At 34.3% G+C, this 72,089-nt stretch overlaps 3 protein-coding genes and 2 long non-coding RNA genes across 6 annotated transcripts; 2 read left to right on the forward strand and 3 right to left on the reverse strand.

The window, feature by feature from the left end:
• Window positions 1–5,160: 5,160 nt before the first annotated feature.
• Window positions 5,161–5,806, forward strand: LOC108056609 (vitelline membrane protein Vm26Aa). Its single transcript, XM_017140457.3, has one exon. The coding sequence runs from the start codon at window positions 5,245–5,247 to the stop codon at window positions 5,677–5,679; it is 435 nt and encodes a 144-aa protein (XP_016995946.2). The 5' UTR covers window positions 5,161–5,244; the 3' UTR covers window positions 5,680–5,806.
• Window positions 5,807–24,180: 18,374 nt separating this feature from the next.
• LOC108063490 (vitelline membrane protein Vm26Aa) lies at window positions 24,181–24,828 on the reverse strand. The gene has a single exon (XM_017150600.3). The coding sequence runs from the start codon at window positions 24,740–24,742 to the stop codon at window positions 24,308–24,310; it is 435 nt and encodes a 144-aa protein (XP_017006089.3). The 5' UTR covers window positions 24,743–24,828; the 3' UTR covers window positions 24,181–24,307.
• Window positions 24,829–39,046: 14,218 nt separating this feature from the next.
• Window positions 39,047–39,823, forward strand: LOC138911940 (uncharacterized). Its single transcript, XR_011417574.1, has 2 exons — window positions 39,047–39,441; window positions 39,528–39,823. It is a non-coding gene; the product is annotated as an uncharacterized lncRNA (long non-coding RNA).
• Window positions 39,824–49,941: 10,118 nt separating this feature from the next.
• On the reverse strand, window positions 49,942–51,265 carry psd (palisade). 2 transcript variants are annotated; one of them, XM_070211619.1, is made up of 2 exons: window positions 50,228–51,265; window positions 49,942–50,152 (listed from the first exon to the last, which is right to left on the reverse strand). In XM_070211619.1, the coding sequence occupies exons 1-2, from the start codon at window positions 51,097–51,099 to the stop codon at window positions 49,993–49,995; spliced, it is 1,032 nt and encodes a 343-aa protein (XP_070067720.1). In that variant the 5' UTR covers window positions 51,100–51,265; the 3' UTR covers window positions 49,942–49,992. The 2 variants fall into 2 exon arrangements, with proteins under 2 accessions (XP_070067720.1, XP_016994154.2); XM_017138665.3 differs by having other exon boundaries at window positions 49,942–51,259.
• A 6,077-nt stretch (window positions 51,266–57,342) lies between these two features.
• Window positions 57,343–58,187, reverse strand: LOC138911988 (uncharacterized). The gene is made up of 3 exons (XR_011417621.1): window positions 58,003–58,187; window positions 57,550–57,665; window positions 57,343–57,485 (listed from the first exon to the last, which is right to left on the reverse strand). It is a non-coding gene; the product is annotated as an uncharacterized lncRNA (long non-coding RNA).
• Window positions 58,188–72,089: the final 13,902 nt, after the last annotated feature.

Below are 72,089 nucleotides of genomic sequence, written 5' to 3' on the forward strand. Positions count from 1 at the left end.
TAACAAAGCGAAAACGGACATGGGCAATGTAAACCGCATCAACTGGGTCAGTTGGTTGCACATTCCAGAGGGAAAATGAGATCGGAACTGAATCGAAGTTAAAAGTGTTTGGAAAATGGGGTCAGGTGTTAATCTACACTGCAGATTCTGTAGTCAAGGCCCTCGTTATATTCGTGCCCCAGTTGAGCCATTTCTTTTTGAGAAAACCATACAAGAAGCTGAAACCCGAAGGTCAGCACATTGTTGTTATCCGGTGTGTAGGCTGAGCAGTCAAGCATTTAATGGGATCCGATTTCGCATTACAAAACCGTTTGCACTTTCCACTTTTTCGCTTGGCTTGACTTTCTGGTGTGTTGCAACCTTTTTTTCTTAGTGAAATAAGCTAAATTTTATATTTTGAACTGAGGTTTAATGACCTAAGCAAATAGCTGGCCCAAAGGTGGCTTAAAAGCAAAAGTTATACGTAAATTCAGAAACTGATTAGTTGCACTTGCCTCTTTCCAGGGGATCTGAAGTAAATGGTTTTTGGGGGTACACAGAGAAAATTTTCAAGAAGACTGACGTTCTCAAATTAAGTATTTGTATTCTCAATTTGAGAAAATACTGATTTTGTGGACAAATTTCTGAAAAAAGCCTAATTCTTTAACCATGTTGTTTCCCCCTTATTTGTCCCCTTTTTTGAGAAAATAATCTCTAAACAGATTGTATTCGTGCAAAAGTATGTAACAGCTAGAATGAAGCATTTCCGACCCTATAAAGTATATATATTCTTGATCAGGGTCACTAGCCGAGTCGATATAGCCATGTCCGTCTGTCTGTCTGTCCGTATGAACGCTGAGATCTCGGAAACTATAAAAGCTAGATTGACATTTTGCATGCAGATTCTAGGAGTTCCTACGCAGCGCAAGTTTTTTTCAAAAGGGTGCCACGCCCCCTCTAGCGCCCACAATCGCTTATATACGATTTTAAAAATTTCAATATTTCGGAAAAGTAAAAATGCAGTTTAATGGTGTTTATCAATACTTATCGAAATGTAGAAGAAATTTTTTAATTCGGACCATTCGTTAAAAAGTTACGGCGGATCAAAGTTTTTATCTCCATATCCTTCGCACTTCCTTTAGCTGAGTAACGGGTATCTGATAGTCGGGGCAGCCGACTATAGCGTTCTCTCTTGTTTTACTTAATGTGAGTACTTGGTTTTCTTTTGAGTAGAAAATTCTCAATTTAAGTGCACCGTTCTTGAAAAATTCTCTCTGTGTAGTGTTGATATACGTTTTCTATGGTAGGGTAAGCCGTGGAACGATTTACTGTTTTTTTTACTTATTTCACCACATAAAATAGTATTTGTATACCCTTGCAGAGGGTATTAAAAATTCAGTAAAAAGTTTGTACGGAGAAAGGAGGTGTTTCCGACCACATAGAGTATATCTATTCTTGATCAGCACCAATAGCCGAGTCCATCTAGCCATGTCCCTCTGTCCGTTTCTATGGGAACTAGTCTCTCAGTTTTAAAGCTATCGCACCCAGAAAATCAAAAATTACCTTGATTTAAGTCCACGGGCTTTAAATTAAGTAACGATGGATTAAAAATGGCTAAATAAGGCTATATATGGACTTAAAACTTTTCATCCCATATACATTTTAAGTCTAAATGGACTAAAAATGGACCTAAGGCCATATGGACTGTTACATGGACTTAAGTCCTTTTTTAGTCCATTTGGACTTAAAATTTATATGGGATGAAAATTTTTAGGTCCACGTATAGACTTGTTAGCTATTTAAAGCCATAATTCCTTAAATCAAAGTCAATGAAAGTCTGAGCGCGGCGATGAAACTTTCCCAAAAGTCTTCTTTCTATTGCCGGTAGTACAAACAAAATTTGAAATAGGCACGCAGAGTCTGGAGTCTCTGGAACTGCATTAAACTATAGGTATTTACTTTATCTACAAGGGTAAATAAGCTTAAAATGGCCAAAGCATCACTAGACGAGTTGATCTAGGCATTTCTGTCCGTCCGTCTGTCTGTCCGTTTCTACTCAAACTAGTCTCTCAGTTTTTAAGCTATCGGGATAAAACTTTCCCAAAAGTATTCTTTTTACAGGAACAGGCCGTATCGGATAACTATATCTTATAGCTCCCATACACCCAAAAAAAAATCGACTGAAATCGCCCTTGGTTTTAGAAAATCTCCTATGAATTTGCTTTACTGGCGATTTTGTCTATATTAAAGAAAGTAGGTTTTTAAAATCAAAGACGTTTTTTTCTAAAAATCAATAAAAAATAGACTGCAATTTAGAAATTTTTTGCTAGAAAGTAAAAAAATATTTCTTAGAATTTAGAAATAAAGGTTTTCTAAAAAATAGAAATACGTTTTTTTTTAAATATAGACAAATATTTTTTAAGTAACAAAAAAAAATTTCTCAAATTCAGAAAATACAAAAATCTATTTTCGGGCTTCGGAATTATACCCGGTTGTTTCTGTGCCGCCACGGCCTTTGTGTTGTTTTTTTTTCGTTCTTGTTTCTCACCTTATTTGATTTTCCTTTAATTGAGCACATGGGTGGTTTCAAATTGGAACTGTAATAATAACTGAAATGAGTATACAAATTACAAATTATAAATATAAAAACAATAACTTACTATTTTGAGAAAAACATCTTGGTCGCCGCACGCGGGAATCCAACCGCTAACCGCTCGCCTCACAGTTTGCAGTCAAGCACTCTACTAGATGCGCCACGGAAGCATCACGTGAGTCGCTGTACAAAGTCTATTCACATTTTGTTCTCCTATTTTTACTCAAATTGATCTGGCTCTCTTCTGGTTATTCCTTTTGGTTGTTCATTTAATTTTGCTCTTAAATATTTATTGATTAATATTAATATTTATATATTTGATATGGTTCAATAGTAACAGTAATTGAATGTTTCAAGTTTGAAAAACTTAAACATCATTTTTATCAAAATATAATTATTCATGAGCTAAAAAAATGCAATACATTTTTATACCCTTGCAGAGGGTATTATGATTTCAGTCAGAAGTTTGCAACGCAGTGAAGGAGACGTTTCCGACCCCATAAAGTATATATATTCTTGATCAGCATCACTAGACGAGTCGATCTAGCCATGTCCGTCTGTCCGTCTGTCTGTTTCTACGCAAACTAGTCTCTCAGTTTTTGAGCTATCGGGATGAAACTTTCCCAAAAGTCTTCTTTCTATTGCAGGTAGTATATATGTCGGAACCAACCGAATCGGACAACTATATCTTATAGCTCCCATAGGAAGGATCGGAAAAGAAAAAATTAAAAAAAATTCTAGCTTCGGTGTTTTTTGAAATATTACCTTCTACTTTTGGGGATGTTATTTTTTAAATATTTCTGAATTTCGAATTAAATATTTAAAAAATCGGACTAATATATCATATAGCTACCATAGGAACGATCGGAAAATTAATGGAAAAGTAGTAGGAAATAAATTCTAGCTTCTTTGGTTTTTATTGTATTATCTTCTACTCTAGGTTATGACTCTTTTTAAATATTTCCGAATTTCAATTTTAATTTGATCAAAATCGGACGACTATATCATATAGCTGCCATAGGAACGATCGGAAAATTAATGAGATTAATGAAATTAATTGAACATTTTTGCGATTTGTTAATTAATAGGAATGATCTGCAAGGGTATATAAGCTTCGGCTGGCCGAAGCTAGCTTCCTTTCTTGTTTTTTTTATTAATATGTAACTATTAGTGTTAAAAAAAAAAAACAAAAAGACACCATTAGTTTTTCGTCTCGACGTGGGTTTGAACTCCCACTCGCAGCCGCAAGCTTGAATAACATATTCATGCACGCACGCGTTAGACCCCTAGGCTACCGATCCCGGAAATTTTCTTCGATTAATAGCGATTTTTTCTTAGGCTAAAAAAATTTTTCTAAAAAGTGTATAAGAAGGGAAATCGATCAAATACGGTTAAATTTTTTATTTTCCAGAAAAATATTTCTTTATAACACAAATTTTTTTCTAAATGTTAGAAAAATCTTCAAACATTTTTTCTGTTTTTAGAAAAACAATATTTCTATTATGTAGAAATATTTATAATTTTAATATTATAATTTTAATGGCATTTTTTTTTAGCTTTAGAAAAGTTCAGTCTTTTTTTTTCTAAAATCAATGGCGATTTTAACCCTCAAAAAAAGAAAGGAAGATTAGAAAAATAAACCTTATAATTTAGAAAAAAAATTGATTTTTCTGTATTTTAGAAAAAAATTTTCTAAAAAAACTTGTTCAATAGAGAATTTTTTTGAAGATTAGAAAATTTTTCTGAAAATTAGAAAATTTTTCCTCTTTATAGAATATTTTTTTAAAGCACAGAAAAATTTTTTTTTCTATATTTAAGAAAAAATAATTTTTTGAGTGTAGAAAATATCTGAAAAAAACGTAAAAAAAATTAAAGCTTCGGTATTTTTTGAAGTATTACCTTCTTCTGTTGGGAATATTGTTTTTTAGTTATTTCTGAAATTTGAACTAAATTTTAAAGAAAAATATTGTAACTTTGTTGACATTTCAAAATTTTGAATTAAATTTAACAAAATTCAGACGACTATATTATATAGATGCCATTGAAAGAATTAGCAAATTAATGCCAAAATAGTAAGAAAGCAGCTAAAATTTTGTTTGGTGTTAATCTAAGTTTAATGTTTTTGTAAGTTAATAAGAATGACGCAAGGGTATATAAGCTTCGGTTGGCCAAAACTAGCTTCTTTTCTTGTTAAATTTTATGTTTTTTATAAAATAATTTTTAGTCTAGTAATCAAACATTTTTTTAAAGAAAAGATTGTGTTAAATTTTCCTAAATTTCCCCATATTTGATTCGTTTAAACAGCCCTTAGTTTAAATTGTAATTCGTGCCAACGAATATATCAAAGGGGAACAAGTTTAAAACTAATACAAATTAACAAAAAAAAAAGTTTCTAAAATTTTGGAGTGCTAAGGTGTGTTTGTATTGACTCTTTTAAACAAATCAGCAGTCTGCAAATATTTTCTTTTCAGTACAGTTAAACTACTTACTTAAAAAACTAAAACGAAGACTTGAGTTTTCCATTAAATTCTGAATATAATGCTAACTAAGCAGATTGTGTAGCTATAAATAATACGCAAGCTCATGGGATTGCCATCAGTCACCTTTGGTAACTACAAGCAGCGCAACCAGCTCCCACCCGCTTTCAGAGTAGTCATCTCACACCCATCAAGATGAAATCCTTCGTGTGCATCGCTCTGGTCGCCTTCGTTGCTGCCGCTCTGGCTTCGCCCACCAACGTGGCTTCTGCTACCGGTTCCATTGGCTCCACGGTATCCTTGACAGCTCAGGACGGTGAGGTGGAGGGAGTCGCCGGACAGGGATTCGGGGATCTGACCCGTCTTCGAAAGTCTGCCTACGGCGGAAGCTCCGGCGGCTACGGAGGCTCTAGCATCCCAGCCCCTCCGTGCCCCAAGAACTATTTGTTCAGCTGCCAGCCTAACCTCGCCCCGGTGCCGTGCAGCGCTCCAGCCCCCAGCTACGGATCCGCAGGCGCCTACTCTTCCCCAGTGGCCACCTATGTCGCACCCAACTATGGAATCCCCCAGCACCAGCAGCAGCTCTTCAGCGCCGCTTACGTGCCACAAACCTACGGCTACCAGTACTGAGTGGTAGGGCCTGATATCTATGATCCCTCTGACTCATAATTGATTGCTGAGAAACACAAAATATATTGGATTTCAAAAAATATACCCAACAATATTTACTGCGATTAAATCACATAAAAAATTCAAACCTTGAAACCTTTATTTGTTGATGTCACAAGATCTTAAATGTTCAAAACGTGATGAACTTTTACAATGGACAACAAAATGGACTTTATAAAATGGTGAAGGCTTATGGGCATTAAATTGTGTTAATAAAGATTGATATAAGCATATCTGCATACCTAGTTTTCGATTTTAGCGTGTGATATTTGTGAAATCGTGTGATATTTGAAAAAAATAGCAGCCCCTAATGATTTGACTTATGATATTTTTAAGGGTCTGTATTCAATTGTATTGAATCCTATGCCAAAAAAATGCTTAGATGCCCTTCTACAGACTTGCATTTAAGGTTCCATCCTAATTTCCTAATTCCTAATCCTAATTAAAACCTACTGTGTGAAATTACGACAAACTCGTAATAATAAACTAATTTTGATAGAAATTATAAAACTCAAGGAATAACTGTTATTTTTAAACTTTTAGGGCTAGTACTCAACCCAACAAAAAGTCGTCCAAAACAAAAACTTCATATGAAACAAAATTTTTTGACGTTGTTTTTCCATTTTTACGATTTCTGTTTTGGGAATCGGCGTTTTTTGGTATACCTTTTTTCGACAACTTTGGCAAATATGTTTGCCCACGAAAAGGTGGAACTCGCATTTCCAATTTGCAGTGACTTTAAATAATTTTTTCCTTACTGCTTTGTGCTTTTTCTTTTGAAACGGATTGCAGCACGCATTTGGTCTAACCATTTTAACAACAACGTTTTAAAAAGTAAAAAATCTGAAAATATTTTCAAGGCCTTCTTCCAAAAAAAAAGAAAAAATTAAAAATAAAAGTGATAACATGCATTTTTTCTATGGCAGCCATGTGATGGGATGGTTGTATACTTATAAGATTCACATATATTCATAATAGGAGTTAGTAACTGAATTGTGCAAAATTTCAGCATAAAAGAGTGAGGGCTTTACTTGCTGGAAAGAAAAATAGGGTTTTCCATAAAAATAAAATAGTTTTGAAAAATACTAAATATCTTGGTAATTACTGAGGGGTACACAAAAGTGTCTTCGGTTCCGATAAGTTGGTTATGAGACAGACAATCTCAGATATTGTACTTATTTTTATAAGATGAAGAAGACTTCCAAAACCGCAATTAAAAATTTTGGGAAACAAAATATTGCCTAAAAATAAAAAAAATTGTTTTTAAAAATACTTTTGTAATGCCCCTAGATCACATCTACAAACATGTAAAGTTGTACGTGATTCCTCCAAACCGTTCCCGAGATATACTAATTTGAAGTTTGAGAAAATTTTTTAAGTTCTTAACTTCAAAAATTCATAGCGCCGTTAAGTAAGCCCCAAAAAATTTAAAAAAAACTACAGATGATAACGTAGGCAAACTCTACTGGAAACTTAAGTTTAAAGAAAATCTATTTTTTCTTATGCGCTGTTGAGAAATTCTTACCCAAGTCATTTTATAGGGTCTTCCTACAGAGCTCCATCCACCGTTCCGAAAATGTCCCAGTTAGTTCGCCATCCAATTTTGACGCGCTCTTTTATGCGATAGTTAGGCGATGTATTCTCGGAGCAACTCTGAATTCTTCCTCTTCACTGTAAAAATTGGAACGGTGACTGCGAGAACAAATTAAATCGGTGGCGGGTAAAAGTTAAATAATGCTTAAGCTCGTTTTTTTTTGCGTTTTTTTTTAATTATTTGTAGTTTGTTATGAGCGGAAAAGCGTTCGCAAGCAGGTTGCTATGTGTGGGCCAAAATGTAAGCTGTTGTGCGTCAAAATATGTTCTGCACTTTATACATATGTATAACTAATATTAACTAATATTAATTACCAAAAACAGCACAAATTTGTTTTTGTTAAAAAATTGTTCATATTAATATTGGCTAGACAGAGTCGTAGTAAGAGCGGAGTGTAGGGTACGGGAGGTTAGGCTCCCCCCCCCCAGTCGGCAATATGTATGCATACTCTTTGTAGGATATGTTATAAACGTTCAGATATGTTTTTAAACTATTTTCTTAATCTATTTATTGTATTATTCTACTATAAAATTAGGAGAACGCAACTTTACGACAGTTTAACCGAGTTGAAATCCCCCTTCGTTAATGTTGAGCTGAGCAACTGCTTTTCAGTCAGCTGTTATTGGATGGTGGATGGAGTTCTGTGGCAACATGTCTTTCACATTCGTCAAAAATCCGAGCCGTTTCAAACGAATGAACTCTATGGGAAGAGGCTATCTTCTTCACTGTGTTGCACGGGTAACAATAACAATAGGGGAGAGGTCTGTAGGTTGGTACACATTTTTTTTTATCTGCCATTTCGACATTGGTACCGCATTAGGTACCAATAGAAAAGTTAGTCTATTAGCTTAAAAAGAGGACGGAAGCTACCTTCGGCAAGCCGAAGTTTTAATACCCTTGCAGATTTCACGAATTAACATTTGACTACAATAGCAACATTAATTAATAAACAAAATATATAATATACAGTTTTTTAATTTTTCACCCTATTCACACTTGTCCCAATGCCCAATATTCTTGCATAAACTAGAAAAATGAAGCTGCAGACTTAAAACTTGGCATACTATATAGTTATTATATATGCAAAGTCAGGACCAACTTTTGTGCCTATCGGGCCACGACTTCCTTTCCGCCCTATAGAAACCTATTCTCCTTGGAACAAATATTTACAAAATATCAATGTAAATTGGACCAATATATACGATACATTTTATATATATATAAAATATCTTTAGTAAATATCCCCTCAATCCCCTACCCCCTGCCGCCCTACAAATCTTCAACTTCCAAACTAAATAATTCATCTTGAACAATTATAATATATTAACTTAATTAATTTTTAATCACTTTCAACATCTAAATCAAAGTTGTAAAGGCTTTCGGCTCTAACATTTCTGCATAGCCTAGGGCAATGTCGATGTTGTCTAGCAAAAAGTTTGTTTTTTTTAAAAGAAGCAAGAACGAGCAAAAACGGTTAATGTCATCGTATTGTAAATATGTACATTTAAGAACAAAACTGCGTTCTTAGTTTTTATAATCCGGCACTATCCAATAGAGGTGGAGAAATATCGATTTTTGGGAACATCGATGTTTTCGATGTTTTTGTCAAAAAACATCGATGTTTTTCGATGGTTTTGACTAAAAATGGGCATTTATATAGGCTTGGCGTATATTTGCAATTGTTTTTACTCATATAAGCATGAACATAAATATACCTTTGCAGATGGTATTTAAATTTTAGCTAAAAGATTACTATCAAGAGCCAGACCGGAACGAAAAACATCGATGTTTTTAAATAAAAACAAGAGAGAACGCTATAGTCGGGTTGTTGTCCCGACTATCTAATACCCGTCACTCAGCTAAAGGGAGTGCGAACGCTGTGTCGGGTGTCGGTGTCCCGACTAATAATCGTAACTCAGCTAAAGGGAGTGCGAGGGAGATAGATATATAATTTTTGATTGCGTATAACTTTTTAATGAATGGTCCGATTTGAAAAATGTCTTCTACATTTCGATAGGTATAAATATACACAACAAAATTGCATTTATACTTCTCGGAAATCTTTAAAGATGTGGGCGCAGGACCCATTTTAAAATCGGTAGTGGGCTATTGTGGGCGTTAGAGGGGGCGTGGCGCTCGGCTAAAATAAACTTGCGCTGCGTAGGAAGCCAAAGAATATGTGTGGGAAATCTCAACCTTCTAGCTTTTGTAGTTTCTGAGATCTCAGCGTTCATACAGACGGACAGACAGACAGACAGACAGACAGACAGACAGACTGACGGACAGACGGACAGACGGACAGACGGACATGGCTAGATCGACTCGGCTAGTGACCCTGATCAAGAATATATATACTTTATGGGGTCGGAAACGCTTCCTTCTAGCTGTTACATACTTTTGCACGAATCTAGTATACCCTTTTACTCTACACTCAAAAAATTTTTTTTAGAAAATCGCCATAAAATGAAATTTTATCTTAATTTTAGAAAATTTTCTGAATTTTAGAAATTGTTTTCTTGAATCTAGGAAAAAAGACCATAAAAACAGAATTTTATAAAAAACCTTTCTAAAAACCATTAAATTAAGAAAAAATGTACTTCAGCCCTTCCTATAATCTAGAAAGTCGCCATAAAAAATACGGTAAAATTTTCTAAATTTTAAGAATTTTTCTGAATTAAAAAAAAATGTTTTCTTGAAAACAAAAAAGTAGAATTAGAAAATCACCATAGATTTAAGAAAAACTTTTTGTATTTCTTTTATGCTTCTCACTCTTTCTTCGAAACGAAAAAGAAGAAGACAAGGGGTTAGTCCGCGGCGCGTTGCGACGACAGTTTTTGGCGTATGTATGTATATGTTTATGTGTGTTTGTGCGTACGATCAAGAATTTTCTTGTGCGTAGCTGTAACTTTTATTGCGTTGTTGTTTTGGAAATGCAGTCTCTCGCGAGAGAGTTGCTTGCGTTGCGCTGCATTTTGAACCCTTGTGCTCAGTTTTGGATGAGCATTCAAAGTAATAAGTTTGTGTTGAGCCCATTTAAGAAAGTTAAAGTGCGATCCCTCTAAGAGGCAATTAATAGGTAAGCAATTTAAATAAATTTAAATATAAATTTGGTAAGTGTGTGAAAATTTATGGTAAGCAAAGGGCATACTATTGCAGGCCGCAAATACCATCCTTCTCTAATATTAATTTTTATTTTCGATTGCAGGAATAATTTCAATTTCAGGTATTGTTGATAATTTGGCAGTAAGTAAATTTTAATAATAGGTAATATATTAAATACCTACTTTATATTAATATTAATAATTTTTATCTTTTTTGTTTTCTTTTCTTTTTTCTTTTTTGTTTAGGAAATATTTATAATGTAATTTTTATCTTTTTTTGTTTTCTTTTCTCTTTTTTCTTTAGGAAATATTTATTATCTTATTTGTATCTTTTTTGTTTTGTTTTCCTTTTTTGTTTAGGAAATATTAATAATTTTCTTTTCATCCTTTTTATTTTCTTTTCTCTTTCTTGTTTAGGAAATAAAATAGTAAAATAAATATGTATACATTTTATTAAAATAAATAAAATTTTCTGAAAATAAAAAAAGTCCTTTCTTATTTTAAGAAAAAAAATTCTATTTTCAAGAAAAGTACTTTCTGGATTTAAGGAAATTTTTCGCAATTTTATGGCAATTTGTCTTGATTTTAGAAAAGTATTTCTGCTTTTCAGAAATTTTTTTCTAAATTTTAGAAAATTCCTTTCTAAAAAATACGGTAAATCGCCATCGACTGAAATTCATGGCGAATTTCTTGATTTAATGGCCATTTCGGGCTGTTTTTTTTTTGAGTGTAGCCTTCCCGTTTCCGTTTCGGAGATCAGGGCGTGCAGTTTCCCTTTGTCGTGCCTGTACAGTGCACGCTTTAGAAATTAGTTTTCCATTTATATTCGGAATGCATGTGTTCATATGTATAAGCATTTTGTTTTTTAATTTTACAAATATCTCTGACCAGTTCAGCTCGGAAAACGTAACAAAATTTGATTTTTACTTCAAAAAAACATCGATGTTTGTAAAATATCATCAAACATCGATCTATCGATTTTCCCATCGATTTTTTCTCCACCTCTACTATCCAACCTACTTTTATTCCACGAAAAACGAAAAATGCTAAAATTGTTTAATATAATACTTTACAAAAGCACATATACACATCATATTAAACAAATATTGCACTAAACACTAAAGTTTTGTATACCTCCACTAATATTTTCCATTTTACTTAGTTTTAAAAGTAGAACTTTTGCAATCTTACTTTAAAACTTGCTATTGCTCAGCGTGTCAAAAAGTCAACAATTCTGTTCAACGAACAGTTGACTTTCAGGGCCACCGAATTTAGCAGGGCTGAAATTTCAGTACCGAAATTGCGATTTTTAAATGCAGCGTATATTATTTTAAGGAGATAACAAATTTTTATACCCTTGCAGAGGGTATAGAAATGGGTTTTTGCAAAAATATTGGGCATTGGGATCAGTGTGATATTGTTCCTACACTCAGAAAAAATCGCCTTTAATTTTAGACAATCGCCCGTGATTTCAAATCGCCATTGAATTAAGAAAATTTTTCTTGATTATAGAACAATTTTCTTAAGTTTATGAAAATTCGCCATTAAATTTTTTATAAAATGAATAAGAAGAAGAATCGTTGATTTTTTTCTTGGATTAATGGCGATATTTTCCGGACTTTTTTCTTGAGTTAATGGCGAAATCGCATTTTATTCTAGAAAATAAATACCTATTTTTTAGGAAAGTTGTGTAATTTTGTAGTATAATAGTATGGTGGCCTCGCTGTTAGAGGCGTTCGGACACTAAACATTTGTACAAAAGTCGGCGCGGAATCAACGGTTCGACTTCACGCAGGGACGAGTCTGATTTTTTTTTTAATAGTTATTGTTTTTTTTTTGTATAAAAAATTTTTGGTTTTCGTTTTGTAAAAAAAAATTGCCATTGATTCAAGAAGTTCGCCATTGATTCAAGACAATCGCCTATGATTTTCAGCCAACGGCGATTCGCCATTAAATATGGGAAATAATTTTCTAGAATTTTAGAATTCTAGAATTCTTTCTAGAATTACCATTTTTTCTGAATTTTACGGCAAAAAACCCTAAACTTAAGAAAAATTGTCATAAAAATAGAAAAATAAAAGTATATTTGTTTATAAACTTTTTTTTTTTTATTTTATCACCTTTGCATTTATGTTTGTTAACTAAGAGGTAAAGTTTTATTTATTTAATTTAATTTCAAATTTATTATAAATGTTTATTAATTACAATGCATTTTAAGTACAGAAAAAACATTTTGTAAACATATAAAAGACTTAAGGAAAAATTCTTACCTCGACCTGAACTCGAACCCGCGACCGTTCACACCAGAGAGACCACGCGTGCTTCTTGCAATGCAATGGTTTAAGATGCCTAAAGTGTTAGCGGTCGTATTATTGGTATACCAATTACAATTACTTTAATTAAATCTTGTTAACAACAGTTTTAACAACTCGGTAAATGGAAAACGAAAACAAAAAATTTGTTATACAAAAAAAAAAAACAATAACAATAAAAATCTGACTCGTCCCTGCGTGAAGTCGAACCGCGGTTTCTCGGCGACTTTTGTAAAAATGTTTAGTGTCCGAATGCCTCTAAAAGCTAGGCCACCATACTATAATACTAAAAAATTACACAACTTTCCTAAAAAATAGGTATTTATTTTCTAGAATAAAAGGCGATTTCGCCATTAACTCAAGAAAAAAGTCCGGAAAATATCGCCATTAATCCAAGAAAATATCGCCATTAATCCAAGAAAAAAATCAACGATTCTTCTTCTTATTCATTAAATAATAGCTTTTACACTGTGCGAAATATCTTGAATTTTGAAAGTTATATCCGGTTGTTCCTGTGGGAGCTATAGGATATAGACGTCCGATCGGGTCTATCGCTAGCTTTTAAAGTGAGCTCGCAAACGGTATTGAACGACATACATACATACGGACAGACGGACATGGCTATATCGACTCCCCTATTGATCCTGAAGGAGACGTTTCCGACCACATAAAGTATATATATTCTTGATCAGCATCACCAGACGAGTCGATCTATCCATGTCCGTCTGTCCGTCCGTCTGTCTGTCCGTTTCTAAGCAAACTAGTCTCTCAGTTTTGAAGCTATAGGCTTAAAACTTTCCCAAAAGTCTTCTTTCTATTGAAATATATAAGTCGCGACCGGCCGGAGCGGACAACTATATCTTATAGCTCCCATTGGAAAGATCGGAAAAAATTTTTTTAAAAAATTCTAGCTTTGGTGTTTTTTTTTGAAATATTAACTTCTACTCTTGGGAATGTTATTTTTTAAATATTTATGAATTTCAAATAAAATTTAGAAAAAATCGGGACACTATATCATATAGCCGCCATAGGAACGGTCAGAAAATTAAATGCAAATTAGGGGCTGTATATATATATTACGTAATCAAAATTTTGGTGATACACATACAATTTTTCATACAAAAAAAATTGTTTTGCACTAGAGTACTCATTTGGTTGACTTCCTTAGCTAAACAGTAAACCCACCTAGAACACACTAATATTCTAATCACTCTAACCGTAACATACCTTACCTTAACACCGCATTAACCCTAATATTACCTTACCTTAACCCCACCTATTTTATTCTAACCCTTGACACACTTTTTTAGCACCTTAATGCTTTTTTTCACTATTTCCTCGTCTTCACCCACCATAGTACCAGTTTTTCCTCTTCTTAGCTAACCTATCTTTAGTCTCACCTGAAAAAAAAAGTTCCCTACTATACTTACTTACTTTAACTTCACTTTTTCTTAGTAAAACTTGTTTGTCACCTTGACCTTATCCTCACTAAAGTCCAAACGAACCTTATCTTTCTCACCTTCACCCTTCCCTTACAGTACTTTTACCCTAATCTATCTAATACTTCCTTAATCGCAACTTAACCCCAAATCTCACCTTGTTCCCACCTTAACTCCACAGTGCTGGTAGCCTAATTATATAGATTTGGCTAGCTAAGCGAATGCAGAGAAAAACTCTTACTCTTTTTTACCGTTTATTTTGAACAGATCTAACCCCCAAAAACCTTAAAAACATAAAAAAGAATATATAAACGAGGACGGAAGCTAACTTCGGCAAGCCGAAGTTTTAATACCCTTGCAGATTTTACGAATTAAAACTTGACTAGACTAGCAACATGCATTAATAAACAACAAAATATTTTATAATTGAAAAAATAAAATTTTAAAATTTTTCACCCTATTGTTCCTATGGGAGCTATAGGATATAGACGCCCGATCGGCACGCGCGTTTACCCTAATGAAGGTACGCACAAAAAAATACGATTTGGAAAGTTTTATGGGAATAGCTAATATTTTGCGCGAAATATCCTGAAAAACGTCAAATTTTGACCGATTTCACCCTATTGTTCCTATGGGAGCTATGAGATATAGACGTCCGATCGGCACGCGCTTTTACCCTGATCAAGGTACGCACAAAAAAATACGATTTGGAAAGATTCATGCCAATAGCTCTTACACTGATCGAAATATCATCATTTTTGTGAAAGCTATATCCGATTGTTCCTATGGGAGCTATAGGATATAGACGTCCGATCGGGTCGGCTTTCAAACTTGATCTGCGTACACATGTTTTAGGACGACTGTGAAAGTTTCAAGGCGCTAGCTTTTAAACTGAGCTCGCAAACGGTATTGAAACAGACGGACAGACGGACATGGCTATATCGACTCCCCTATTGATCCTGATCAAGAATATATATACTTTATGGGGTCGGAAACGTCTCCTTCACTGCGTTACAAACTTCTGACCAAAATTATAATACCCTCTGCAAGGGTATAAAAAAAAACTTAACCTAATAATATATAAAAACAAGAAAGGAAGCTAGCTTCGGCCAGCCGAAGCTTATATACCCTTGCAGATCATTCCTATCAATTAACAAATCGCAAAAATGTTCAATTTTCTAATATTTCTCATTAATTTTCCGATCGTTCCTATGGCAGCTATATGATATAGTCGTCCGATTTTGATCAAATTAAAATTGAAATTCGGAAATATTTAAAAAGAGTTATATCCTAGAGTAGAAGATAATACAATAAAAACCAAAGAAGCTAGAATTTATTTCCTATTACTTTTCCATTAATTTTCCGATCGTTCCTATGGCAGCTATATGATATAGTAGTCCGATTTTTGAAATAATTAATTCGAAATTCAGAAATATTTAAAAAATAACATCCCCAAAAGTAGAAGGTAATATTTCAAAAAACACCAAAGCTAGAATTTTTTAAAGTTTTTTTCTTCCGATCCTTCCTATGGGAGCTATAAGATATAGTTGTCCGATCCGGTCGGCTCCGACATATATACTACCTGCAATAGAAAGAAGACTTTTGCGAAAGTTTCGTCCCGATAGCTCAAAAACTGAGAGACTAGTTTGCGTAGAAACAGACAGACGGACAGACGGACAGACGGACAGACGGACAGACGGACGGACAGACGGACAGACGGACATGGCTAGATCGACTCGTCTTGTGATGCTGATCAAGAATATATATACTTTATGGGGTCGGAGACGTCTTCTTCACTGCGTTGCAAACTTCTGACTGAAATCATAATACCCTCTGCAAGGGTATAACTAGATCTTATAGCGAGTGTGGGCGTTGGAGTGGGCGTGGCACATACGCATAACAAAATTGCGCCGAATAGAAAGTAATGGAATATAAATCTAAAAGTACAAGCCTCTAGCTTCCGAGATCAGAGCGTTTTTAAAACAAGTTCAATTATGATGGTAAAAAATTGGACAATTCCTTCAGGTTTTAAATGCATGGCCCATACACAACGCTTTTATGAGAATCGAGGAGGAGAGCACCTGCAGCATCAAAAAAGTTCATGGTCAAAAATTATGAGAATCGAGGAGGACAGCGCTGTACTATTAAAAATATTTCCTATATGTAACCAATTTAATTATTAAACGGCAGCTTTAGTATACAGTTGTCTGATTGGCAAGAACTATTACCCTGAGCAAATACATAAATAAATTAGATTTGCATAGTTTCATATCAGTAGCTTTAGTACTGCAAAAATGTCATGTAAAAATATAAAAAAAGGGATATTTTTACAGCATTTAACTATTGTTAATATGGAAAGTATGAGATATAGACGTTCGATCGGCACGCGCTTTTACCCTGATCAAGGTACGCACAAAAAAATACGATTTGTAAAGTTTCATGGGAATAGCTTATATTCTGCGCGAAATATCCTGAAAAACGACAAATTTGAACCGATTTCCCCCTATTGTTCCTATGGGAGCTATAAGATATAGACGTCCGATCGGCACGCGCTTTTACCCTGATCAAGGTATGCGTAAAATAATATGATTTAGAAAGATTCTTGTCAATAGCTCTTACACTGAGCGAAATATCTTCATTTTGTAAAAGCTATATCCGATTGTTCCTATGGGAGCTATAGGATATAGACGTCCGATCGGCACGCGCTTTTACCCTGATCAAGGTACGCACAAAATAATACGATTTGGAAAGTTTCATGGGAATAGCTTATATTTTGCGCGAAATATCCTGAAAAACGTCAAATTTTGACCGATTTCACCCTATTGTTCCTATGGGAGCTATAAGATATAGACGTCCGATCGGTACGCGCTTTTACCCTGATCAAGGTATGCGTAAAAGAATAAGATTCATGTCAAAAGCTCTTACACTGAGCGAAATATCTTCATTTTGTGAAAGCTATATCCGATTGTTCCTATGGGAGCTATAGGATATAGACGTCCGATCGGGTCGGCTTTCAAACTTGATCTGCGTACACATGTTTTAGGACGACTGTGAAAATTTCAAGGCGCTAGCTTTTAAACTGAGCTCGCAAACGGTATTGAAACAGACGGACAGACGGACAGACGGACAGACGGACAGACGGACATAGCTATATCGACTCCCCTATTGATCCTGATCAAGAATATATATACTTTATGGGGTCGGAAACGTCTCCTTCACTGCGTTACAAACTTCTGACCAAAATTATAATACCCTCTGCAAGGGTATAAAAACAAGAAAGGAAGCTAGCTTTGGCCAGCCGAAGCTTATATACCCTTGCAGATAATTCCTATTAATCACTAATTTTCCGATCGTTCCTATGGCAGCTATATGTAGTAGTTCGATATTGATAAAATTAAAATCGAAATTCGAAAACATTTAAAACAAGAGAGAACCCTATAGTCGGGTTGATGTCCCGACTATCTAATACCCGTCCCTCTAAGGGAGTGCGAACGCTGTACTCGGGTTGGTGTCCCGACTAATAATCGTAACTCAGCTAAAAGGAAGTGCGAGGGAGATAGATATATAAATTTTGATTGCGTATAACTTTTTAATGAATGGTCCGATTTGAAAAATGTCTTCTACATTTCGATAGGTATAAATATACACAACAAAATTGCATTTATACTTTTCGGAAATCTTTAAAGATGTGGCGCAGGACCCATTTTAAAATCGTTAGTGGGCGATTGTGGGCGTTAGAGGGGGCGTGGCGCTCGGCTAAAATAAACTTGCGCTGCGTAGGAAGCCAAAGAATATGTGTGGGAAATCTCAACCTTCTAGCTTTTGTAGTTTCTGAGATCTCAGCGTTCATACAGACGGACAGACGGAGAGACGGACAGACGGACAGACGGACATGGCTAGATCGACTCGGCTGATGTCCCTGATCAAGAATATAGATACTTTATGGGGTCGGAAACGCTTCCTTCTAGCTGTTACATACTTTTGCACAAATCTAATATACCCTTTTAATCTACGAGTAACGGGTATAAAAAGTCATATCCCAGAGTAGAAGAGAAAACGATAAAAACCAACGAAGCAATAATTTATTTCCTATTATATTCCCATTAATGATCCGATCGTTCCTATGGTAGCTATATGATATAGTCGTCCGATTTTGAAAAAAAATTATTCGAAATTCAGAATTAGATAAAAAATGGCATTTCCAAAAGTAGGAGGTTATAGGTTCAAAAACACCCACGATATAATTTTTTTTAAATTTTGTTCCCCGATTATTCTTATTGGAGCTATATGATATAGTTGTCCGATCCGGCTCGTTCCGACTTATATACTACCTGCAATAGATATAAGACTTTTGGGAAAGTTTTAGCCCGATAGCTTTAAAACTGAAAACAGACGGACAGACGGACGGACAGACGCACATGGCTAGATCGACTCGTCTAGTCATGCTGATCAAGAATATATCACTATGGACGGCAGTCCATGTAGTGACGAAGCGCACCAGGAGAGTGTGCGAAGGCGACTACTATTATATAGCCGCAAAATTGAAAATCTGCTGTGATAGTCCGATTGTAATGAGTAATACACCAATCGAAAGGTATTGCAAAAACTTAAAGGATTGCATACCAAGACTTTAAGAAAATTAATTGGCTTGGGAGAGAGAGCGGTGAAAGTGAAAAAGTGAAAATTTCGAATTTTGGAGCTGTTGGGGCCGGTGGGGATAAATGCCCCCTAGCAATGTTTTAATTGTGTTTCTATTGAAAATACCCGTTAAATGAGGAGTCATATGCTAAAATCCGACGCTCCGTTCAAAAGTTATAGCCAAAATAAGATTGATTCAGTTTGTCAGTTTGTCCAAAACATGTTTTTTAAGTTTTGAAAATTTGATATGACGTTTATCACATCGATATAAAAAACTTTTGTTTTATCACTTTTGGAAAAACTCGCTAGCTTAGCGGGAAAACGGCTATAAATAGCTAAAATTCGTTAGTAGTTCGTAGTTCGATATTGATAAAATTAAAATCGAAATTCGAAAACATTTAAAACAAGAGAGAACGCTATAGTCGGGTTGATGTCCCGACTATCTAATACCCGTCCCTCTAAGGGAGTGCGAACGCTGTACTCGGGTTGGTGTCCCGACTAATAATCGTAACTCAGCTAAAAGGAAGTGCGAGGGAGATAGATATATAAATTTTGATTGCGTATAACTTTTTAATGAATGGTCCGATTTGAAAAATGTCTTCTACATTTCGATAGGTATAAATATACACAACAAAATTGCATTTATACTTTTCGGAAATCTTTAAAGATGTGGCGCAGGACCCATTTTAAAATCGTTAGTGGGCGATTGTGGGCGTTAGAGGGGGCGTGGCGCTCGGCTAAAATAAACTTGCGCTGCGTAGGAAGCCAAAGAATATGTGTGGGAAATCTCAACCTTCTAGCTTTTGTAGTTTCTGAGATCTCAGCGTTCATACAGACGGACAGACGGAGAGACGGACAGACGGACATGGCTAGATCGACTCGGCTGATGTCCCTGATCAAGAATATAGATACTTTATGGGGTCGGAAACGCTTCCTTCTAGCTGTTACATACTTTTGCACAAATCTAATATACCCTTTTAATCTACGAGTAACGGGTATAAAAAGTCATATCCCAGAGTAGAAGAGAAAACGATAAAAACCAACGAAGCAATAATTTATTTCCTATTATATTCCCATTAATGATCCGATCGTTCCTATGGTAGCTATATGATATAGTCGTCCGATTTTGAAAAAAAATTATTCGAAATTCAGAATTAGATAAAAAATGGCATTTCCAAAAGTAGGAGGTTATAGGTTCAAAAACACCCACGATATAATTTTTTTTAAATTTTGTTCCCCGATTATTCTTATTGGAGCTATATGATATAGTTGTCCGATCCGGCTCGTTCCGACTTATATACTACCTGCAATAGATATAAGACTTTTGGGAAAGTTTTAGCCCGATAGCTTTAAAACTGAAAACAGACGGACAGACGGACGGACAGACGCACATGGCTAGATCGACTCGTCTAGTCATGCTGATCAAGAATATATCACTATGGACGGCAGTCCATGTAGTGACGAAGCGCACCAGGAGAGTGTGCGAAGGCGACTACTATTATATAGCCGCAAAATTGAAAATCTGCTGTGATAGTCCGATTGTAATGAGTAATACACCAATCGAAAGGTATTGCAAAAACTTAAAGGATTGCATACCAAGACTTTAAGAAAATTAATTGGCTTGGGAGAGAGAGCGGTGAAAGTGAAAAAGTGAAAATTTCGAATTTTGGAGCTGTTGGGGCCGGTGGGGATAAATGCCCCCTAGCAATGTTTTAATTGTGTTTCTATTGAAAATACCCGTTAAATGAGGAGTCATATGCTAAAATCCGACGCTCCGTTCAAAAGTTATAGCCAAAATAAGATTGATTCAGTTTGTCAGTTTGTCCAAAACATGTTTTTTAAGTTTTGAAAATTTGATATGACGTTTATCACATCGATATAAAAAACTTTTGTTTTATCACTTTTGGAAAAACTCGCTAGCTTAGCGGGAAAACGGCTATAAATAGCTAAAATTCGTTAGTAGTTCGTAGTTCGATATTGATAAAATTAAAATCGAAATTCGAAAACATTTAAAACAAGAGAGAACGCTATAGTCGGGTTGATGTCCCGACTATCTAATACCCGTCCCTCTAAGGGAGTGCGAACGCTGTACTCGGGTTGGTGTCCCGACTAATAATCGTAACTCAGCTAAAAGGAAGTGCGAGGGAGATAGATATATAAATTTTGATTGCGTATAACTTTTTAATGAATGGTCCGATTTGAAAAATGTCTTCTACACTTCGATAGGTATAAATATACACAACAAAATTGCATTTATACTTTTCGGAAATCTTTAAAGATGTGGGCGCAGGACCCATTTTAAAATCGTTAGTGGGCGATTGTGGGCGTTAGAGGGGGCGTGGCGCTCGGCTAAAATAAACTTGCGTTGCGTAGGAAGCCAAAGAATATGTGTGGGAAATCTCAACCTTCTAGCTTTTGTAGTTTCTGAGATCTCAGCGTTCATACAGACGGCCAGACGGACAGACGGAGAGACGGAGAGACGGACAGACGGACAGACGGACATGGCTAGATCGACTCGGCTAATGTCCCTGATCAAGAATATAGATACTTTATGGGGTCGGAAACGCTTCCTTCTAGCTGTTACATACTTTTGCACGAATCTAATATACCCTTTTAATCTACGAGTAACGGGTATAAAAAGTCATATCCCAGAGTAGAAGAGAAAACGATAAAAACCAACGAAGCAATAATTTATTTCCTATTATATTCCCATTAATGATCCGATCGTTCCTATGGTAGCTATATGATATAGTCGTCCGATTTTGAAAAAAATTTATTCGAAATTCAGAATTAGATAAAAAATGGCATTTCCAAAAGTAGGAGGTTATAGGTTCAAAAACACCCACGATATAATTTTTTTTAAATTTTGTTCCCCGATTATTCTTATTGGAGCTATATGATATAGTTGTCCGATCCGGCTCGTTCCGACTTATATACTACCTGCAATAGATATAAGACTTTTGGGAAAGTTTTAGCCCGATAGCTTTAAAACTGAAAACAGACGGACGGACAGACGCACATGGCTAGATCGACTCGTCTAGTCATGCTGATGAAGAATATATCACTATGGACGGCAGTCCATGTAGTGACGAAGCGCACCAGGAGAGTGTGCGAAGGCGACTACTATTATATAGCCGCAAAATTGAAAATCTGCTGTGATAGTCCGATTGTAATGAGTAATACACCAATCGAAAGGTATTGCAAAAACTTAAAGGATTGCATACCAAGACTTTAAGAAAATTAATTGGCTTGAAAGAGAGAGCGGTGAAAGTGAAAAAGTGAAAATTTCGAATTTTGGAGCTGTTGGGGCCGGTGGGGATAAATGCCCCCTAGCAATGTTTTAATTGTGTTTCTATTGAAAATACCCGTTGAATGAGGGGTCATATGCTAAAATCCGACGCTCCGTTCAAAAGTTATAGCCAAAATAAGATTGATTCGGTTTGTCAGTTTGTCCAAAACATGTTTTTAAGTTTTGAAAATTTGATATGACGTTTATCACATCGATATAAAAAACTTTTGTTTTATCACTTTTGGAAAAACTCGCTAGCTTAGCGGGAAAACAGCTATAAATAGCTAAAATTCGGAAAGCCGTAACTTCTATACTACTACTACTACTACTTGTGCTGCATCTCGTTTGAAAGGTATTTTTAAATGCTATAAACGCCTTCTATATGCAATTTGTGTAAATATAATAGTTAAAAAGATATGAACAAAAGACAATTTTTTAAAGCTTTTTTTTTAGCTTTTTTTATTTTTCTAAAAAACGGCTCTAACGACTTTCTTGAAATTTTTAAACTGTATAGCCCTTGAGATTCCTTAAATTTTGGAGTATAACACATTACTGTAAAAAGTCACGTTTAAATATTATTTTTATGCGAAAATAGCCACTTTTGCCAGCTCGAACAACTAACGCTCCCTGAGTATTGAATTTTGTGTGAGGGTATCCGAACTGTATTTTAGGGTCAAGGAATCAGTAAATTTGCACTTAAGAGTTCCATATAGGAATCTTTTGTTCTACGACTTTTGGAAAAAGCCGCTACTTTAGGGGAAAAAGCTAAAAATAGCTAAATTTCGTTAGTTTGTAAGTTATACACTACTAAAGGTACAGACATGTGCTATACCTCGTTTAAAAGGTATTTTGAAATACTTCAACGCCTTTTTATCTTAATTCATTAAAATACAATAGTTTAAAAATTATGATTGACCAATTTAAATTTAAATGTTTATATTAGCATCTATGAGAGCAAAAGTAAACAAACAAAAACTTCTGATATCAAATAAAAACACCTCTTAACGAGGTAAAAAACTAGTGACGATCGCACCTTTAACGTACGAAAGTTCTGATATCAACTTTTGTGACGAAAAATGATTTTATGATTTAGTCGCATCTAAAATCATTTTTCGTCACAAAAGTTGATATCAGAACTTTTGTACGTTGAAGGTGCGATCGTCACTAGTTTTTTTACCTCGTTAAGAGGTGTTTTTATTTGATAGAGCTTTAAAGAATAACTGTTATTTTTTTTAGCTTTTATAATAAAGCTAAAAAAATAACAGGTTTTATTTTTCGATTGACAGATAACAGTTATTTTTGAGTTTTGTAATAAAAGTTTAAAAATAACAGTTATTCCTTGAGTTTTATTGAGTTTTATAATTTCTATCCAAAATAAAACTCAAAGTTCTGGTAACGAGTTTGTCGTAATTTCACACAGTAGGTTTTAATTGTGAGGGCGAGATTTTTCGATGTTCGGCGCCTACTTCTAGCCAAATTGAAAGGTCAATTTTTACGAATGAGACAGATTTTTATGTAAAATGGGATTTAAAAATACTTGTTACTTTTCACGATCTCACGGGAAATATTCAATAAATTCAATCCTTCGACGTCCAATGGTATTTTTTATCTGTAAAATTTGGTGAAAGCCGCCTCTAATGCCTGTAAAATACTTTAAGGCACATATTTTTCCTTGTATTTTAAAAGTCTGTTCACCGCATCAAATTGGTTGTAAATAGAGGTGAGCAAATTACTTAAGTGGCCCATAAATTCGGATTGACCCAAATTAGGATGGAACCTTAAATGCAAGTCTGTAGAAGGGCATCTAAGCATTTTTTTGGCATAGGATTCAATACAATTGAATACAGACCCTTAAAAATATCATAAGTCAAATCATTAGGGGCTGCTATTTTTTTCTAAATGCGATTACACAAATATCACACGCTAAAAAACTAGGTATGCAGATTTGCTTATATAAATCTTTATTAACACAATTTAATGCCCATAAGCCTTCACCATTTTATAAAGTCCATTTTGTTGTCCATTGTAAAAGTTCATCACGTTTTGAACATTTAAGATCTTGTGACATCAACAAATAAAGGTTTCAAGGTTTGAATTTTTTATGTGATTTAATCGCAGTAAATATTGTTGGGTATATTTTTTGAAATCCAATATATTTTGTGTTTCTCAGCAATCAATTATGAGTCAGAGGGATCATAGATATCAGGCCCTACCACTCAGTACTGGTAGCCGTAGGTTTGTGGCACGTAAGCGGCGCTGAAGAGCTGCTGCTGGTGCTGGGGGATTCCATAGTTGGGTGCGACATAGGTGGCCACTGGGGAAGAGTAGGCGCCTGCGGATCCGTAGCTGGGGGCTGGAGCGCTGCACGGCACCGGGGCGAGGTTAGGCTGGCAGCTGAACAAATAGTTCTTGGGGCACGGAGGGGCTGGGATGCTAGAGCCTCCGTAGCCGCCGGAGCTTCCGCCGTAGGCAGACTTTCGAAGACGGGTCAGATCCCCGAATCCCTGTCCGGCGACTCCCTCCACCTCACCGTCCTGAGCTGTCAAGGATACCGTGGAGCCAATGGAACCGGTAGCAGAAGCCACGTTGGTGGGCGAAGCCAGAGCGGCAGCAACGAAGGCGACCAGAGCGATGCACACGAAGGATTTCATCTTGATGGGTGTGAGATGACTACTCTGAAAGCGGAAGGGAGCTGGTTGCGCTGTTTGTAGTTACCAAAAGGTGACTGATGGCAATCCCATGCGGTTGCGAATTATATATAGCAACTCAAACTGCCTAGCTTGCAGTATACTCAGAGTTTAATGGCTAAATCTATTCTTCGTTTCTACCTTGATTACTTTTCTGCTCCATCAGCCCAATGCTAAATACTTATCAGTGACTTAAGTAGTTCTTCATCAGCTTTTTTAGGTCATAACTGGACAGAAAAGTGTTTAGGTTGCCGAAAATATGGGAAAAATTTAGTGCACTGCACCTTAGGTTTTTAGGCGTGTATTTTTAACGATGCCATTTATGCCAGCATTTTTGCATTTTTTCTCACTTTTACAACTTTGATGAAGTGTAGCTTTTAAACCAATGAATGGAACTCAATGCAGTGTATAAGAAAGTTGGAGAGCATTCTATTACCTGTAAAATTAGTTATTTATGGTTGAAATCGGTTAGCCACAACTCAAGTTAGAAATTGAAAAAGGGTCAAAAACGTTTTTTACAATTTAAAAAAAAATTTATCCAAAAAAAAAATTTTAAGTGCCATTTTCTGAATCAGGAAGACGTACCTTACCGGAAAACAAAGGTTTCATTCATGGTATATTTCATCGATTTTTTCTTGTAAACTGGTGTTATTTACGGTCCCTGGTTTGTAGACAATTTTGGATATTATTTTTTTCGCTCATTTTTATGTTATCATTTTCTATAGGCGCTTCTTGTAACTGCGAATTTTCACACATGTATGTACATCTTTGTTTTTTTTCTACATTTCATTTATTAGAAGATATTTGTAAATTTTTGTTTTTTGTACTGAAATTAAAACTGAATGATTTTGTTTTGTTTTTTATGATTTAAATACATTGAAAGAACTAGAGAACACCATTTGTTTATATTTCGAAAAGCTTGTGGAGAGGGGGAGAGGAGTTACACTTTCACAAATTTATACTGAAGATAATTGAAATATACATATCTTGGATGCTAATAATGAAATTTTAGCACTGTAACTTCACTGGAAGTATATTTGCGCACCATCGCCATATAAGCCATACTAAGGTGCTATGTGAGCTATAGGATAGAGTCTTCCGATGTTGTCAATTTTTTTACTCCATATTCTCAATATTTTTTTTAGATTTTTGAGGAAAATTTCATAACGATATCTCAACGGGAAATATTTATGGCCGCGGCTCCATACAAGCACAACCAGTGTGGAATGGTCCGATTTAAAAACTTTCTTTTACATTTCGATTGGTATTAATAAACACAATAAAAGTAAATTTTTACTTTCCTGAAATCTTTAAAAGTTTGGGCGCCAGACACCTTTTAAAATGGTTTAGGGCGATTGTGGGCGTTAGACCCTCGTGACCCTTAGCTGGAACCAACTTGCGCTGCATACGAAGCCCAAGAATATGTGTGGGTAATCCCAACTTTCTATAGAAAATATATTTGCGGTATCTTTAAATTAAGAAAATCAAAATTTTTCTTCGTCTTTTGGGATATATCTTCAAGAGTGGTCAACCAATTTTGGTGATCTTTTCGGAATTAAATAGTTACATGTCTCTATTATTTGGTCGTTTTTGAAAATTCATCCTTAAATTAAATGAAAATATTTTCTTCTACAATGCATTTTTGACCGAATGATACCTTATGTTTTAATTTTTAAGACATTCATCAGATTTTTATACCCTCGCAGAGGGTATTATGATTTCAGTCAGAAATCATAATTGCAACGCACTGAAGGGGACGTTTCCGACCCCATAAAGTATATATATTCTTGATCAGCACTAGACGAGTCGATCTAGCCATGCCCGTCTGTCCGTCGGTCCGTCTGTCCGTCCGTTTCTACGCAAACTAGTCTCTCAGTTTTGAATCTATCGGCTTGAAACTTTCCCAAAAGTCTTTTTTCTTTTGCAGGTAGTATATAAGTCGGAACCGACCGGATCGGACAACTATATCTTATAGCTCCAATAGGAAGGATCGGAAAAAAAATCGTTATAAAAATTCTAGCTTCGGTGTTTTTTGAAATATTACCTTCTACTCTTGGGGATGATCTGCAAGGGAATATTAAGGGTATTTTTAAGCGAAATAATATCGCTCACATAATAACACTAGTTTACAGCCGAAATGCTCCCCAGCAATTGATGGCAAATTCTGTTAGATTTGGATCCCTAGATCACGAAAATAGCACTAAATTTTTTTTCGATGGCACAGTTTTTTTTTTAAGATTTTTTAAAGTTTGAAATGTTAAATTTCGGACTTTTTTCGAATTTCTTCTTATATCTCGGCAGATATCCACTCGGTTGGGCCAGTTTTAGTTTTATTTTAAAGTCAATAGATCAGAGCTTAACTTTGCCATACAGATTAATACGATTGGATGAGTAATGGCAGCGCAGAAGCTTGACAAAGATGAAAAATGAGTTTTTTGGTCGACTGTAAGTCGGCTGTACATATCGTAAAAACTCGAAATAAATCCGTTGAAAAATCATAACGAGTACAAACATAAAGTTTGCATCCTACCAAATAAAACAAGCCGGATATGGCCCAAATCCATGGACTGGACTAGCTATTTTTTGACCCGGCTGCCGTCACCACTCATTTTTGTTTACATGTCGCCGCCTATGATAAATCTTAAATTTGGACTCTGTCAACCGAAAAAAGTGGAAAAATCCGAACTTTAAAAATCCACCATAAATCCAGTTTTCCATGGATTTGGGCCATATCCGGCTTGTTTTATTCGGTAGGATGTAAACTTTAAGTTTGTACCCATTATGATTTTTCAACGGATTTATTTCGAGTTTTTACGATATATACAGCCGACTTACATTTGACCAAAAAACACATTTTTCATCTTTGTCGAGCTTCTGCGCTGCCATTACTCATCCAATCGTATTGATCTGTATGGCAAAGTTAAGCTCTGATCTATTGACCTTAAAATAAAACTAAAACTGGCCCAACCGAGTGGATATCTGCCGAGATATAAGAAGAAATTCGAAAAAAGTCCGAAATTTAACATTTCGAACTTTAAAAAATCTTTAAAAAAAAACTGCCCCATCGAAAAAAAAATAAGTGCTATTTTTGTGATCTAGGGGTCCAGCACTACCAGAATTTGCCATCAGTTGCTGGGGAGCACACCAAGAATATTATTTTGTAAACTAGTGTAATCATTATTTCTGAGCGATATTTTTTTCGCTTACAAAATAACACAGGCCGACAAAATGTGACATGGGTCGATGTCCAGGCCTGCCACCATTTTATTTCGATAAATTAGGCTTTTCTAAGCATAAAAATCATTAAAAATCTTCATTTGTGAACAGCGTTTAAAAATTAAATAAAAATATTTTCTTCTACGATGCATTTTTGATCCAAAGACACCTTATGTACTTAATTTTTAGGACACTCATCAGGTTTTTGTGAATTGTTTTGGAATTTTTAAAATTGTTTTTCTTCCTTCCTTCACAGTTACGATTCACAAACAGTGCCCAAACCTGTCACTATTTTACGTAACGCATAACTATTTTTGAGCACAAGTGACCCTTGCTTTAAAAATATTTATACATGGGCGTAAGTTAAAAGCTAGAGGGGGATTACACTTCAGGCATTTCAGCCCCCAAAGATTAGTAGGCTACGCTCATGTGCTTATATTCAAAGCAAAACTACTTAGATCGTTTAGAAATATGTTATTTAAAATTGTGACAGGTTTGGGCACTGTTTGTGAATCGTCACTGTGAAGGAAGGAAGAAAAACAATTTTAAAAATTCCAAAACAATTCACAAAAACCTAATGAGTGTCCTAAAAATTAAGTACATAAGGTGTCTTTGGATCCAAAATGCATCGTAGAAGAAAATATTTTTATTTAATTTTTAAACGCTGTTCACAAATGAAGATTTTTAAACTTTGCTGTGACTTTAAAATTTTGAATGCGCCCACCTCCTCTTGTGGTTGAGTTAGATTGAATTTTCCAAAACGACCGTATAAAAGAGACATGTAACTATTTAATTCCGAAAAGATTACAAAAATTGGTTGACCACTATTGAAGATATATCCCAGAAGCCGAAGAAATTTTGTGATTTTCTTAAATTAAAGATACCGCAAATACCAGAGCTGATGGACTATAGGCGTAGTGGCGACTTATGCTTAGAAAAGCCTCATTTATCGAAATAAAATGGTGGCAGGCCTGGACACCGACCCATGACACATTTTGTCGGCCTGTGTAATCATTGAATGGAGATTTTTATTTTTTCACTTATAATGATTACGGTCCCTGCAGAAAAGTCCTTTATTTTCTAAATTATAAGGCTTTTTTTCTAATCTTCCTTTCTTTTTTTAAGGGCTAAAATCGCCATTGATTTTAGAAAAAATGACTGAACTTTTCTAAAGATAAATAAAATTGCCATTGAAATAATAAATATTCCTTCATAATAGAAATATTGTTTTTCTAAAAAACAGAAAAAATGTTTAAAGATTTTTCTAACATTCAGAAAGAAATGTGTGTTAGATATATTTTTCTAGAAAAAAATGGAACCTTATTTGATCAATTTTTCTTCTTATACAAATTTTGTTTAGCCTTTTTAAGAGCTGACCCCTTTCTCCGAAATTTACTCTATAGGGTTGGAAATAATTCTACCTGTTACATACTTTCTCGTGAATACAATATACCCTTTCACTTCACGAGTAACTACTCTTTAACATGACTTCGGCAGATATATTCAGCTTATGTTCCTTAGCTTCGTTTTCTGGTCTTTCAGTAGGCAGATCAAAAAAAGGATCGTAAGAATTCACATTTTAAAGAAATCGTCGTGAAGTTATTTATAAAAGAGCAATACCCGAAGCGACGTTGCACAGTGGCGCCTTGGGCCAAAAAACGTGCAATAAATCACTTTTTCGACTTCGTCCTAGAATGTTGCGACCCATACCAATCGACAGGTAATTACAAATATGTAACCCTTTTTCAAATCAAACAATTTTTGTAAAAGATATGCATTTTCAGAGTTAAACAATTTTTCACTTTAAAAAAACACACAGTTTTTAGGTAATTTTTCGCACTTCCGGGGAGTATATCTTAAAAACTAGGTATCGAATCGCTTTGCTTCTTTTTTCCACTGATTGGTGTGTTAGTAAAGAGTAAAGAAAGTAAAACATATTGCAGTTTGCCAGCCGCATCTCTTAGTTATGCGTTATTTGCGAAACGTCATTTTTTCCATATTTTCCAACTTTGATCGAAAATAAAAAAAAATTATTTCATATTATATTTTTTATACTTCCGTAAAACGATATTTGGACTTTCTTCTTGATATTAGGAAAGTTGTAGCTGCGTCCGCGGTTTTAAGAGCCAAAAAAGGTAAAAAAGTCATGGTCCCAGAAATTGCATATGGCGCAACCTTGTGAAAGATTTGTCCAAAACATTGTGTTAAAGTCCTGAAAATTTGATATTATGTTCAACAGCTCGATATAAGAAACTTTAGTTCTACCACTTTTGGAAAAAAACCGCTAGTTTAGCGGAAAAACAGCTATAAATAGCTAAAATACGTAACTTCTAAACTACTGAAGCTACAGACTTGTGCTGTATCTCGTTTGAAAGGTATTTTCTGTATGTAATTTGTGTAAATGTAATATTCAAAAAGATATGCACAAAACAAATTTTTTGTAAACTTTTTTTTTAGCCTTTTTTATTTTCCTTAAAAACGGTTTCAACGATTTTCTTTAAAACTTCAAACTGTATAGCCCTTGAGATTCCTTAAATTTTGGTATACATCATGTTAGGGGCTGTCCATATATTACGTAATCACAATTTCGGCGATTTTTGCCCCCCCCCCCCCATGTAATCAATTCTTTATAAAAAAAAAAAAAATGGCACTGGAGTAATCAATTGGTGGACCCTAGATGATTACGTAATATATGGACAGCCCCTTACTGTAAAAAATTACGTTTAAAAGTAATTCAGAAACGAAAATAGCCACTTTTGCCAGCTCAAAACAACTTACGCTGCCTAAGCATTGAATTTAGTATGTGCGAATCCAAACTGTATTTTAAGGTCATGAAATCAATTATAGTCCAAAAATGTTAGGTCTATTGGATTTACCAAGTTTACTAAATTGTGACCATTATTTCAAAAAACATGAAATATAAAAAAAAAAATTTTTTTTTAAAACTTTAATTTATTTTTTTTTTGTTTTTTTAGTTTTTAAAAATTTAAACATAAAAAAAGAAACTAAACAAAACAACATTTAAAAAAAATAAATTTTTTTTTTTAAGTCGAACTTTTTTTTTTTTAATAATTTTTAAAAATTACAACATAAAAAAAAAACTAAAAACTTTTTCTAAAAAGTTTTTTTTGTTGGAAAAAAATGGATTTTTTTTTAAATTCTGACTTTGCTGATTTGTAAGTTCGCCTCTGCCACGCCCACTCCCTTCACTGGTTCAAAAGTTATGATTTATTACCAAAAAAAAGTCAAAAGGCGCCACTGTGCGTTGTCCGCTACTATTAGCAAAGCATTTGTTGCTAATTTTTACATATATTCAAATTCAAATTAATATCCGAGTAAAATCCCGTCTAACCTTAGCTAAACAGTAAACCCACCTAAAGCGCACTAACATTCTATCCATATCCTTCTTGCCATTACATACCTTACCTTAACACCGCATTAACCCTAATATTACCTCACCTTAACCCTCGTCTTAACCCACTTTAACACCAATTTTTCCCCTTCTTAGCTAACCTAACTATAGTCTATAGTAGTTTCCTTACTATACTTACTTACTTTAACTTCACTTTTTTCTTATTTAAACTTGTTTGTCACCTTGACCCAAACGAACCTTACCTTTCTTACCTTCACCCTTTCCTTACATTGCTTTACCCTTATCTACCTAATATCTCCTTAATCGCAACTTATCCCCACACTAAGCTCACCTTATTCCCACTGTAACTCCACCGTTCTGGTAGCCTACATATATAATTTTTGTTAGCTTAGCGAATGCAGAGAAAAACTCTTACTATTTTTTTTCCGGTTTTTTCGAACAGATCTAAAGCTCAAAAACCTTAAAAACTATAAAAAAAATGAATGAAAATAACACAATTTAAAACCAATTTTTTAAAAAGTTTTGTAGGTACGTTTTGTCTGTATATTGTATTCGTGCCAAAGTATGTAACAGCTAGAAGAAAGCATTTCTGACGCCATAAAGTATATATATTCTGGATCAGGGTCACTAGCCGAGTCGATCTAGCCATGTCCGTCTGTCCTTCTATCTGTTCGTCAGTCCGTCTGTTTGCATGTCTGTGCGTCCGTATGAACGCCGAGACCTCGGAAACTACAAAAGCTAGAAGGTTGAGATTAGCCACACATATTCTTGGGCTTCCTACGCAAGTTTATTTCAGCCGAGCGCCACGCCCACAATCGCCAACTAACGGCTTTTAAATGTGTCTGGCGTCCACACCTTCTGACCATTCATTTAAAAGTTATGGGCAAAATTCCAAATTCAAAATTCAAAATTTTATATATCCATCTCCCTCGCACTCCCTTTTAGCTGAGTGACTGGTATTAGATAGTCGGGACACCAACCCGACTATAGAGTTCTCTCTTGGTTAGATTGCTTTAGGGTGAAAAATGAAAATGTTTTGATGCAATCGGAAAGATAATAGTTTAATAAGCAATACTCCAAAAGAAAAAATTAAAAAATATAGTATTTACTTGTACATTCCCGATCATAAAAATAATTTCTATGCCATGTTGCCTTTTGGAAACCATTATTTGACCGAACTGTATGAGATTTTCATTTTTCTATTTTTATGAAAAATTCTTTCTTGAATTTTTCATTCTAGAAAGGTTTTCTTTATTCAAAGACAAATTTTCTAATAACAAGAAATTTTTTTTTCTATTTTCTAAGATCCCTAGCCTGTATCAAGATCCCACGACTACGTAGGCAACAAATTGTGCCGGCAAACGGCTGATTTCAGTTAGTCGGTCGCTCGTTCGTCTTCTGTTTTTCTGCTTCAGCATTTTCGTTTTCGAATTCAACTTCCATAACAAATTGAAATGAAATGAGGTAATCACCCAGTAATTTAAGTCCGAAGGCAACCCATCGTGGCCATGACCATGACCAAGTGAAAGTAGCTGCTCCATGCCCACACCTTGCAATCTTGTGAGGCCGTCCACAGCCGAATGGTTATCCATATTCCCCTCTTTGGTTACTTCCGCACTTTGCATTTATCACGCATTACTACTTCATCGCTGAGCATGGCGTGCTATCTTACATAACCACACTCAAAAAATTTCAGTGATTGAAAATCGCCATAAAATTAAAGTTTAATTTAATTTTAGAAAATTTTCTGAATTTTAAAAATTGTTTCCTTGAATCTAGAAAAAATGGCCATAGAAAAAAATTTTTTAAAAATGTTTTCTTAAATTTAGAAAAATGATTTTTTTTCTTAAATCAATGGTGTTTTTTCCTAGTTTGCTCTGCAAAATTTGTATAAAATGTATGGCGATTTCGCCATTAAATTAAGAAAGAATGTATTTCAGCCCTTCCAAGAATCGCCATAAAAACACGGTAAATTTTATTAAATATAACAAATTTTTCTGAACTAAAAAAAATTTTTTTTGAAAACAGAAAAGTATAATTAGAAAATCACCATAGATTTAAGAACAACTTTTTTTATTTCTTTTATGCTTGCCATTCTTTCTTCGAGAACGAAAAAGAAGAAGACATGCGGTTAGTCCGCGGCGTATGTATGTATATGTTTATGTGTGCTTGTGTGTATGATCGAGAATTTTCTTAAGCGTAGCTATAACTTTTATTGCGTTGTTGTTATACACGTTACTCGTAGAGTAAAAGCCCTTCAGTTCCAGAAATCAGTTTTCACTCGTGAATCACTCGTGACATGTCATTTGGCACTCGTGACTTTCCATAGAGACATTTGTTTGAGATTTCCAACCCCGTACCATAGTGACAGCTCAAATGACAATTTCTTCGAAGTCACCGGTGATATCACCAGTGCCTTATACGAATTTGTCATATGAGAAATCACCATCCTGTGACATGTCACGCATGATTTCACGAGTAACCTTTTCCAAAATGTCATCAGCAATTTCATTCCATTTCATTTATTTAATTTTATTTATTTCAATTTATTTATTTCATTTCATTCATTTATATTTCTTATAAAAACTAAACTAAAAATTGGACTTATAAAATCAAGATACATAAAAAATTGAATTAGGTAAATGTATTGTTTAAGTATATTCAAATTTTATGAATAAACAATTTATGTTTATAACAGGAAATTAATTTGTTTATTTCGAAATACAATAATGCTCCTAAATGTAAGGGCATACACATGACGCTGCTTCACGAAAATTATTCCAGCCAAATTTTTTTTTCGTCCGCAGTCTTCTACCTAATAAATTGGTCATGTGGTGACAACCAGAACTGAAGGAAAGTATATACATATATTCTTAATCAGGGTCACTAGCCGAGTCGATCTAGCCATGTCCGTCTGTCTGTCCGTATGAACGCTGAGATCTCGGAAACTACAAAAGCTAGAAGGTTGAGATTTCCCACACATATTCTTGGGCTTCCTACGCAGCGCAAGTTTATTTCAGCCGAGCGCCACGCCCCCTTTAACGCCCACAATCGCCCACTAACGATTTTAAAATCTATCTCCCTCGCACTCCCTTTAGCTGAGGTTTGATTATTAGATAGTCGGGACACCAACCCGATTTCAGCGCTCGCACTCCCTTTAGCTGAGTGACGGGTATTATATAGTCGGGACACCAACCCGACTATAGCGTTCTCTCTTGTTTTTTAATTGCCTTGGTGAAAGTAAAACATAGGGGGGTAAAATCGTCACACCACTGGGGCAATTTTGTCACCTGTAAAAATATGCTACACTGATCAAGCGTAGCATTTTTGTTGACGTCCTATATTTGTTGCTGCTGCCTATATATCGCGATTTTCGCAAATTCGGTGAAAGACGCCTCTAGATGCCTGTAAAATATTTTAGGGCACATATTTTTCTTTGCATTTTTTTAAGCCTGTTCACCGAATCAAGTTGGTTGGGAATAAAGGTGAACAAATTACTTCAATGGCTCATAGGCTTTGATTCAATTAAATTACGATGGAACCTTATGGATGCATCTAAGCAATCAGCATCACTAGACGAGTCGATCTAGCCATGTCCGTCTGTCCGTCCGTTTCTACGCAAACTAGTCTCTCAGTTTTCAAGCTATCGGGCTAAAACTTTCTATTGCAGGTAGTATATAAGCCGGAACCAACCGGATCGGACAACTATATCTTATAGCTCCCATAGGAACAATCGGGAAAAAAAGTGTACACAAATTATATCTTGGGGGTTTTTGAACATTTTTTTTTTTTTTTTAATTTTTTTTTACGTATGCATTTTATTTATTGGATCTTCTCTGAATTGAGACTAACAATAAGTATATCTTAAAAATCTTAAATTAAAAAACTATCTAACAGTCATGATGACTGACGCGAGATTAAAGGGCTCTAATAACACAGGTCGACAAAATCAAGACTTTTTCTTGGCCCAAGAATAAACGCTACAAAACCTGAAAGAATTTTAGCTGTAGATTACTACCTCATACTTGGAAACTTTCCATCACGTCGAAGTTTTTAAAAATCCGTGGTCAAAGATCCAAATTTTCGATTTTTCCGCACTTTTTGCGGCTTAATAGTAAGAAAACCTTTCGTAGCCCAGAGCCACAATGTGGCGGAAGTGGTACCTTGAACCTTTAACTTCAAGAGTGTCCAATCACAAAGCTGGGCGACCTCTATATCTTTAGCTACAATGGATTTTACAGAAGTACTTTTTGTCACTTTTTTTCATCTATAGTAGCCTGATATTTTCCTTGTTGAACTGAGACCCGTACACATACAATACATTAAAAATATCAGGCTACTATAGATGAAAAAAAGTGACAAAAAGTACTTCAGTAAAATCCATTGTAGCTAAAAAAGTAGAGGTCGCCCAACTTTGTGATTGGACAATCTTGAAGTTAAAGGTTCAAAGTACCTTTTCCGCTAAATTGTGGCACTGGGCTACGAAGGAATTTCTTACTATTAAGTAGCAAAAAGTGCCTAAAAATCGAAAATTTGGAACTTTGACCACGGATTTCTCAAAACTTCGACGTGATGGAAAGTTTCCAAGTATGAGGTAGTAATCTACAGCTAAAATCCTTTCAGGTTTGGTAGCTTTTATTCTTGGGCTTTTTTTTTGTCGACCAGTGTAACTATTGCTGAGCTGGAAGGTCATTTCGTTGCAATCGGGTCCGGTATGAGACCCTGGCTAGCCCCCTGGCGAGTTGGTTTGGATGAGAAGTTAGCTTGGTGAGGTAGGACGCTTTTTGTTTTGATTTTTCGTCTTTTACGGGCAGAATGCCAAGATCTCTGTGGATGTTGTCGTTCCGAACATACCAAGGTGCCCCAGTGATAGTTCTCAAGATTTTTGATTGTGCTCGCTGGATAATGTCGATGTTGCTGCTGCTCGCGTTTCCCCACAACTGGGAGCCGTATGTCCAGACTGGCTTAAGCGTTGAATTGTAGAGCAGGACCTTGAAGTCCAGGCAGAGGGGGGAGCGAGCATTTAAGAGCCAATGGAGGCCAATGGATTTTAGTTTTAGATGCATTTTCTTAGCTTCGATATGTTTCCTCCATGTAAGTCTCCTGTCTAGGTGAACGCCAAGGTACGTTACATCGTCAGCTTGTGGAAGTGGCGTGTTATTCATAGTTAGCGGGGGACACGTTTGTCTGTTAAGAGTAAACGTTATGTGTTTACACTTTTGCGCATCTATTTTTATACGCCAGTCTGATAACCACCTCTCCACTACCACGAGGTGATCAGCTAGTAGTGCTGTTTCCTGAATTGGGCATTTGGACCGACTTATGATCGCGGTATCGTCTGCGAATGTGGAAGTAGTTAGCCGGACGTTCGTGGGAATATCTGCGGTGTAAAGGAGAAATAGAGTTGGACCAAGGGCGCTACCTTGGGGAGCTCCAGCCTCTATAGTGTAATCGTCGGATGTTGTAGTGTTGCATCTCACGGCGAATTCTCTGTTGTAAAGGTACGATTCAAGTATCATGTGAGTGTTTTCCGGCAGAATAGTTCTGATTTTGAGCATAAGGCCATCAAGCCAGACTCGATCGAAAGCCTGTGCAACATCAAGCAATACCGCACTGCAGTATTCTCGATATTTGAATGCAGACCGTATTTCCGTTGTTAATCTGTTGACTTGCTCTATTGTTCCATGGCTTTCTCGAAAGCCAAATTGATGTGCCGGAATAACGTTGTGCTCTTTCAGATATGGGATTATGCGCGTCAAAAGGCATTTTTCGAGCAGTTTTGACAGACACGAGAGTAAACTTATCGGTCTGTATGAAGCTGGTATTGTGTGATCTTTTCCTGGCTTTGGGATCATTATGATTACCGATTTTTTCCATTTTTTTGGAAAGTAGCCAAGTCGTGTAATCCCGTTAAAGAGTTTACAAATGACCTCAACTGCACAGTTTGGGAGTTCAATTAGCATTTTCGCAGTTATTAGATCACCGCCTGGGGCCTTTTTTGGTTTCAATTGCTCGCTTATGACTTTTGCAACTTCGTTTGGTTGAAACTGAATTGGGTCCGTCTCAGTTTCGATTCGAATTGGCGGCGACGGTAGTGCGAATGAATTTGTTGCAGGGTTTGGCTGAAAGACATTTCGAAGGTGTAAAGCAAATGTACAAGCTCTGTCTTTGTCGCTTCTGGCCCAGCTGCCTGAAGAATCTCTTATGGGGATTACTGTTTCGGACGGCGCACTTAGATTTGGGTGGGCCTTCCACAAGGGATGCTTGGTGCTGGTGGGTGAAAGTTTCTCAATGTACTGGCATTGTGCTTCTACTTCTTCGTGCCCTAGGGTAAGTCTGCGACCAGCTTCCTTAAGACTTTGTTTCGAGGATGGCGATCTGCTGGTTTGCCAAGCACGCCTCAAACGTCTTTTTTCCAAAACAAGCTGTTCGATTTCCAAGTTAGTTTTGTGTTGGTGTGTGCGCCCATCCCTCCCTTGCGGTGTAGAGACTTTGGGTGCTGCGACGAGTACAGACAGTAAACAGCGGCAATGGCAAGGTTGCAGTTGCCCAACTGTAATTTTATCGATGTAGCTTGCAAATAACTTTTTGCAAACCTTTGGTGAAAGTGGTGTTTGATGCGGTCTCTTATTAAGATGCCGGTTCCGCCATGTGCTTTACCATCAGGATGATCTGTGCTGTAGAACGTGTATCCCCGTATTTGAAAATTATATTTGCTGGTGAGATGCGTTTCTGCCAGCAACATAACGTCGATGTGGTTTTCGTTCAGAAACTGACTTATTTCAGGTTTATGCCGTGAAACACCGTTGGCGTTCCACAAAGTTATTCGAAGACTAGGCATAGTTTATTTGGACTGCTGAGCTGCGAGTATTTTTAACAAAATGTTTTGGGTTTGCACAAGGGTTTGCATGGTGGTTTTCATGAAGGACATAAATTCCATCATATTATGTTGCAAAGTGATCATCATAGTTTCCATGTCACTTTGGGGATGTCCCATGGCCTGCGGGATGTTATCCATTTTCGGTTCTATGTGAGCTGTGCCTGATTTTAGAGCACTGGCGTAAGAAATGCCGTTGGTGGTAATTGAAGGGCCAAATGAAGACCTGGCTGCTTTTGAGAAGAAAACTTCCGGTGTCGTTTGTGATCTCATGTAATTGTTCTGTGTGTTCTGGTAGCGTGCCGTTGTCGTTCGTTGCATCCGACTTTTCATCTCCTTGTAGACTGGACAGCCTCTGTAGTTTGCTGTGTGGTTTCCTTGGCAGTTTACACACTTTTTAGTGAGAGAGTCTTCCTTGTTGGCAGGGCAGGGCTCGGAGTCGTGGATGTTTCCACAAGCTACACATACTGACCTGAGGGTGCAGTAACCATTGCATTGCACTGGCCCGTTCCGTTTGTGCGGCTCTTCTACTGTGATCCTACGATGCAGCAGGTACTGCAACTTGTAGATCGGGTGCACTGTGTTTTTTTTTCAAAGTTCTGCTGTCTGGCTCCAGCTCGACCTTGAATAGTGGTTGCGGCTTCTTGTTTTTGTTCATAATGTTTATAACATTTTTTGCACAGAAACCGTTTTCTTTTAAAGCATCTGTAATTTCGTAGGGGGTCACATCGGGTTCTATTCCCTTAAGCACAACTTGCAGGCCTTTGCAGCTTTTTAGCTGGTACGTGTACACCCAAAAAAAAATCCGAAAGTTTACAGTTAATACGCGTTGTATTAAAAGTATACTACAGCTAGTATCAAACTGTCAGTATTAATTTAAAACTAAATAATGTAAGGAGCAGACTCAATAGTGTTAAGTTAAGACTAAATAGTGTTAAGTTTATGTCCTGAGTTTAATTTCTATACCGAAGTTTTCGGTTTTCGTTCCTGGTGTGAAGCCAGGATGCTCTGGTTTGGAACCTGGACATTTCGAACAGAAAAAGTGTTACCGCTTTTTAATGCTATTCGGACGCGTTAGTATTTTAAGGGTTTTACATTAGTGTATTTTGTAAACGACGCTGCGGTCTGTTTAAGGTTTGTTTGTGAAAATTACTTGTGAAAATTTTAATATTTGCTTATTTTGGGCTTATTTGAAATGTAAGTACATTTTAATTGTGTCTTAGTGCATAACTAATGAGTAAATTCTTTTCTTTTTACGGACACCACCTTGAATTGCGCTCCAGATGCCGGGAAACTAAGGATCTTGCAATTGGCTTGCATTTTTTCTGACCGCGGCCAGCGCAATGTTAACTTCAATATCAGCGTCCTCGACCAAGATTTGTTATTCATCTGGACGGCGTTCACTCTGGAGATGATCAGCGACATAGGCGGTAAAACGGCATTTGCCCAAATATGCATACATACGTACATATTTTGTACATGTATTGTATTTATATTATTTGTTAAATTAAAAATTACCTTCAGTAATTTATAAAAATGTAAAAAATATGTTTTATAATATATGAAAAGTACAAAACAACATTTTTTAAATTTTGTCTCTTTAATACGGGGGGTATAATATTTATACTGGCATTATACTAAATAGTATACAAAATAAACTAGCAGCCTGAATTTCAGTACACTGAGTGAGTATAAACTGTATACTCGTTAGTTTAAACTTGACAACTTCGAAAGTTTCATTTTTATACTTTCGAAGTCCATTAGTTTAATACTTAGAGTATCGAGAAATTTTTGACACTCAATAGTTTACTTTTAATGTAGAAATAGTTTACTTTCTATGATAATTTTTTTTTGGGTGTAGTAATTCTTTTTGGCATCGTTTAAGTACTTTGACACTGCTCGGAAATCGTCTTCAGTTCTGGTTTGCAGTTTAGTTTCACTTATATTCCCTTTCATAAACGGAATAACATGAAAGCTATCTTTTCCGACTAGCTCAACTATTTCGTTGACTATGGCATTCGAGGTCTTCTCCCGAATAAAGATATGTGGCGGCTTCAGTTTCCTTGGGGCTAATTGTTCAGACTCTGTTTCGTGCTCCGCCAGAATGGAAAATCTATTTTCATTTAGTGGCCCGAGATTTTCAGGGCCTTTGCTGGTGCGGTTTACTTTGGGCTTATTGCCGTCAGCATTTTTTGAGGGCGTTAGCTTGCGCTTGGAAATATTTATGTAGCGATCCATGCCTGTCTGCATGGCCGAACCTGCTTGCGGATTTGTCATTTCTTCAACCGTAGCTTTGTTGTTTGTTGTTGTTTTATATCTAATTCTGAATTTCGAATAAAATTTTATCAAAATCGGACGACTATATCATATAGCTGCCATAGGAACGATAGAAAAATAAATGAGAAATAATAGGAAATTTAAATTTTTTTGATTTGTAAATTAAAAGGAACTATATGCTAGGGTATATAAGCTTCCGCTGGCCGAAGCTAGCTTTCTTTCTTGTTTCAAACCGCGATTGCATAAATACCACCCGTTAAACGCGAAAACTAAGGATGCAGATATGCTTATATACACTAGTCGGCATAATTATTTTGACAAATTTTAAAGTTAAATCTCATATTTTGAACTTATAATAGAAACATTTTGGCACCTATAGAAAGAGCACTTCAATTCCGTTTAAATGACTCAACAATGTTCTTAACCCATTAAGCACGATTAAGCATGATTATCTATTGTAACCTTTCTCACGGTCTTAGCCGTTATAAAACCTTTAATTTTTATATTTTTAAACAAAATCGTAGAAAAGGCTACACCAATAATGCACGCATTTTATAATCCTAACGGCAATACAAGTACTAACGAAAATGTAAAGAAGAAGTGCTATGCGGCGCAGTCAGAAAATATTTTTTAAAAAAATCGCGAGATTTTTTTAACAATATTTTTGCCTGCGGCGCATTTATTGCATTTCTAATCGCAATACAAGTACTTAAATAAATGTGCTATGCACCGCAAGAAATTTTTTAATTTTAATGCTTCGGCGCATTAATTGCATTCCTTGAACCGCGATTTCTTGAACCTTACTTTCATAATAATTTTATAAGACACGCATATGTTGGTCATCTATAGTCATTCGAGTTCTTAAGGAATCACTGTCCACCGAGGATAGTTAAGTCTTAAGAATCATTTTAAAATTGTATGTGTTGGTCATCCATGATCGCTCAAGCTCTTAAGGAATCACGGTCCATTGAGGATATTTAGTTTACGGTTGTGGGGTCTGGCTTGCTATAAAAACAATTTCAAATATAGCAAAACACGCAACTTTGAAATGCAATTACAAGAGAACCATGCATTTCCGCCGCATTTCTTCTGCACGTAAATTCCTAAGAAAACGCGGCCCATCGAGCGTAATTTTTTCGCGATTTTTGGGGCCCAGGCCCCTCTTCTAGACTATTACAAAATGACAATTTTAGCCGCTTTTTCCACCTTTTCATCCAACATTTTACTGAGATCGTTCCATTCAAAAAATCATAAAAAATACAAGAAAAAATATTTTGAAAATTTTTTTTTTTGCAGTTATTATTAATTTTGATTGGGGAAAAACTTTGCATCAAAACATTTTTGTTTTAAGCCCCAGGAAAAAAGTTGAAAATTTGACTTTCACAAAATTTGCTTACTTTTCAAAGGGGCTTTAATGGGTTAAGAACATTTATGTGTAATTTAAACGGAATTGAAGTGCTCTTTCTATAGGTGCCAAAAGTTTATATTAAAAGTTCAAAATGTGACTACAGTTAACATTCAAATCTGTCAAAATAATTATGCCGACTTGTGTACCTCTATATTAACATATTTTTATGCCAATAGGCCTGCACCTTTTAATAAAGTCCATTTTGTTGAACTGTGTTATTTTTCTTCCGAAATTAGGCGCGAAGATAAAAATCACTAACGCAGAAATGCACATTATTGCACTGTGTATTATATAAAAAACCTGTATCTTATCCCTTTTTAAGTGTGGCATACACATATGGGCCGTTTTTTTACAAACCAAACAGATTAGGCCAAAAAAAAATTTCACATTTTTAATTTGCCTGAAACTTTTTTTACACGTACTATTCGAAAAATAAGTAAACACGTGTATCAGGATTTGACCGAAAAGAATTATTTTTTTAGTTAGAATTTTTTTAAGTGTGCCAAAAATTGTCAAATTTGAAAAAGTACCCTCTCGTTGAAAATCTGTATCTCCGGTTATATGAATCCAATTGACTTCATGTCTTTTGCATTAATTCCTCTAAAACCTCTCCTTTCAAAATAAAATTTTTTAAAAAAAAAAGTTTTTAATTTCTTAAAAATAAAAACAAATTAAGATTTAAAAAAATTTTTTAACCATTGCCCCCACAAAAAAAAATTTTTTTTTTATTTTTATACTTGCGCCATATTGTTAGTTACAATCGGTTTTTGTAAAAAGTTGGAGCCACTTTTAGTTTTTAAAATATCGAATTTGTTTTAGCAAGGCCTCGGCTTTTTTCTATGAAAAAACGTCGCAGCAATTGTTAATGATTAAAAAATAAGTTTTAAGTCTTTTGACAATTTTTGAATGACAAAAAGTAAAAAGTCATTTTTTAATCAATTAAAAACTTACTATTATTTATTTAACCGTCTATTTAAAAAACAATAATTTTAAAATTTTTTAATTTATTATGTTTTTGTATTATGTAATTTATTAAACATTTTTAAATATTTTTTTTTTTAATTTTTAAAAAAAATTTATATAATAAAAATAAAACAATTTAACATTTAATAAATTTTTTTAAAAAATAAAAAAAAAATATTTAAAAATGTTTAATAAATTACATAATACAGAAAAATAAGAAATAAAAAAATGTTAAAATTATTGTTTATTAAATAGACGGTTAAATAAATAATTGTTAGTTTTTAATTGATTAAAAAATGACTTTTTACTTTTTGTCATTCAGAAATAGTCAAAAGACTTTTAACTTAACTTTTAATCATTAACAATTGTTAAAGGAGTAAGTAAACAATGAGAAAACATGAATTCCATAAGGATCCGATAAGGCTCATTCCACGTCAAACGTGACAGGCCAATTTGGGTCAAATCTCAGAATCAATCGAAACCTTTTTTCTCGATAGAGGATTGAAATATAAGGATCGGTTTTTATTTTTTTTTTTTAGCTCTTACCGTTTATTTTTAAAAAATAATTTTCTAATTAAGCTCCGATTTTTCAGTAATGCATCACTTGAGACTCGTTTGAGTTATTTCAACATTTGGTATGCAACTTACTGGAATATGTTCATGTCTTTCAGAAAAATAATTTTAAAAATTTTTTAATTTAAAATTAAGTATTTTTTAAGGGAATTTTAAATTAAAAAAATTCTGTACGCCGGAATACACGCGATTTCCGAAAAAAATAATTATCCTCATGTTGCTTTATCAATTCTTCACGGGGTGGGTAAAAAAAATCTTTGTATTTGCAATGTCTACTAATTTAAATCGAATTAAAAGTGCAGCAAGCCAGTGCCAAAAATCCAATCAAAGTGTCAAAACAGCTGTTCGCCATGCCTACGTCACAGCGCACACTATATCCGTCCTCTTCTAACCGGTGCGCGCAAGTGAACCGCACAGTGCTTAAATTTGTAAACAACCGCGCGGAATGACATGGTTCGGCCCAAGGAATGTTGCAATCCTTTAAACAAGGAGAATCATAAAACGGTTCGAAGTGGTTTAGTCCTGGTTAACGACAAGTGGAATCCTAATTTTGTCAACTGTGTTGGGTTGTATATCTGCACGTCATGCCATTCAGCCTGTTACGCCAAAAATGAAGTGTTATATCCAAGAAATGTTACAGAGCACAGCTCTGAAGAGGATTCTGATTTCGAGCCTAACGACATTGAAGACGAGAACCACAAGGAAGCTCTCCATGAACTGGGAACACTCCCTCCAACTGGTCTTGGCGGCAAGCGAATTCCAAGAACTACTAGTCCAAACGCATCATTCGTCAACAATTTAAAAAAATGTTTAAGTAGCCAGAAAAAGTCTTCCGAAAAGATCAAAATATTGACCACTCTGCCAGACGACTGGAGTGCCATGGAAGTGTCAAGAACATTTTCTGTGTCACGTCGCCTTGCAACAAGAGCACTAAAGTAGCGTCAAAACGCTGGCTTTGCCACTGCACCCCCCCAAAAAAAAGGCAAAAAACTTCCAGATTCAATTGTTAAATGTGTTACTGACTTTTATATGTCAGATAACTCGAGTAGAGTTCTACACCCAAAAAAAAATGATCATAGAAACTAAACTATTTCTACATTAAAAGTAAACTATTGAGTGTCAAAAATTTCTCGATACTCTGAGTATTAAACTAATGGACTTCGAAAGTATAAAAATGAAACTTTCGAAGTTGTCAAGTTTAAACTAACGAGTATACAGTTTATACTCACTCAGTGTACTGAAATATAGGCTGCTAGTTTATTTTGTATACTATTTAGTATAATGCCAGTATAAATATTATACCCCGTATTAAAGAGACAAAATTCAAAAAATGTTGTTTTGTACTATTATATGTATATATTATTAAAAATATTTTTTACATTTTTATAAATTACTGAAGGTAACCGCGCTGGCCGCGGTCAGAAAAAATGCAAGCCAATTGCAAGATCCTTAGTTTCCCGGCATCTGAAGCGCAATTCAAGGTGGTGTCAGTAAAAAGAAAAGATTTTACTCATTAGTTATGCACTAAGACACAATTTAAATGTACTTACATTTCAAATAAGCCCAAAATAAGCAAATATTAAAATTTTCACAAGTAATTTTCACAAACAAACCTTAAACAGACCGCAGCGTCGTTAACAAAATACACTAATGTCAAACCATTAAAATACTAACGCGTCGAATAACATTAAAAAGCGGTAACACTTTTTCTGTTCGAAATGTCCAGGTTCCAAAACAGAGCATCCTGGCCTCACACCAGGTACGAAAATCGAAACTTCGGTATAGAAATTAAACTCAGGGCATAAACTTAATACTATTTAGTCTTAACTTAACACTATTGAGTCTGCTCCCTACATTATTTAGTTTTGAATTAATACCGACAGTTTAACACTAGCTGTAGTATACTTTTAATACAACGCTCATTAACTGTAAACTTTCGGATTTTTTTTTGGGTGTACCGGGTGTGAGGGATTTTGTAACTGTTATAAAGGACAACAAAAAGGCAAAGGCGCAGAAAAGGCTTCTGCTTTTTAATTTGGATAACTTGTACAGACAGTACAAGCTTAATTTTCCTGAATGTGAAATAGGATTCTCAAAGTTTTGTGAATTAAGACCTCGAGAATGCATTTTGGCTGGTCATAATGGCACACACAATGTCTGTGTATGTAAAATCCACCAAAACATGGACCTCAAAATCTATGGAATAAAGCAAAATCTAAGAAAGTTTGGAGTCGATTTTGAAGAAACTGCACACAGCATTGCACAAAAATCCGTGTGCGAAAATTCAGAGCCAAATTGCTTCCTGTCCTTGTGTCAGAATTGTCCGGGAGTTGAAAAAACAGTTTCAAGTCTAAAAAAGCTTTTCTTCAATAAGAAAATCTCAGCGATTACTCTTACTCAATGGATAAGTACCGACAGGTAAATTGTTGAAATATTTGGTACTTTACCCATTTAATTCTCGTTCTTTATATATGTAGGTGTGATCTAGAGGAGATAACAGAAAACGTGAAAAGCTTCTTCGAAAACCTTGGAAAGGAACTAATTCTGTATATAAAGCACGATTTTCTAGCAAAAACACAGGCTTCGTATTTTGTAAAAAAAAAGAAACTGCGAAAAAGGGAGAGCTTATTGTAAGTTTAGACTTTGCTGAAAACTACGCTTTTCATATACAAAACGCAATCCAATCTCATCACTGGACAAACAACCAGGTCACGATCCATCCGTACGTAATTTATTTTCGTGAAGGAGATCAATCGAAACATTTAAGTTTTGTAATAATTTCCGAGAAAAACCAGCATGATACAGGATCCGTCCATTTGTTTAACACAAAATTGATAACTTATCTAAAAACAAAATTTGGAAATCGACATATACACTCATAAAAAAAATCGCCATTGATTCAAGAAATTCGCCATTGATTCAAGAAAATCGCCTATGATTTTCAGCCAACGGCGATTCGCCATTAATAATGGGAAATAATTTTCTTGAATTTACGGTTTTGCCTTTCTAAAAATCATTACCAATTTTTCTGAATTTTACGGCAAAAAACCCTAAAATTAAGAAAAATTTTCTTAAAAATAGAAAAATAAAAGTATATTTGTTTATAAACTTTTTTTTTAATTTTTGTCCGACTGATTTTTTTATCACTTTTTGGTTTGTTAACTAAGAGGAAGGAAACCTTTTCATGTTTTAATGACAATCATATCGTGACAATAGGGTACATTTTTATTTATTTATTTAATTTAAATTCAAATTTATTATAAATGTTTATTAATTACAATGCATTTTAAGTACAGAAAAAACTTTTTGTAAACATATAAAAGACTTAAGGAAAAATTCTTACCTCGACCTGAACTCGAACTCGCGACCGCTCACACCATAGACAGACATCTTAACCACTCGGCCACGCGTGCTTCTTGCAATGCAATGGCTTAAGATGCCTAAAGTGTTAACGGTCGTATTATTGGTAAATTGGTAAATCTTGTTAACAACAGTTTTAACAATTTAGTGAATGGAAAACCAAAACAAAAGATTTTTTATACCAAAAATAAAAACAATAACTATTAAAAAAAAAATCAGACTCGTCCCTGCGTGAAGTCGAACCGCGGTTTCCGCGGCGACTTTTGTACACATGTTTAGTGTCCGAACGCCTCTAACAGCTAGGCCACCATACTAGAACTTTAAAAAATTACACAACTTTCCTAAAAAATAGGTATTTATTTTCTAGAATCAAAGGCGATTTCGCCATTAACTCAAGAAAAAAGTCCGGAAAATATTGCCATTAATCCAAGAAAATATCGCCATTAATCCAAGAAAAAAATCAACTATTCTTCTTCTTATTCATTTTATAAAAAATTTTATGGCAAATTTCCATAAACCTAAGAAAATTTTTCTATAATCTAGAAAAATTTTCTTAATTCAATGGCGATTTGAAATCACGGGCGATTTTCTAAAACTAAGGGCGATTTTTTTTCTGAGTGTAGAAAAATTAGTATACTTTTCAGACGGGGCTGCCTCGCAATACAAAAATAAATACAATTTTCTAAATTTATTGTACCACGAAAGAGATTTTCAAGTAAAAGCGGAGTGGAATTTCTTTGCGACCTCGCATGGAAAAGGAGCTTGCGATGGCATTGGTGGTGCTGTCAAACGGCAAGCTTATCGAGCGAGCTTACAAAGGATCGAAGGTAATCCGATTAACACTCCTCGTAAATTGTACGACTGGGCAAAGGATTATTTCCAAAATATTGATTTTGATTTTTGTTCAATGGCGGAACATAAGATGCACGATATCAAAATGGAAAAACGCTTTAAAAAAGCAGTATCTGTAAAGGATACACGGCAATATCACCACTTTGCAGTTGCAAATAAAAATACATTAATATGTAAAACTTTTTCAAAAAACGATGAATTTGTCTACCACAGCATCTCTATCAAACCAAAAAAGTGAAATGTTCCTATCTTTAAGAAATAATAAAGAATTGTTACTGTTTTGTTATTACTTTTAAAAAAATGCGGTTGTTTACAAATTTAAGCACTGTGCTGTTCACTTGCGCGCGCCGGTTAGAAGAGGACGGATATAGTGTGCGCTGTGACGTAGGCATGGCGAACAGCTGTTTTGACACTTTGATTGGTTTTTTGGCCCTGGCTTGCTGCACTTTTAATTCGATTTAAATTAGTAAACATTGCAAATACAAACATTTTTTTTACCCACCCCGTGAAGAATTGATAAAGCAACATGAGGATAATTATTTTTTTCGGAAATCGCGTGTATTCCGGCGTACAGAATTTTTTTAATTTAAAATTCCCTTAAAAAATACTTAATTTTAAATTAAAAAATTTTTAAAATTATTTTTCTGAAAGACATGAACATATTCCAGTATGTTGCATACCAAATGTTGAAATAACTCAAACGAGTCTCAAGTGATGCATTACTGAAAAATCGAAGCTTAATTAGAAAATTATTTTTTAAAAATAAACGGTAAGAGTTAAAAAAAAAAAAAAAACCGATCCTTATATTTCAATCCTCTATCGAAAAAAAAAGTTTCGATTGATTCTGAGATTTGACCCAAATGGGCCTGTCACGTTTCACGTGGAATGAGCCATATTTAATATTTTTTTAAGATCTATCTATTTACTAATAGTGTTACCCGTTGATGATCAATAGTAATTACAAGAAAGAAAAAAAAACAAAACAAAATTTAAAATGCTCCTAAAAAACAATACAAAAACACAAAAAAATAATAAATACTCTTAAGCTAGGCATACACGATTCAAAAAATTTGCAGCAAATTAGTTAGCAGCAATTTGCAGCAATCAACTTGCTGCAAATTATTTACATCGTGTGTTCCTAGCTTTAGGGCCGTTTTCTCGTCCGTTTGTTAAATTTAAAGTAGGTTAAAACCTTGAAATCGAATGGGAAATCGGAGAAATTTAACAGGCAAACAAGAAAACGGCCAAAACAAAAAAAAAATTTTGCCCTCGCAAGAAATCGAAATTCTACAGCGGGATTCGATCCACGTACCGCTTAGATTGGTAGTCAGATGTCTTATCCACTAGGCCAAATGGCAAACAGTGCCGCGGCCGACTAGATTCCAAGTAGAATCGAGCAGTGCGGGTTCTACCGTTAAACTGCGGGTTCCACTGCTAGAACCCGCCATACGACATACTTTTTTATATGGGATGTCCTCTCTATGTATGTATACACTTTGGTTGTATCAACAAATTTTTTAATACAGTATTGTTTTTCAAATTGTTATGGAAGTGTTAGAGATACATCATAAAAACTTTTTACTCACTCTGCCTTAGTTGGGTGTTGAACGCGGGTCCTCCCGCATTAGATCCAGACGCCTTACCAATTGCGCCATCGCACCATGTTACGCGGGAGTGGATAAATTCAATTTAAATGTGAAGTTAACATGTCCGCGAACTTTTAAAACTTTCTACAACTTAAAATATAACATTTTCCTAATGATAATTTTATTTAAAATAATTTAATTTAAATCTTTTTTTTAATATTTTGAATAGGTAAAATTAATATGAAACATATTTAATTTTAATGCGGTTTTTTTTAATTCTGAAATTATTAACGATTAATATAATACTTTTTCAAATAAATAAATCCTTCATGGATTTAAATACTTTAATATTAAACTAAGCATTTTAATATGTTTCCTATTTAATACAATGTTTTTTTGTATCCAATTTAAAAACTAAATATGAGATTTTGTATTCAATAGGCGGATATTTAAATTTACTATTCCATTTTTTTATCAGTGTGGGCTTCTATCAAAAAATATTAGAACAAATTGTTATTTTATTTGAATTTGCAAAAATATTGACAAAACGGACAAACAAATTTTTTTAGCAAACACGTTTTTTGCAGACGTAATCGTGAAAGTGTTAGCAATACAAACTTTGCCTTTGAGTTTACAAGTTTGCAAAATGACCCAACCAACCCAACACAAAGGCGGAAATCATGAGAAGACTTTTATTTACAGATTCGTCAAGCATCCGGGATTCCTTAACTACAAGATATTCTGGGAAGCCAAAGCCAATCGATAGTTGTATTCCTCGAACAGTTCCGGGGCCACTCGGTATGGTTGATCTATGAGCGACAAACGGATTGGAGTTTGACACGACTGCGTGGCATAGCTGGGTTTTGGTGGGGCCGCCGGCTGCTGACAGCTTTCCCGTGGTGATTCGTAAACGGAAGTAGGTGGTAGTGGTGGTGATGGTGATAGAGATGTCGGGTTAACATACCTCTGGTCATCAATTTCCGCATGGTAAGACGATTGGGACGCCAGAGGAGTGGAGACGTAGATAATGGGTTGGTAAACAATTTGTGGAGGTTGTGCTCCAACGTAACTTGGCTGTGCGTACTCTTGCGTCTTTCTATAGACTTCGGATGGGCGCTCAGGTTGGTTGTAGATTGGTGCTATCGGATCGTAGATGAAAGCTGGTGGAGCAGGAGTATTGTAATCAGCTGCAGAGGCTTCGTATGATGGAGCAGGTGGTTCCGGAGCTTCGTAAGTTTGAACTGGAGGTGCTGGGGCCTCGAATGATGGAGCTGGCGGCGCTACAAACCCCGCATCGCCATCTCCGGGGCCATTGTACTCTGGATTGGGTTTGACAATCTCTGCGCTGGGTGGCACACCATAACCATCACCGCCAAAGGAAGGACTCTGTGGCCCATAGTTGTTCTCCTTTTGCGGCAGCTGACCACAACTGCCGGCACACTGCACACAGGGATTGGGTGAGGGGAAGAGTTCTGGGAGTTTCTTGAAGAGTTTCATTTGCTTGAAGGGATCCAGGTCCTGGAGCTGTAGGCCATTACAGTTGTTAGCTACAGTGGGAGCGGGGGCAAGAGGAGCTGGTGGATACACCACGTTGCTGCTGCAGCAGTTGTTGTTGCGGGGGAACAGATCATCCCACCACTTGAGCAGCGAGCGGTTCGTGCGTCTCAGAGACTCATTTGGGGTCACCAAAGGACCCGCATCCGCCATCAGATAGTAGAGGGGCTCACCCGGTGTCGCTATCCTGTTCGACATGCCCCCTTCCTGGGCGGAAGTGGACAGGATAAAAACCATTGCCAGCAGGGTTAGCGTCCACGATCTTTTTCTCCAGTTCAGCATTTTACAACGATGACGATTGTAACATTAACCTCGCAAGGCAAACTCTAAATAAGAACTACCAAAGCCAGTAGCTGCCATTCCCAGCGGACTGCTCGACCTGCAAAAACTTCGGCGGATTAATGCAAGGTCAGCATATACTGCTACCTTTGGCAGGGTATAATAGTTGACAGAAGAGCCACGGCTTTTTGGATAAAAACATTTTATAATTTTGTCTTCGTTTTCTTTTGTATAATTTTTATTCATCTAATAAACAACAACTTAATTATGGATATATGCCACAATGGGCTTTCAGTTCGTAACTGCTTCAACTCCCCAAGACAGTAAAACTTGTACACTTCCGCAAGCGGGAAAGAGTACTCAAAGCTCTTCGAGATTATAATTATAATTCCTGGTATGAGGAAATTTAAACCGAAGATTGTGTTTTGCAAAAAACGTATCTAACCCAGTTTAAGCCTCAGCATTCCCATTTAAACAAAAATTCAAGAGTCCCAATAACCTCACTTGGAGGCCAATGACTCCATATTACATGAGGTTTCTTTATAGCTATTTTGTTTTTTTTTTCTTGTTTATTCAAATTGCTCTCTTAAGTGCTCAACATTAGTAAGCGGTTGTAAATCAAAATCGAGGTTCCGGTTTGGTCCGTGGAGCGTGACTGTCATGGGTTTAAGCCTGTCAATCGAAAAAAATGCACCAAGGCGAACGGAAATAACGTCGAAAAAACCAGGGATCGCAAAAAAGAGTTACCTTTTTAAATAATATTTAATATTAATATTTTTATTATAAAAGTTGGCAAATAACTCTTATGCTTCAATTTTTATTATAAAAGTTAACAAATAACTCTTATTTGTTGATTCCGAAGCTAGCTTCGGCTTGCCGAAGCAGATCATTCTATTAATTTACAAATCGCAAAAATGTTAAATTTCGTATTATTTCACATTAATTTTTCGATCGTTTCTATCACAGCTATATGATATAGTAGTTCGATCTTTTGAAAATTAAAATCGAAATTCGGAAATATTTCAAAATAGTCATATCCCAGAGTAGAAGGAAATGTAATAAAAACCAACAAAGATATAATTTTTTTCCCATGAATTTCCATTTAATTTTTCGACCGTTCCTATGGCAGCTATATGATATAGTAATCCGATTTAAAAAACAAAAAAACCGAAATTTAGAAATATATAAAAAAAAAATATTCCCAAGAGTAGAAGGTAAAATTTCAAAAAACATCGGAGCTAGAATTTTTTTACGTTTTTTTTTTTGATCCTTCCTATGGGAGCTATAAGATATAGTTGTCCGATCCGGTTGGTTCCGACATATATACTACCTGCAATAGAAATACGACTTTTACGAAAGTTTCATCCCGATAGCTTTAAAACTGAGAGACTAGTTTGCGTAGAAACGGACGGACAGACGGACAGACGGACGGACAGACGGACGGACAGACGGACAGACGGACAGACGGACATGGCTAGATCGACTCGTCTTGTGATGCTGATCAAGAATATATATACTTTATGGGGTCGGAAATGTCTCCTTCACTGCGTTGCAAACTTCTGACTGAAATCATAATACCCTCTGCAAGGGTATAAAAAAACTTAGTAAAATCAACTGTAATAATTGTCAAACAGGCCCCAACCAGCAAAATTGTCAATTCTACTAAGTAAATAGTCATTTCACAACAACAAAATACACACAATTAGCAAAGACACAAACCCAAAGCAAAAACAAAATACACGTAACTATTTTAATAGTTACGTAACTATCTTTGTTGGTCAATTTTACCAAGCAAATTTTTTTGTGTGTAGTTCGCATAGAAACGGACAGACGGACATGGCTAGATAGACTCTGCTATTGATGCTGATCAAGAATATATATACTTTATGTGGTCGGAAACGTCTCCTTCACTGCGTTGCAAACATCTGACTGAAATTATAATACCCTCTACAAGGGTATAAAAATATGTTGGGGACATATGGCATATCAACAGAAAGGTATTAAAGCGTAGATTATACATATATAAATTTTAAACCAATGTACCCCACAGTTCAAGAGTTATTTCAAATCAATTTTTATTTTCAATTTTTATTATAAAAGTTGCCAAGTAACTCTTATTTGTTGATTTTTATAATAAAAATTGAAGCATAAGAGTTATTTGTCAAATTTTTTTAAAAAAAAATAACTCTTACTTGCGATCCCTGGAAAAAAAGGCAAATATATGTATGTGAATGTTCAAAAGTATTTCCATGTAATAGATGGGTAAGAATTTCTCAACTGCACACAAAAAAATTTGCTTGGTAAAATTGACCAACAAAGATAGTCACGTAACTATTAAAATAGTTACGTGTATTTTGTTTTTGCTTTGGGTTTGTGTCTTTGCTAATTGTGTGTATTTTGTTGTTGTGAAATGACTATTTACTTACACAGAAAAAAATATGACAAAATATCAAATTGATATTTGTTGGTTATTTTGATCTTTTTTAAGATCAAGTTTTGTCATAACATTCTAACATGAATAAATATTATTTTGATCTTATTTCATATTAATTTAAAAAAAAAAATACTTAATTCGGTATTTAAAACAAGTATATTTACAATTTATATGAAATCGTATGACTTTGATATGAAAAAATATCAAATGTCGTTTCGAATTTAGTTCGACAGGGAGAAATAGTGTTCCACAGTTTACAACACTGTACCAATGTGAGATTGTGCAGCACTGCAAAAACAGCTGGAGCCCAACTTTGCGACCAAAAATATTCGAGAACAAGGTGAGTTTTTATTGTTAAATGAAATCAATTTATTTTTTTATTGAGTGCTAAGTCGAAACATTACAAAGTTGTGGTGATTTTACCCAGCGGGAAAGTGAGAAGTTTGTTTTTGTGTTCTTGAAATCCTGTTCCTTTTTGCAGGCGGCGTTGTGTAGATAATTTCTGAGCGTTAAATGGGGGTGGGTTTCTGAGTAGCATCGCTATCAAGCAACTTATGTGCTGTGTGATTTCTGTGGCACTACGATTATAATTCTTTTAACAAAAAAAATCAGCAACTTATAATATTAAAAAATCCTATGATTTACACCAAAACCAAAAATCTTGTTCTCACATTTATCTTAAATTTTTAGTAATTTTAAAATTCGTAGAAAAAATATTATTAATTTTTAATCAAATAAATTAATTTAAATAATTATAATCAAAATGTCTATAATCATAATATTTATTGATGATTTTAATTTATTTTACTCAAAATGTTTACAAATAATAATAAGAATGAATGTGGGATTCAAAAAAAAATTATAAAGAAAAGCCACGGTAAGACGATTAAAATATTTGATCACATTTATCAAGGATTGCCATTAAATTACAAAGAAAACTATTATTGTTTTATACATTTTTAAATATTTTCTGTGAAATAAAATAATTTGATCGTCAGATCGTGGCCTAAGCCATTTTTAAGTGTTGTTAAAAAATAAAAATTCGTGTTGGTAGTATTAATAACACGAAAAATGCCTAATATACCTATAATGTACGTAACCTTTAATGATTACGGTCCCTGAAAAGTATTGTTTAAACGAAATACTAATTCGGCGCCAAAGTGTGACCGAACTTTACAACGAAATTTACACCAAATGTATCTGGTATTTCTTTTGGTATTATCAAGAATATAATGCAGGGTCACATCATTTTTAAATTTGTTGGAAAAAGTAAAAAAGTGAAAATAGTTAATTTTAATCTAAAAAACAATAAAAAGGTGAGTAATAAAATAAATTTTGTCTTTTAATAACACAGGCCGACAAAATGTGACATGGGTCGATGTCCAGGCCTGCCACCATTTTATTTCGATAAATGAGGCTTTTCTAAGCATAAGTCGCCATTACGCCTATAGTCCATCAGCTCTGGTATTTGCGGTATCTTTAATTTAAGAAAATCACAAAATTTCTTCGGCTTTTGGGATATATCTTCAATAGTGGTCAACCAATTTTGGTAATCTTTTCGGAATTAAATGGTTACATGTCTCTTTTATACGGTCGTTTTGGAAAATTCAATCTAACTCAACCACAATAGGAGGTGGGCGCATTCAAAATTTTAAAGTCACAGCAAAGTTTAAAAATCTTCATTTGTGAACAGCGTTTAAAAATTAAATAAAAATATTTTCTTCTACGATGCATTTTTGATCCAAAGACACCTTATGTCCTTAATTTTTAGGACACTCATCAGGTTTTTGTGAATTGTTTTGGAATTTTTAAAATTGTTTTTCTTTCTTCCTTCACAGTGACGATTCACAAACAGTGCCCAAACCTGTCACTATTTTACGTAACTCATAACTATTTTTGAGCACAAGTGACCCTTGCTTTAAAAATATTTATACATGGGCGTAAGCTAAAAGCTGGAGGGGGATTACACTTCAGGCATTTCAGCCCCCAAAGATTAGTAGCCTACGCTCATGTGCTTATATTCAAAGCAAAACTACTTAGATCGTTTAGAAATATGTTATTTAAAATTGTGACAGGTTTGGGCACTGTTTGTGAATCGTCACTGTGAAGGAAGGAAGAAAAACAATTTTAAAAATTCCAAAACAATTCACAAAAACCTGATGAGTGTCCTAAAAATTAAGGACATAAGGTGTCTTTGGATCAAAAATGCATCGTAGAAGAAAATATTTTTATTTAATTTTTAAACGCTGTTCACAAATGAAGATTTTTAAACTTTGCTGTGACTTTAAAATTTTGAATGCGCCCACCTCCTCGTGTGGTTGAGTTAGATTAAATTTTCCAAAACGACCGTATACAAGAGACATGTAACTATTTAATTCCGAAAAGATTACCAAACCTGGTGGACCACTCTTAAAGAAATATCCCAAAAGATGAAGAAAATTTGTGATTTTCTTAAATTAAAGATACCGCAAATACCAGAGGTGATGGACTATAGGCGTAGTGTCAACTTATGCTTAGAAAAGCCTTATTTATCGAAATAAAATGGTGGCAGGCCTGGACATCAACCCATGTCACATTTTGTCGGCCTGTGTAATCTTTATTTCAGCGTTACAGAGGTTAGTACACAGATATTTTCGCCATTAATAAATATACGCCTCCGGATGCTATCTTCAACACAAATTCTGCATTTTAGTGACACTTGAAATGTTTTTAATCTTTACCAGTGGTAAATGGTGTGAGGTGTTCATTAAATGGTTGTATAAATAGTACTTCAGTACTAACTTAGTTGTTTAACTTAATCAAAATATTACATTTATTTCAGCCAGGCCGACTGAGACTTCTTGGGACCAGAAGTGTTACGCCTGCGTTTGTCATATTTTATTTTTTCTTCTCATAGTTTTTGATATAGATACCCGACATAAAACAGCTGAACAGAGGGTAAATGATCGGCCATGGCAAACCAGATCCTTTAATTTTGTGCGGAGACGTAATAATGGTAATTACTCTTATTATTATTCCTGGTCTTACATTCATATCTTAATTTTTTTTTTGATATTTTCAGAAGACAGACAAGACATGGATACCTAAGAACTGCATTCAGCCAAGCAAAACCCGATAATGCTTCAGGCATTAAACATTTTTAATTCCAATGCTTCGATTGTAAATATTATTAATAAATACACAAACAAATATTACAAAAAAAAAGGTTTTTAATGTGGACCGGTGGGTAACTTTGCCGTCGAGTTAGCACACAATTTAAAGACATTTCAGTTCTGAATGTGCGTGTGTGTGTGTGCCGGCCGCAGTTTTACGTTGTGTGTGTCACAGGCAAAACTAAAATAATAAAATGTTAGTTTTAATTGACAATGAATTAATTATTAACAAACCATTGCAATCGTATTGCTGTGAGCCTGTGTAGACACCCATAATATACAACCGCTATGTATGTTTGTATGAACAATTGACACAGGGACGCCCACCGGGAAAATTCCTCTGGAAAATAACATATTTTCAAGAGGTTTCTCCATACAAGCGGAAGGGACAAAACCTCATTCACCCCTTACATTTTTTCCATCTCTGGTTTCAAAATACACGGGGGTGACACAAAAAGTAAGGGGGAAATGAGGTTTCTATCTGGATCTCTGGCAGAAGAATGCAGGACAAAATCCACTGGTTTTTCGACTTCCCGCATTATAGATTTTCCACACGTACCCAGTTATGGTTTTCCTCCACTTGCAATATCTGCTTTTCTACACCCTCGCAGTTTTGGTTTTGCACTGCTTTGCAGTATCTGATTTTCCACAATAAAAATCATGTTTTTTGTAATATTTGTTTGTGTATTTATTAATAATATTTACAATCGAAGCATTGGAACTAAAAATTGTTAATGCCTGAAGCATTCCCGGGTTTTGCTTGGCCGAATGCAGTTCTTAGATATCCATTTCTTGTCTGTCTTCTGAAAATATCAAAAATAATTTAGATATGAATGTAAGACCAGGAATAATAATAAGAGTAATTACCATTATTAGGTCTCCGCACAAAATTAAAGGATCTCTCCAGAAATTATGCCTGGTTTGCCATGGCCGATCATTTACCCTCTGTTCAGTTGTTTTATGTCGGGTATCTATATCAAAAACTATGAGAAGAAAAAATAAAATATGACAAACGCAGGCGCAACACTTCTGGTCCCAAGAAGTATCAGTCGGCCTGGCTGAAATAAATGTAATATTTTGATTAAGTTAAACAACTAAGTTAGTACTGAAGTACTATTTATACAACCATTTAATGAACACCTCACACCATTTACCACTGGTAAAGATTAAAAACATTTCAAGTGTCACTGAAATGCAGAATTTGTGTTGAAGATAGCATCCGGAGGCGTATATTTATTAATGGCGAAAATATCTGTGATACTAACCTTTGTAACGCTGAAATAAAGGTTATAAAAAGACAAAATTCATTTTATCACTCACCTTTTTATTGTTTTTTAGATTAAAATTAACTATTTTCACTTTTTTTCACTTTTTCCAACAAATTTAAAAATGATGTGACCCTGCATTATATTCTTGATAATACCATACAAAATGCAGATAAATGTGGGGTAAATTTCGTTGTAAAGTTGGGTCACACTTTGGCGCCGAATAAATATTTAAACAATACTTTTCAGGACCGTAATCATTAAAGGTTACGTATATTATAGGTATATTAGGCATTTTTCGTGTTATCAATACCACCAACACGAATTTTTATATTTTAAGAACACTTAAAAATGGCTTAGGCCACGATCTGACGATCAAATTATTTTATTTCACAGAAAATGTTTAAAAATGTAAAAAACAATAATAGTTTTCTTTGTAATTTAATGTAATTCCTTGATAAATGTGATCAAATATTTTAATCGTCTTACCGTGGCTTTTCTCTATAATTTGGTTGAATCCCACATTCATCCTTATTATTATTATTATTATAGACATTATGATAATAATGTTATATAGTTTAATTTTTTTGATTAACAATTATTAATATTTTTTCTACGACTTTTAAAATTACTAAAAATTAAAACTAAATGTGAGAACAAGCCTTTTGGTTTTGGTGTAAATCATAGGATTTTATAATATTATAAGTTGGTGATTTTTTTGTTAAAAAATATTATATTCGTAGTGCCACAGAAATCACACAGCGCATAAATGGCCTGATATTGATGCTACTCAGAAACCCACCCTCATTTAGCGCTCAGAAATTATCTATCCCTACACCGCCGCCTGCAAAAAGGAACAGGATTTCAAGAACACAAAAACCAACTTCTCACATTCCCGCTGGGAATGCTTCAGTCGTAACATTGCTTTTTGATTATTAAAATTCAAAAGGGTAAGGGAAAATACGTAATGTGTCTCTAAAGCTGAATCTGTAAGCTTAGCCCATTTACCAATAAATTCCAATATTCTACATATTTTAAATAATTTACGATTCCAAAACTCCACTTTTGGCATATCTTTCTTATGTAGTAATTAATAATTAAATCCACGTAATAAGAAGCGAATCTTTTTAGCTGCAGGAAAAATTAGAGCTTTTTAACAGGTTAAACCTCTTTTAGCAGTTAAAAATTTTGTTTATGTAGTTCACAACATTATTTGGTTTTGTTCAATATATTTCGAAAGATTTGAAAGAACGCTTGGTTGGAATACTTTGAGACATTTTTATACCCGTTACTCGTAGAGTAAAAGGGTATATTAGATTCGTGCAAAAGTATGTAACAGCTAGAAGGAAGCTTTTCCGACCCCATAAAGTATATATATTCTTGATCAGGGGCACTAGCCGAGTCGATCTAGCCATGTCCGTCTGTCCGTCTGTATGAACGCTGAGATCTCAGAAACTACAAAAGCTAAAAGGTTGAGATTTCCCACACATATTCTTTGGCTTCCTACGCAGCGCAAGTTTATTTTAGCCGAGCGCCACCCCCCTCTAACGCCCACAATCGCCCACTAACGATTTTAAAATGGGTCCTGCGCCCACATCTTTAAAGATTTCCGAGAAGTACAAACGCAATTTTGATATTTATATTTATACCTATCGAAATGTAGAAGACATTTTTCAAATCGGACCATTCATTAAAAAGTTATACGCAATCAAAAATTATATATCTATCTCCCTCGCACTCCCTTTAGCTGAGTTACGATTATTAGTCGGGACACCAACCCGACACAGCGTTCGCACTCCCTTTAGCTGAGTGACGGGTATTAGATAGTCGGGACAACAACCCGACTATAGCGTTCTCTCTTGTTTTTTTTTTATTAAATATCAATTATTTCCTCTACAGATTCAAAGGACTGTATTTGCTTTACACTGCTAAGTTGCATTCTTAAGCCAACTAACCGGAGCATTCAAGACGATGGACAGGGATCTCGATTACGTAAAGCTACAATACAGGACTCCATCGACAGTTGTGTGGTTCACCTTAAAACCATAAATGATTTCCAAAATCAAAGGAAATTCAAAACAAAAAGGCCATTGAAAACCAGTTGACCATTCAGCCGCACATTCTTGTTATAGGATCTGACACTTTGCATTTAACAGAATTTTATGTTCGTTTCGGTAGCCATATTTTTAAATTTGACTCTTTTGTGAGGGCTCTTGATAATTGTTTTAAGATATTCCATGTATTCAACCTAAGATACTCATCCGATTCGTTATCAGTGTGGTCTTTCTTACAATTTTATTTTTTCGAAATTGCTACCAAACACGATTTCAAAATCACTAGCGTTTTGAAACTTATTCAATACTTAAATTCAATACCCCAAAATGATTTGCTTTAAATGTCAACAAGATTTTTCTGATACCTCCTCTTTATTTCTTCATTTTGAAGAACATCACGGATTAAAAGAAGTTGATATTTATAGTTGTACAATTGCCGATTGTACTCAAACATTTTTAAGTAAACGAACATTTAAAAGACACCTAACACGACATTCAGAAAAATGTATTTTTAAAAAGCCAACGCTAAGCCAAAACTTTGAGGTCCATACAGACATTTCAAATCTTTCTGAATTTATAGATTCTGGACAAGACGATGATCCTAGAAATATAGAACTTCAATCCATAGATAGAAATCAAGATCGATTTTTAAAACTACAAAATTATTAGAATTAAATTGTTTTAATATAAAATAACTATTTTTGTTTTACTGGGGGGTACTAATATACACGAAATAATAACGAACAAAATTGATATAAAAAAGATCATTTTGATGACAAAAATTGATATGAAAAATATCAATTTGATGACCAAAAAGTTCAAATGTTATGTTAAAAATTAATCTTTTTTAAGATTGAATTGATATAAAAAAGATCATTTTGATGACAAAAATTGATATGAAAAATATCATTTTGATGACCAAAAAGTTCAAATGTTATTTTAAAAACTAATCTTTCTTAAGATGGAATTGAAATTTAAAAATATCAACTTGATATTCTCGAAAATATCAACTTGATATGTTCGAAATATCAATGTTGCATGAATTAATATCGGTGCAAGAGTGATATGAAATAATGTTAACTTGAGGCAATTTCTGTGTAGTAGAATTGACAATTTTGCTGGTTGGGTCCTGTTTGACAATTATTACAGTTGATTTTACCAAAGGGGGATTCCCTAAACTGTTGAATTGCTGAATTGTTGAAAATTCAACAAAAAATTTCAGCAATTAAGGGAACGACCCAAAATGGTTCCTGTTGAATTTTCAAACAGCTGTTATTTGTTGAAAAGTTTCACGGAACTTAAAGCATGTAAAATTTGATTTGTTATTGCTAATTACTGTCTAAAAGTGTTACCAAGGTAAAAAGAACCACAAATATGCTTTCTAAGTTGATTTTAAAATAAATAATGCGTACTGGTGATACTAAAATATTACAGAGTTGCCACGACTTTTAAAAAAAGGTGACAACTCTGACTTTTCAGCAATTCAACAAAATTTTCAACAGCCCCGAGGCTGTTGAATTGCTGAAATTTCTGAAAGTTGACTTTGTATGGAACAGCTGATTAACAGCTGACCAAAATTCAACAATTCAGCAATTAAACAGTTTAGGGAATCCCCCTCAAGTTTTTTTTTTGTGTGTGCGCATATGAAATATTAGACATTCTTCAAACTCAGGTACCTCAAAGAGTTTGCCTTGGTTATAATGTATGATTTTTTTGAAATTTTTTGGTGTCTATTTAGGGGCGCTATGAAGTTAAGAACTTAAAAGATGTTCTCAAACTTCAAATTAGTATATCTCGAGAACGGCTTAGAAGAACAATATGCAACTTTATACGCTTTTAATGTGTACTGGGGGAGTTAGAAATTAATTTTCTTAAATTTTTTGTTGTCCAAAAAGTATGAATTTTAATTATGTGAAATTTTTTATCACGGTTTTGAAAGTCCTCTTCATCCTATAAATTTAACTCAACTATCCAAGATTGTCCATCTCATAACCAACTTAATTTACCCGAAAAAAACATTTTTGTTCCTTTTCATCATTTCCAAGATACATATATGATTTTTTATGCGAATTTAGAGAAACCCTATTTATATTTCCAATGAGTACAATTCTTACATGTCTTACATCTTACAAGTTTACACAACTCAATTACTCACTGATATTATGCACATATATTAATATCATAATTTTACCACCGTCCCTTCATACAGCTGCCATACAAATCGATGGATTTTCTTATTGTTAAGAAGGTAGGCTTTGGAAAATTAAAATTACAATCTGAAACCTCGAGTTCGGGTGCGTATCATAACGCCCGGTGTCATAGCGCCCGCGGGCGAGTGTCATAACGCCTTTTCAAAAAATTTCATAGTGCCCCCCCACTTTTAAAAGTGTCATAACGCCCGCAACTTCTAAAAAAAATTCTAAAATGCATTTTGAGTTAATGAGAATACCGAAAGGAGAATTACTTTTTGTTGTAATGCGCATTCGAATCAATGAGATTACCGAGAAGAGAGTACCGTTTGTTATGATACCTCTCATGCTTTTTCATATTTTAGGGCCGGTTTCTCGAGTGCCGGCTAACATTTCTCGAACAGATAAAGTCCTTGCTAAGGCATTTTGGCTTTCTCGAGCATAAATGTGAGAGCTAACTTTGACAGGGACTCGGAGTCCCTGTTAAGCGTTTTCGGCTCGATAGAATGACAGCTGATTTCCCAAAGCCAACTATGAAGAAGAAACGAAATCACAGCTGACTTTTCCTTTGAATTATACCCAAACAGCTGATGAAATAATCGAAGCAAGCCATTATTTGCGCTTCACAGCACAATTCTGTGCGTTAACAGCACTCTGTAATTGTTTCTCGTTCAGATAAATTAAAGTAGTCGAGAAAGCGGATTTGCTTTTACGAACAGTTTATCTGGTATTTAAGTTTTTCGAACAGATAGCTATCAGGGACTTTGACAGGGACTCGAGAAACCGGCCCTTAGTCAATTAAACATTTCAGGAGTTATGTTCCGGTTCTAATTCAGAAGATGAAGATGTGGAAAATACTTTGCAGTTCAGCCAAATGGCTGATGTGCTAAAATGTATTATTTGCATTGATAGGCCATGTAGGCACTTCAAAATATGCTTTGAGTGCTTCAAAAATCGGGAACAGCGTTCAAAAAACGCTCTATTGCTCTGCCCGTACTGCAGACAGATAGTTGAAAATCATATACAAGTATTTCAATAAATTGTTAAAAAGACCACAGACAAAATTTTTTTTTTTAAAAATCGAGCGATTTTTTTGGCCTTGATAAAACAAATTTGATATTTTAAAAACTAAAAGTGGCTCCAACTTTTTACAAAATCCGATTGTAACTAACAATATGGCGCAAGTATTGAAATAAAAAAAAATTATTTTTTTTTTGGGGGCAATGGTTAAAAATTGTTTTTAATCTTAATTTGTTTTTATATTTAAGAAACTAAAAACTTATTTTATTTTAGAAATTTTATTTTGAAAGAAGAGGTTTTAGAGGAAGACATGAAGGCAATCGGATTCATATAACCGGAGACACAGATTTTCAATGAAAGCGTACTTTTTCAAATTTGACAATTTTTAACAAACTTAAAAAAATTTTAACTAAAAAAAATAATTTTTTTCGGTCAAATCCTGATACACGTGTTTACTTATTTTCCGAATAGTACGTATAAAAAAGTATAAAAAGTTTCAGGCAAATCAAAAATGTGAAATATTTGTTCTGGCCAAATCTGTTCGGCTTGTAAAAGAACGGCCCATATGTTAGAATTGTACTCATTGGAATAAACTCACTGGAATGATAACGGAATGATAAGCAAAATAAGACATTTCCTTTTCAAAGAAGGATTCAAAATAACAACTTTTATACCCTTGCAGAGGGTATTATGATTTCAGTCAGAAGTTTTCAACGCAGTGAAGGAGACGTTTCCGACCCCATAAAGTATAGGGGAGAGGTCTGTAGGTTGGTACACCTTTTGTTTTTAATCTGCCATTTCGACATTCACTTATGAAACTTTACGCATTTGGTACTGATCGAAAGGTTAGTCTATTAGCTTAATAAAAAACAAAAAAAAATATTTTTGTTCCTTAGGGAAAACTGAAAAATTATTTTTTTTTAAAAGCTCCGAAAAACGACATTTTGAAAAAGAGGTCTGTAAGTTGAGACACTTTTAAAAGTCAATAATACTCACACAAAAAATACTCCAAAATATAAGGAACTATTTATTTATGTTAATTTAATCAATTTTAGTTCGTCCTAAATTATTTTCCATCCATTTTTTAAGAACTTGGACCAAATAACAATTAAAATCAAAAGGCTCTTTGAACATTCGCCTTTTTGTATGAAAAACGAGTGTCTCAACTTACACGCTCAAAGTGTCCCAACTTACATAAAATGGGAAGTTTCGGGAAAAAATTAATAACTTTTGTTCTGACTGTCACATTAAGCTGATTCTTTTTTTAATTAGTTAACAGTTAATATACTAATATTTTAAATCTCTTACCAAGTTAATTTAAGGACGTTATTAATTTTAAATGGAATTTTGAATTTTTTGGTGAAAAATGGTACACGACTCTCACAGCTTTAATTTGGCTAGAGCCTGGCTTATAATGTTTTCCCCATAAGTTTTGTCACTAAGGGCCGGTTTCTCGAGTGCCGGCTAACATTTCTCGAACAGATAAAGTCCCTGCTAAGGCATTTTGGCTTTCTCGAGCATAAATGTGAGAGCTAACTTTGACAGGGAATCGGAGTCCCTGTTAAGCGTTTTCGACTCGATAGAATGACAGCTGATTTCCCAAAGCCAACTATGAAGAAGAAACAAAATCACAGCTGACTTTTCCTTTAAATTATACCCAAACAGCTGATGAAATAATCGAAGCATGCCATTTTTTGCGCTTCACAGCACAATTCTGTGCGTTAACAGCACTCTGTAATTGTTTCTCGTTCAGATAAATTAAAGCACTCGAGAAAGCGGATTTGCTTTTACGAACAGTTTATCTGGTATTTAAGTTTTTCGAACAGATAGCTATCAGGGACTTTGACAGGGACTCGAGAAACCGGCCCTAAAAGGGACAAAAAAAAAAAATAAAAACAATTTTTGTAGTGGATAAGTTTTGAGAAAATTGAGTGTCTCAACTTACAGACCGTCTCAACCTACAGACCTCTCCCCTATATATTCTTGATCAGCATCACTAGACGAGTCGATCTAGTCATGTCCGTCTGTCCGTCTGTCTGTTTCTACGCAAACTAGTCTCTCAGTTTTTGAGCTATCGGGATGAAACTTTCCCGAAAGTCTTCATTCTATTGCAGGTAGTGTACATATGTCGGAGCGAGCCGGATCGGACCACTAAATATAAGAAAATTAATTGTAACTTTGTAGGAAGTAGGCGTTTTGATTCTTGACTACACTCAAAAAATTGTTTTTTCTTAAATATAGAAAAAAAAAATTCTGTGCTTTAAAAAAATATTATATAAAGAGGAAAAATTTTCTAATCTTCAAAAAAATTCTCTATTGAACGAGTTTTTTTAGAACATTATTTCTTAAATACAGAAAAATCAATTTTTTCTCTAAATTATAACGTTTATTTTTCTAATCTTCCTTTCTTTATTTGAGGGTTAATCTCGCCATTGATTTTGGAAAAAAAAGACTGATCTATTTTAAAAATAAAAAAATTGCCAATAAAATGATATATAAATATTTCTACATAATAGAAATATTGTTTTTCTAAAAACAGAAAAAATGTTTGAAGATTTTTCTAACATTTAGAAAAAAGTGTGGGATTTGTATTGTAAACTAGCAGGGTCTGTAGGCCGCAGCTTCGCCTGCGGAAATTAAAATTGAAAATTAAGCATTGCTTTACCTTTTGTACTTATTTTAAATTAAAAAAATTCCTAATTTTTATTCTATAAACCGAGAAAAGATTTTATCAGAACTTTTTCCCTTGATATCCGTAAAAACAAAAATATTTTGTCCTTTGAAAACTACTTAAAAAAACATGTGTCTTTTTTAAATCTTTTTAAAACTATTATGGATTGTTTGCATAAGTTAACAGATGGACAAAACAGAAACAAACAGATTCCTTTTTCGACACAAATCCTTACACTTATTTCATTCAAAACATTAGTATTTTGTCCAAAACATATTATTTAAATATAGAATGTCATACTGCGTTGAGCATGTAATTAAATTCACAATCCATTGCCATTAAAGCCTAGAAACATTATTTAAAAAAAATTTCTTTAAGAAAATAGTTAGATTACGAATTTGATTAAATTTACATGTTAAAAATATTAAACTCTTTTTCAATTTTGGAGAGTTTTGACTATTGCTGTCCCGCTCTTACCCAGATAAATATATGCATTTTGTTGTATGAATTAAGAGTGCAAAAATATGAATTTCAAAGCAGTACTTTATCGAAAACAAAGCAAAAAACTGCCAAAATATGGATTATCACGCCGCTTTAGTATGTTATTCATATCCAAATCGATTAGCGTTTAACTCTGGAAAAAAACTTGTATTCTTAAAAAAAATTGCTAAAAGTTTTACATAGCTCTCCAACAACCAATATAATAATTGTGATTAAGATTTAAAAAATTTGAGGGAATATTTTTAATTTAAGAAATGTTACAACCGCTTCAAAATGTGATGGGATGTTTATCCTTCGACAGTAAAAAAAAAATTAATGTCTCCAATTCTTATTTTAAAAAAATGAATGCCAGAGATAGGATAATTTTAGGCTTATTTTTATTTCATCGGTCCCTTAAAACAAATCCTGTTGATATTGGCCTTGCTACCTCGTTCTACAATTTCTATTTCTATTTTCTATTTCTATTTTTGGTTTTTTAAAGATGCAATTTTTAAACTATTTATTTAAACTATTACAAACCAAATACTCTTGGCGAATTTGCTACCGGGGGGTTTTTGGAAGGTATCCACAGTAGACAACTATTATAAGGGAAACAAATATGCGGAGCGATGTTTTGCTTTATGTATTTGACTAATTTAAGAAAAGACATCAAGAAAGGCAATTCCAAATTACTGCATTTTATAATTGATATTTTGTTTCAGTATTTTTGTTTTCACATTAATTTTTCACCTTGATTAGAATTATATTAATAATAGGGAAGGCAGGTAGGCGGGGAAGCCGTGAATCAAATTGTTTAAACATTTGAATTTGTTTAAACAATATGAGCACGTGTAATAAAGAGCAAGAGAATAACTTGGTTTGAATATTAAATGTTCTTTTAATATTATCAATGCGATTTGAATTTTAGGTCACAAAAATCGGTTACAAAATGTCTTATGTAAGTATGTTGTGGAAACGTAAATGAAATATTCTTTTAGCAAAAGGATATCAGTATTATCTTGAATTTGAATTTGAGCGAATATCAATTTCTTAGTCAGCTGCAATGCACACACACAAACGTACACACGCATATACATATGTATCTAATGGCTGTGTGTGTAAAATACGCATTTTTTTGATATATTTATTTTGTGCGTGTGTGTGTACATAGCAGAGCAAATCATTTTTTGTTTTTGTTTTTTACAAATCCAAAGTTTGTCGATAACTCAACATTTGAAAACTAATAAATAGTTTGCTGATCGGTCTTTTGCATTTAAAAAAACAGAAGCAATTTTAGGGAAAATTTCGACTGTAAAATTCAGCTTAATGGGATTTCTGTAAGGTCTACCGATATTTTAAAATTTAACGTTTACTTAAGAAAAAGGCGCAAAAGAAAAGATTTGCGATATAATCGATTTTTTTTTGGCTGTGGTATTTTCATTTTCCCCTTGCGCGGTCACACTTAAATTGCGACAGCAGGACATACATATGTACTTACATACATGCGCCAGCAGAACATACATACAAACATATGGGGACGCGTGACGTCACATCAGGTTAGCCAAATTTGAAAATATTGGGGACTTGGTTAAGGATGCTGAATCTCCAAGAAATTTAAATGCAGTTATTTGCGGGTATGCCATAAGATTATGAACATCACATTTTTAAACCATTTTAACAACATTTATAACAGAGAAATGGCAAAAGAAAGAATTTAAAAAAAAACAAATCGAATTTTGGGGCACTTTGGGGTCGTTTTTTGTTCTAAAAAGTACCCCTTACGCGGCTCCTAATAATTTTAGTAATTACTGAGATTTTTCTAGATTTTTAGGTCAATCCGTTCTGGGTGGAATTTGCTACTGACCGTTTTTTAATCAAGACAAATATTGATATAGATGTATTGCATTTTTCCAATTTTAAACATTCAATTACTGTTACTATTGAACCATAATAAATATATATGTAAATATTAATATTAATCAATATATATTTAAGAGCAAAATTAAATGAACAACCAAAAGGAATAACCAGAAGAGAGCCAAATCAATTTGAGTAAATATAGGAGAACAAAATGTGAATAGACTTTGTACAGCGCCTCACGTGATGCTTCCGTGGCGCAGCTAGTAGAGTGCTTGACTGCAAACTGTGAGGCGAGCGGTTAGCGGTTCGATTCCCGCGTGCGGCGACCAAGATGTTTTTCTCAAAATAGTAAGTTATTGGGTTTTTATATATATTTACACTTATTTCAGTTATTATTACAGTTCCAATTTGAAACCACCCATGTGCTCAATTAAAGGAAATTCAAATAAGGTGACAAACAAAAACGAAAAAAGAACAACACAAAGGCCGTGGCGTCACAGAAACAACCGGGTATAATTCCGAAGCCCGAAAATAAATTTTTGTATTTTCTGAATTTAAGAAATTTTTTTTTGTTACTTAAAAAATATTTGTCTATATTTAAAAAAAACCGTATTTCTATTTTTTAGAAAACCTTTATTTCTAAATTTTTAGACATATTTTTTTACTTTCTAGCAAAAAATTTCTAAATTGCAGTCTATTTTTTTGGATTTTTAGAAAAAAACGTCTTTGATTTTAAAGACCTACTTTCTTTAATATAGACAAAATCGCCAGTAAAGCAAATTCATAGGCGATTTTCTTAAACCAAGGGCGATTTCAGTCGATTTTTTTTTTGGGTGTAGTCAAATTTTCATTAATTTTCGACCCATAATCAAAATAATTGAACACTGACTCACTAATTATTTTTGTTTACATGTCCGCCGCCTATGATAAATCTTAAATTTGAACTCTGTCAACCGAAAAAAGTTGAAAAATCTGAACTTTAAAAATTCACCATAAATTTAATTTTCCATGGATTTGGGCAATATCCGGCTTTTTTTATTCGGTAGGATGTAAACTTTAAGTTTGTACCCATTATGATTTTTCAACGGACTTATTTCGAGTTTTTACGATATATACAGCCGACTTACAGTCGACCAAAAAACACATTTTTCATCTTTGTCGAGCTGCTGCGCTGCCATTACTTATCCAATATATTGATCTGTATGGCAAAGATAAGCTCTGATCTATTGACTTTAAAATGAATCGAAAACTGGCGGAATCGGGTGAATATGTGCCGAGATATAAGAAAAAATTCGAAAAAAGCCAGAAATTTAACATTTTGAACTTTAAAAAAACTGCAAGAGTGAGTTCAAAGCCACGTCGAGACGAAAAACTAATGGTGTCTTTTTGTTTTTTTTTAACACTATTATTTACATATTAATAAAAAAAAATGTATTGCATTTTAATTAGCTCATGAATAATTATATTTTGATAAAAATGATGTTTAAGTTTTTCAAATTTAAAACATTCAATTACTGTTACTATTGAACCATAATAAATATGTAAATATTAATATCAATCAATAAATATTTAAAAGCAAAATTAACTGAACAACTAAAAGGAATAACCAGAAAAGAGCCAGATCAATTTGAGTAAAAATAGGAGAACAAAATGTGAATAGACTTTGTACAGCGCCTCACGTGATGCTTCCGTGGCGCAGCTAGTAGAGTGCTTGACTGCAAACTGTGAGGCGAGCGGTTAGCGGTTCGATTCCCGCGTGCGGCGACCAAGATGTTTTTCTCAAAATAGTAAGTTATTGGGTTTTTATATATATTTACACTTATTTCAGTTATTATTACAGTTCCAATTTGAAACCACCCATGTGCTCAATTAAAGGAAATTCAAATAAGGTGACAAACAAAAACGAAAAAAGAACAACACAAAGGCCGTGGCGTCACAGAAACAACCGGGTATAATTCCGAAGCCCGAAAATAAACTTTTGTATTTTCTGAATTTAAGAAATTTTTTTTTGTTACTTAAAAAATATTTGTCTATATTTAAAAAAAACCGTATTTCTATTTTTTAGAAAACCTTTATTTCTAAATTTTTAGACATATTTTTTTACTTTCTAGCAAAAAATTTCTAAATTGCAGTCTATTTTTTTTGATTTTTAGAAAAAAACGTCTTTGATTTTAAAGACCTACTTTCTTTAATATAGACAAAATCGCCAGTAAAGCAAATTCATAGGCGATTTTCTTAAACCAAGGGCGATTTCAGTCGATTTTTTTTTGGGTGTAGTCAAATTTTCATTAATTTTCGACCCATAATCAAAATAATTGAACACTGACTCACTAATTATTTTTGTTTACATGTCCGCCGCCTATGATAAATCTTAAATTTGAACTCTGTCAACCGAAAAAAGTTGAAAAATCTGAACTTTAAAAATTCACCATAAATTTAATTTTCCATGGATTTGGGCAATATCCGGCTTTTTTTATTCGGTAGGATGTAAACTTTAAGTTTGTACCCATTATGATTTTTCAACGGACTTATTTCGAGTTTTTACGATATATACAGCCGACTTACAGTCGACCAAAAAACACATTTTTCATCTTTGTCGAGCTGCTGCGCTGCCATTACTTATCCAATATATTGATCTGTATGGCAAAGATAAGCTCTGATCTATTGACTTTAAAATGAATCGAAAACTGGCGGAATCGGGTAAATATGTGCCGAGATATAAGAAAAAATTCGAAAAAAGCCAGAAATTTAACATTTTGAACTTTAAAAAAACTGCAAGAGTGAGTTCAAAGCCACGTCGAGACGAAAAACTAATGGTGTCTTTTTGTTTTTTTTTTAACACTATTATTTACATATTAATAAAAAAAAATGTATTGCATTTTAATTAGCTCATGAATAATTATATTTTGATAAAAATGATGTTTAAGTTTTTCAAATTTAAAACATTCAATTACTGTTACTATTGAACCATAATAAATATGTAAATATTAATATCAATCAATAAATATTTAAAAGCAAAATTAACTGAACAACTAAAAGGAATAACCAGAAAAGAGCCAGATCAATTTGAGTAAAAATAGGAGAACAAAATGTGAATAGACTTTGTACAGCGCCTCACGTGATGCTTCCGTGGCGCAGCTAGTAGAGTGCTTGACTGCAAACTGTGAGGCGAGCGGTTAGCGGTTCGATTCCCGCGTGCGGCGACCAAGATGTTTTTCTCAAAATAGTAAGTTATTGGGTTTTTATATATATTTACACTTATTTCAGTTATTATTTCAGTTCCAATTTGAAACCACCCATGTGCTCAATTAAAGGAAATTCAAATAAGGTGACAAACAAAAACGAAAAAAGAACAACACAAAGGCCGTGGCGTCACAGAAACAACCGGGTATAATTCCGAAGCCCGAAAATAAACTTTTGTATTTTCTGAATTTAAGAAATTTTTTTTTGTTACTTAAAAAATATTTGTCTATATTTAAAAAAAACCGTATTTCTATTTTTTAGAAAACCTTTATTTCTAAATTTTTAGACATATTTTTTTACTTTCTAGCAAAAAATTTCTAAATTGCAGTCTATTTTTTTTGATTTTTAGAAAAAAACGTCTTTGATTTTAAAGACCTACTTTCTTTAATATAGACAAAATCGCCAGTAAAGCAAATTCATAGGCGATTTTCTTAAACCAAGGGCGATTTCAGTCGATTTTTTTTTTGGGTGTAGTCAAATTTTCATTAATTTTCGACCCATAATCAAAATAATTGAACACTGACTCACTAATTATTTTTGTTTACATGTCCGCCGCCTATGATAAATCTTAAATTTGAACTCTGTCAACCGAAAAAAGTTGAAAAATCTGAACTTTAAAAATTCA

This window comes from Drosophila takahashii, chromosome 2L (genome assembly GCF_030179915.1).
Source record: "Drosophila takahashii strain IR98-3 E-12201 chromosome 2L, DtakHiC1v2, whole genome shotgun sequence".
Classification (NCBI taxonomy): domain Eukaryota; kingdom Metazoa; phylum Arthropoda; class Insecta; order Diptera; family Drosophilidae; genus Drosophila; species Drosophila takahashii.

Coding starts and splice junctions, on each gene's coding strand:
- LOC108056609 (XM_017140457.3), top strand. CDS start 5,245: ATGAAATCCTTCGTGTGCATCGCTCTGGTCGCCTTCGTTGCTGCCGCT.
- LOC108063490 (XM_017150600.3), bottom strand. CDS start 24,742: ATGAAATCCTTCGTGTGCATCGCTCTGGTCGCCTTCGTTGCTGCCGCT.
- psd (XM_017138665.3), bottom strand. CDS start 51,099: ATGCTGAACTGGAGAAAAAGATCGTGGACGCTAACCCTGCTGGCAATG.